The 71,444-nt window shown below is 45.0% G+C and overlaps 3 protein-coding genes and 1 long non-coding RNA gene across 9 annotated transcripts; 3 read left to right on the plus strand and 1 right to left on the minus strand.

Moving 5' to 3' along the window:
• The first annotated feature begins 11,445 nt into the window (after nt 1-11,445).
• Nucleotides 11,446-16,813, plus strand: LOC123181386 (uncharacterized). Of its 5 annotated transcripts, none has more exons than XR_006491714.1 (9): nt 11,446-11,712; nt 12,188-12,235; nt 12,718-12,892; nt 13,109-13,275; nt 13,672-13,987; nt 14,590-14,756; nt 14,992-15,277; nt 15,381-15,527; nt 16,185-16,813. XR_006491714.1 is itself a non-coding variant. In XM_044593644.1 (7 exons), the coding sequence occupies exons 2-7, from the start codon at nt 12,214-12,216 to the stop codon at nt 16,190-16,192; spliced, it is 855 nt and encodes a 284-aa protein (XP_044449579.1). In that variant the 5' UTR covers nt 11,448-11,680; nt 12,188-12,213; the 3' UTR covers nt 16,193-16,808. The 5 variants fall into 5 exon arrangements, 3 of the variants coding, with proteins under 3 accessions (XP_044449579.1, XP_044449578.1, XP_044449580.1); XR_006491713.1 differs by having other exon boundaries at nt 11,447-11,680; XM_044593644.1 differs by lacking the exons at nt 14,992-15,277; nt 15,381-15,527 and having other exon boundaries at nt 11,448-11,680; nt 16,185-16,808.
• A 7,050-nt stretch (nt 16,814-23,863) lies between these two features.
• On the plus strand, nt 23,864-26,140 carry LOC123181387 (protein HOTHEAD). Of its 2 annotated transcripts, XM_044593647.1 has the most exons (4): nt 23,864-24,066; nt 24,183-24,526; nt 24,641-25,797; nt 25,888-26,140. In XM_044593647.1, the coding sequence occupies exons 1-4, from the start codon at nt 23,958-23,960 to the stop codon at nt 25,928-25,930; spliced, it is 1,653 nt and encodes a 550-aa protein (XP_044449582.1). In that variant the 5' UTR covers nt 23,864-23,957; the 3' UTR covers nt 25,931-26,140. The 2 variants fall into 2 exon arrangements, with proteins under 2 accessions (XP_044449582.1, XP_044449581.1); XM_044593646.1 differs by having other exon boundaries at nt 24,183-25,797.
• Nucleotides 26,141-26,295: 155 nt separating this feature from the next.
• Nucleotides 26,296-32,678, minus strand: LOC123181388 (phospholipase D gamma 1). The gene is made up of 11 exons (XM_044593648.1): nt 32,004-32,678; nt 30,734-31,843; nt 30,236-30,352; nt 29,731-29,925; nt 29,215-29,463; nt 29,047-29,115; nt 28,818-28,965; nt 28,461-28,609; nt 28,197-28,358; nt 27,406-27,603; nt 26,296-26,940 (listed from the first exon to the last, which is right to left on the minus strand). Exons 1-11 carry the CDS (start codon nt 32,406-32,408, stop codon nt 26,647-26,649), a joined length of 3,096 nt encoding a protein of 1,031 aa, XP_044449583.1. The 5' UTR covers nt 32,409-32,678; the 3' UTR covers nt 26,296-26,646.
• Nucleotides 32,679-65,416: 32,738 nt separating this feature from the next.
• On the plus strand, nt 65,417-67,264 carry LOC123181389 (uncharacterized). Its single transcript, XR_006491715.1, has 2 exons — nt 65,417-66,523; nt 66,609-67,264. It is a non-coding gene; the product is annotated as an uncharacterized lncRNA (long non-coding RNA).
• The last annotated feature ends 4,180 nt before the right edge of the window (nt 67,265-71,444 follow it).

The raw sequence follows: 71,444 nt of genomic DNA on the forward strand, positions 1-71,444 counted from the left end.
TCTGTTGGTCCTCGAAGAAACAGAACTGCGTATCACTGTCTACTGCTGAAGCTGAGTACATTGTTGCTGGTTCTTGCTATGCTCAATTGCTGTGGATGAAGCAAACTCTCAAGGACTACGGCGTCAACATGAAGAATGTGCCTCTCTACTGTGACAATGAGAGTGCCATCAAGATTGCTCACAACCCAGTTCAGCACTCGAAGACAAAGCACATTTAGATTCGTCATCATTTTCTTCGTGATCATGTGTTGAAGGGCGACATTTCTATTGAGCATGTGAAGACTGAAGAACAGCTAGCCGATATCTTCACAAAGCCCTTGGATGAGAAGAGATTTAGCAAGTTGCGGTGTGAGCTAAATATCTTAGAATCTTCGAATGTTCTTTGAAAAGGACACTCATCCTAACACTTATGCAAAATTGATGACTTAGATGTGCAACACATGAAGAAACGTTTTTCTTCAATCAATGAAGACTAACACTCTAAGTGTGAAGAAATTAACGAAGAATTTGATTCTCAGAGCCCTACGACAATTGTACGCGGTGTCTGAAATCATCATTCTTATACGATGGGTCACGCCACCACCAAAAGTTGAAAATCTTCAATTTGAGTTTTTCCTCGGTGAAATTCCTCAGTTGTTCATTTTCTTCAACTTTGCATTGTCTTCACTGTTTCCGTCGTTTTACTTCATTGGCTATATATATATATATATATATATATATATATATATATATATATATATATATATATATATATATATATATATCTGTGTGTGTGTGTGTATATATATATATATATATATATATATATATATATATATATATATATATGTTTATGTCCTCTACAGCATTCACTTATGGCTAATTCTTCAAGTTGGTTTTTCTGCTAAGTGAATGTGATCGGACCCTTCGCCCTCTATGCTATACTCAACCCAATCTATTCACAAATTCTTCATGTGCGTTCTATTTGAAACTCGTTCAAAATCTTCACTGTGTCCTTGTCAGCTGAAGAATTTGCGAACGGAACTTTTAACTTATCTTATCCAAATTTTCGGCTTTGCCGCTCAAACCGTTCCGCATCCCACGAAATACTTATCTATTCACCCACGATCTAACACGATCTCTACTTCTCAGTACGTGGGTGACACATGTCAAGCGAATGAGAAGGGTCAGGGGCACGTTCGTCCAAAATCTTTGGGCGAACAGTTTTTCACCGTGGCTATAAATACCCCCTCTCCCCTTCCTCACTTCCTTTACTCCGCTCGACCTCTCTCCAGCTCGAGCTTCTCAAACCCTAGCGCCGCCGCTACTTCATCGTCGCCGGTGAGGAAGAGCTTCACTGCCTCGACCTCGTCGCCGCCGTACTCGCGCCGGCCACGGAAATCTTCACTCCGCCGCTGCCGTAGCCATCTTCCTCCGCCGAGTTAGGGCGTGGAAGATCTGCACAGACGAACTTCTCATCTCTACCTCACAGTTCGTCGCGTTCTTCGTCCAGGGTAATTAAAAGTTACTTTTACTGCCCTCTTTGATTCAAATGATTTCTACAAAATCTTCAAAGATGTTTATTCTTCAAATTCTTCACACACTAAACACCTCACATGTCATCTGTTCTTGATTCGTTTCTCTAAGCAATAATTTTTCTTCAAGATTCCTCAATTGTGTGGATCTTCGATCTATACAACTCTGGAACCTAAGACAAAGAACGCTTAGTGAAATTCTTCAAGACTCATCTGGTCAAATTCCTCAAACTTGTTTTTTTTAACCTTCTGAGAACGCATATGACCTCTCCAAATTCCTCGCAACTATACTCTATTCATAGGTACTCATGTCCGCTGCTGAATCTCTAGGTTCTCATCAACTTAACTCATTTGCAGCGTTCCTCGAAGAAAAGTTGCATACTTCTTCAGAGAATTCAATTGTTCAAATTCCTCATCTGAAGAAAATGGCTGATGGAAAGAAGCCACAGAAAGGAGGAAAGAGGCCTGAGGTCAACACTGCATTTGAAATCCCTGAGGACATCTATGCTGGGTACTGCACACCCCCTGAGGAAGATAAAAATCAGCGCAAGGTGCGCATTCAGAAGATAGAGAGGAGATGAGCAAGAGAGTGGACGGAGTACAGGTATGTGACTCCCAAGTACATGAAGAAATTCGCACTCAATCCTCCATGCCCAAGACCTCCGTTGGCACCTGGCCAAGAAGCTGATCCCACCAGCCTCAAGCGTGGTGAGGATTATCCTGATGAATCGGCCAAGCGCCAGGCCAAGCTGACTAGACAAGCCAGAGAAGCAGTGAGGAAATTCAATGAAGACTCTGTTGCTGCTACTGCCGCTGAGGCCTCTGTCAAGCCGAAGAAATCCATGGCAAAGAAGCCTGCGCGTAAGCCAAGTGCTTCACCTTCAATGCCCTCAAGGCCAAGTTCCTCAGTAATGCCCTCACGGCCAGAATCCTCAAAGCCCTCACGGCCAATTCCTCATGCTGCTCCTGCTCCTCCAAAATCCTCAGCTCCTCCGCATAAGTTCTCAGCTGCTCCGACCAAATCCTCAGCACCTGTGCATCTAGCCACGTGCCAAAGGACTACACGCATCTCTATTGCCTCTGGAGCTTCAGCTAGTTCCTCAGCTGCTCCAAATTCTTCAACAGGACCCTCTCTGCTGAAGACAAAGACCACTGCTGGACGAGGTTCTCGCCCAAGTCCTCACAAGAAGCAGGTCGCCTTCCAAGTGCCGTCTGAAGAAGACGAAGCTGATGATGAAGAACTTACTGAAATCATCAAAGATAGGCAAGTCAGGGCCGCTAGAGCCAAGGGCACAAATGTGCCTCTGCTTTTGGTCCAAAGTTGATCCTCGATTACATTGATCTCTGGCACAAGGACCCAAACACTCCTATGCCTGACTTCAAGCTGACTCCTGGCCAAAATCATATGCTGACTGCCTTCATGCAAGAAGAGAAATGGAAATTTGAGAAGGCCAGGCAGATCAAGAAAGCGCAGTACAGGAAGGAGAAATTCCTAAAGAACAATGTTGTCTCTATGACAACTGATGATCTTGTGAAGATCCAGTCTGAAATCAAAGTCCTCGGCGATGATTTCAATGCTTACTATGCTGATTGGCAAGGAGCCAAGGTCAGGTTTGTTAAACTGACCAAGAAGTTCACCTACAATGTTGCAGCCCCATCGCAACAAGAAATTCCTCAGACTGAAGCATCTGCTCAGCCAACTGAAGAACATGCCAGCACCGCTGATGACATTCAGGCTGCTGAAGAAAATGTGAGTTCCAGGGCTGATGACTGCATTCCAGCCGCTGATGAAATTGCCAGGGCATCCACTAGTGGTGCACCTGAAGAAAATGAAGAGGTCAGGGCAACTGCATCAGTTGTGCCTGAAGAAAATCAACCACATTCCTCTGCTCCTCCTGCGCCTACCCCAACTCCAATTCTTCCATCTGCATCAGATGTGAAGAAGACCAGGGCTGCAGAGCATGCAGTAGTGAAGAAAAGGAAAGCATCAGCTTCATCAGATTCTTCAGCTCCGAAGAAGATGAAGAAATTGACTAGCTCAGTTGCAAACCCCATTGATGTTGTTCCGATCTCAACCATGCCATCAAAGGACCTTGTTCCTTTTGATGAAGAATATGTGATCCCTAGCGGATCTGATGAAGAAAATCCTTCTGCTGCTTCGTCAGAGCAGATGGATGAAGAAATTGAAGTGGATGAAATCCCTTCAACTCCAGCTGTTTCCTCGCCTATGCCTCAGTTTACTGCTGAAGAGGCCAGCTTTGAAGAAATAGAAGATGAAGACGTGGACATTGGATGTACCACACCAGTGATGAATGATGACTTTTGGGAAAGTCAGCACCCCAACTCTCCACTCTTCACACCTTTACAGCAAATTCCTCAGTCCCCTGTTGCTACTGAAGTACAAATGGGATCTGAAGAACCTCGTGCAACCCCATCTGTCCATGAAGAAATTCCAGCCACTAGTGCTGAAGAAAATGTACATGAAGAATTGAAGACCCAGGCTGTCACTGGAGTAGAAGCTGAAATTCCTCAGCCTGAAGAACCTGAGATTGCAATTCCTGAGGTGATAATGCAATTGACTGACACTCCTCAGCCCAAGCCAAAGGATCCATTCTCAAAGAAGCAGAAATTCAAGGCTGATGATTTCTTTGGCGAGCACGTGTTCTTCACAGACTACAATCCCTATGATTCTGCTCGTCTTAGAAGGAAGCGCTTCTGGACCGCCAGCCAGGCCAACTTCTATTCTTCACTGCTCTTCAACAAGGACAAAGTCTTCGACCATGAGCATATTCCTCATGTGGACATGGAATCACTGCCATGCTTCACTCCTGTTCTCAGTGTGCTTCATGACACATGCCTCCTCAACTTTTGCACAGACATAGTTGATTGGAATGAAGAACTCATTCTTCAATTCTACGCAACTTTGCACATCACAGGAGATCCTGACAATGTGAACTCCTGGGTTTTGGACTGGATGACTGAAAATACTCACTATAAGGCACCGGCCACTGAATTACTTCACGCCCTGCCCATCAGTTCTCCACCTGAAGGAGCTCGTTGCATGTACCAAGAACCTGAGCTTACTGATCACTATATGCAAGTGCTGATGAAGCCATTGAAACCAGGTCAAGCCTCAAGGACAAAATTCCTCGTGAAGGAATTGCAGTATGTACCAAGGACAGTCTATCGCATTCTGACGAAGACTATGAGTCTAATCAAAGGCCACGACTCATCTGATGAGAAAATTGTTGGCATCATGAAGAATCTGGTTTTCAACATCATTCATGGCATTCCTGTCAATTATCACGATTTCTTCATGAGGACTCTGGCAAATGTTGCACTTTCACCGTTTGAGCTGAAGCCTTATGCACCGTGGATTATGAGATTCATCAGAACAAGGTCTTCACTCAACTACAAAGCTGATTTTCAGAATCACCTCAACTACTTGCCCCCAATTGAAGTCCTCAAGCGGACCTATTCCTCAGCTGACGAAAAGGGCAAGGCACCAGCTGTTATAGATGAAGGCATTCGTCCATTGGATGGTCAATTTCGCAAGGCTGCATCTTATTCCACCAATGATGACTCTTCCACTCATGATTCTGCTGCCCATGCCTCCAAGCCAAATCCTCAAGCTACTGCTCCTCGTGTGATGACTGACCGTGAACTTCTGCTAAGTCTTCACCAGAAGGTGGATCGAAACCATAAATGGGTTAAGCGTCAGTTTGGTTCAATTCTTCACAACATGACTGCTACACATAATGCAATGAAGAAAAACCATTACTACCTCCATGAAGTCTTCGGTCGCACCTGGGCTGTTTTGTCTCACATTTACAGCGAAGAAGATCTGAAGAACATGGGTCTCAAGGAGGACTTTGACTGGTCTGCACCTCCACCAAAGAAATACAAGAAGGTCAAGGTTCCTTCCTTGGTGGCCAGCTCCTATTCTTCATCGCGCGAAACTGATGAGCATGAAGACTTGGACGACACTGCGGCAGGCCCTACATCAACAAACGACCCCAACAACGCTGGCGCTCCTTCATCAACTTGATATTCTTCAGGGGCGTTAGTCCTCATTTTTGAACCTTTTGGTCATTCGATGACAAAGGGGGAGAAATTTGAGTTAGTCTTCAAGCAGGTCTATCTTCTATGGGCGTTTTTTTTCTAAGTTACAACTCTCGTTCTTCTAATGACTTTGTTGGATCGAGTTGTAAACTTAAAACTCTATGGTGGCCTGATACTTTTGCTGTTTCTTCTGCATGCTTATTCCTCGTTAATTTTATTGCACGCATGCTGAATTACATCAGTCACCATATTTCATCATGCATTTCAAATTCTTCATATATTATGTCAAATGCGTGTATGAATTATAAGATATAGGGGGAGATCTCCATGATTCAACTCTTCAAGTGTGCATTGCTTCAAAAGAAAATTCCTCACTATGCACATCTTCAGGGGGAGTTCTTCTATATCTTGCAATCAAATTCCTCAATATCAGTATTTACACTTCATATGTTTATCCCCGTTGAAAACTTAACCTATATTGTCATCAATCACCAAGAAGGGGGAGATTGTAAGTGCATCTAGTACCCCTTAGTGATTTTGGTGTACTGAAGACTTATAGGTTAAGGGACTAATGTGTTTATGAGTGTACACAGGTCTATAAGTCTATGAGGAGTTTGATATTTATAGAGAAAGTCGACCCCTAAAAATGAAGTTCTTCGACTGAAGACTTTGGATTTCTGAAGACTTTGAAAGTGAAGAAATTGGTGTGACCTTGAAGACTTGGCATTCATTTGAGGAACATGAAGCGTGAAGACTTTTGTTTTCGTAGTTTCATTTTCTCTTTCTTGAGTCCTAGGAAACACCGTACTGTTAAAGGGGGTCGAGGAAATACTAAGGAGATATTTCCATGTGATGCTCAACTCAAAAATCCTACACCTACCAATCCCTTCGAGTGAAGCCATTGGAAATCTCATACAGTTTAGTCATATTCTTCAGTGACAGAGACGAAGTTCTTCTGGTCTCTGAGGAATTTGTTCTGACTGAGGAGTTAGGAATTCGCCAGTGCGGATTGCCTACACAGTGAGGAACATGACAGCCCTGAGGAATTTGATACTCAAATTTCCGACCGTTGCTGTGCTATGCGCCAGCTGTCCCAAAATATCTACCCACCTAACGGTCATATCATTGAAGGGCATTTATGTCTTATCATGTCGGGCTGCTCCCTAAGCTATAAATAGCCGCCCCCTACAACCACTAGCTGGTTGGCTGCTCCGAGAGAAACTGACATTTGTCATTTGAGAGCATCCCATCCTCTGAGGACTTTGAGCGAAAATCATCAAGTGAGGAAAACCCAAACCCAAACACCTACAAACCCAAAGTGATTGAGCATCACTGAAGGAGATTGACCCTGCGTGGATCTGACGCTTATTACCTTTGAAGACTGTGCTTCTTCCAGATGGTTAGGCGTCATGGTCTAGAGCATCCAAGAGGAATTGTGGATCGCCGAGCGACCGAGTTTGTGAAGGTTCGGAAGTCACCTGAAGACTTACCACGAGTGATTGGACGAGGTCTGTGTGACCTTAGTTCAAGGAGAATACGGTAAGGATTATGTGTCCGGGACTGTGTGTCCTCAGGTTTAAATACCTAGCCGCTCCAACCAGATGTACAACTGAGACAACAGTTGGATCTGGTCTACCAAATCATTGTCTTCACCAAGCTTACTGGTTCTATTTCCTCAACTCTTTCATTTCCTCATTACTGTGTTGTGTGCTTGTCATATCTGTGTTTGAAGACTTTGACAGAAGACTTTCTCAATTTCCTCAGTTCAATTTCTTCAGTCTGTTTGTCTTCATCCTGTGCTATCCCGTGTTTACGCTTTTTGTACTCTGTGTTTGTCTTCATTTCATCATGATGACCATGCCTATGTTCTGCTATGCTTACTCTTGAGTACTTATTCCGCTGCAAGTAGTTCTTCGCTAAGGAATTTCCTCACCCGCAAATTCCTCAGTGAAGAATTCATAAAAATCGCCTATTTACCCCCCCCCCTCTAGTCGATATAACGCACTTTCACCAATGCCGTGGATGCCTCCCTATGCTCATGTAGATCCATATCCATCATGGGACAGGTATGATACAAGGGCACATTCTCCATCTTATTTTAGACCATCTCATCAATATTATGCAGCTCCGAGAAGATCATCATTTGAACGATCACATGTTAAAGACCGTTTCAATCATAGGAAATCGGTCCAGAGCTCAAGGAAGAAGAAAGAGGTGGTCAAGCCAATTTACCGTGTTAAAAGAGATGGTCGTAAGAGTGCAACTTCAGATTTGATCTCAAATGAAAAAGAACCTGTTAAAGTGTTGACATTGGCTACTAAAGGCAATGAGACGAAGCAACCAATTATTGAGAGTCAAAGTGCCAAATCTGAAGAAAAGAAGTTGAGAGTGCACAAGGTCAAAACAGAATCACAGCCGAGATGCCCACTCAGTTTATCGTATTGGCAAAAGAGGGAATTACAAAATCTTAGTGCACAAGAGCGGAGACAGAAGAACATGGCATGGGTTCCCAAGAGGATCAATCATAACAAAAAGGATGTGCATGCTTCTATTGCAATAAGTACAATAAAAGTGAAGAAAGAGAAGAATGGAAGCAATAAACAATTAAGCCGAAGGTGTGCATCACAACATCAAAATCTTCGGTTAGCACATCATCCATTTTCTTCAACCATGCCGTTGATTCCTTTGCCATGGAATTCATCCGTAGGTATGATCAATTACCCTCCATGGATTTATTTTGATACATGGATGCAACATAATATTCTATATCATGACAGGGTATTACCAAATCACTATACATTTGGTTAGTTACATTTTCGTTGCTAATACAATGGGGCTGAAATATTTTATTGCTATTTCATTTGTTTATTTTGACTATACATACTTTGGTGGGTGAATTCTACATGGACCTCATGGTAATGGCCGATACTTATCTATCGCCCTAAGAATATATCTAAGAATGTCCGGTGTGGTATTCTAACATCGTCCTTAGTTTGAGCAGAGACTGAAATAAGTGCTTGCAAAGGAATTTGTCAAATTGATGCCATTGAAGATATTATGCATAAACCAATTCACCAAAATTGCAAAGTGAACTTACGTTTTGATTGGGTGTGCTTTGGCTTATTAGTTTTCAGAATTTACGTAAGGCCAAATCATGGTTGAGTTTATTATTGAGCATCATATTGACATCATGCATAATATTGATTTTAGCTTGATCTCTCTAGTACCATGGAGATTATATATTGATGGTTAAATTTGTAGCAATGGCCAAGGTGTTGGTGTTGTTTATTTATCTCCATATGGAGCTATTTTGTGAAGCCTCATGCCGCTTAAAATATTTTGCACAATGATCAAAGCCGAATATGCATTGTTATTCGGATTGGAGCTTTGCCTTGCTATAGGTGCTATACATATTGAGGCTTCCGGTGATTCGTTATTAGTAGTGCAACAAATATCCAAGCGTTATCAACGTTTTGACGAATCACTTATAGTTTATCTTTTGGTATGTCTAGATGCAAGATTTACCTTGGGTTGCTTTAAAATTGTTCATATATCTAGACATGACAATTCGAAAGAGTTGGCACAGCAAGCATCCGGCTACTATGTTAACCATGGTGTATTGCATTTCTATCAATAGCCGATGCTAGGTCTTGTCAACATAGGCAAGGCCGAACCAAAGCCCACCGCTTCGGCCACTAATGAAACTTTTATGCAGGCGAAGTAAGGATTGGAGGAAGTTAATTCTTGATTATCTGCAAAATCCTAGCGAAATGGTGAAAAATATGGTTCGGAGGATGGTTTTGATCTATGGAACCTTATCACCGGATCGTTATAGAAGCTGAGAAGTTTTCACCCAAGTTTGCATCAAGAGGTTCAAACAAGCAATGGCCGATATATACTTATCGTCCTAAGAACATGCAAAATAGCCGATGGAGTGTTGACATCGTCCTTAGAACAAGCTATGCAGAAGTTATTTTTCGGCACACGAGCTTTGCCGAAAAACAGGGGGGCATGTGTTGACACCAGATTTTGGCATGGTCGAAAACATAATTAGGAAGGCCTCAAATGGAAAAGTGTGAGAAAGTTCCGGATCGTCAAAAGGAGAAACTTTGATATTTGGGCCATAGCCATCCCGTCTCATCTCTAAGGCCGAAGTTGTGTTCGAAGTAATGAGATTTTGTATCCAGAATACTATTCGACTGATTACTCCCCCAATATGGCCTCATATGAGAAAATTTTCTACACGAATTGTCTTCGTCTCGTCGAAACGGTCGATTTTGATATAAAAAAACGTCTTAATCCGAGGTCGTATGCAAAAGTTACAGTCAGTACAAGACGCTGCTGCACTGGATGGCCGGACACTCCGGGGACAAACCATCCGGTTTTTGATTTTCTGTGTGGATGGCTGGACACTCCGGGTATGTTCGTCCGGGTTTTGAATTTCGCTGCTGCAGACTTCGGAAAACAGCCGAAAACCCTCTCAAGATGGCCTCAGATCAAAAAACGTTTAACATGAAAGTTGTTGGTCTCGTCGAAACGGTCAAGATTGCTTTTGGGCTCGTTTCCATCCGAGGTCGTTTACTCCCCCAAACATGGCTCGCAAGGTGCAGCCAGATTTTACCGAACAGTTTTGGAAAGTTCGGACCAAACAAATCCGAATTGGACTAGGGTTTTGGACGTGAATTGAAGCTTTTTCCTTGCGCGGGAAGTTCAGCCGCCTCTTATATACTTAAGGGGTGACGGCCGATTGAACAACACACAATTGAACAACACATCTACCATTTTTTATCTTTTATCTTTTCTCCTTAACTCTAGTTCTTCTTCTTCCTCGTTTTTCGTTCGTTCTTCTTCATTGCAGGGCGGCGAACCTCGAGGCCCTAGGGGCGGTCAGGCCGACCTAGGGCAGCCCATAGCCGCCGCGCGCCCTGACGGGGTCCCTCCCGGACGTGTGGGGTTTCGGGTCTACAAAAGCGCCCGCCGGATTGTCTTGCGTACCGCGCTTCCGGCAGGTCTCCTTCGACATGAGCTGCGGTGCATCTCCCCCGGCGTCGAGGGTACACGGTGACGTGTTCGTGTGCGAACACCGGCACCGACCCCCGTCAAGACCAAGCGGTACACGCGGGAGGGTCAGCGTGCCACCCGTCTGGTACGGGGCGACACCGGCGCAAGAGCATATCTACCTCGAGCGCTGGCCGCGGCGCTGGCTGGCGGAGGAGCGGCTCGAGCAGTGGGAGCGCGACGAGGAGCGACGCGAGGCGGAGGAAGAGGAGCACCGTGCCCGCGCAGCCCAGCCGGTGGCGATCGCGCCGGCGCCGGAGAACGTCGCCACAGCCTGGCTGACGGCGTTCCCCTAGGCTGGGCTGGCGTCAACGCTCATCGACCTCATCAGCCCCAACGACGACGACGAGGACGCCTAAGATAGCGCGCGTCCTCCTACTTTTTAGTTTTATTAAATATTTTTATTTAATGTAATGTGGACTCGCGGACTCTCGCCGGTCTTTGTGGCCGGTATTTATGTTTAATTAACGTTTTTTAGTTTCAAATATTTGCATTATTTATTTTTTCAGGCGACCTCGAAAATGGTCGGGTCAGCGCAACGCCAAAGCGGACATGGGTGTCCGCTGGGCCGACCCAAACTTGTCTGTTTTGGTCAGCCGGTTGGAGTTGCTCTCAGCATCCCGGTTCTAAGTTGAATGTGAATTTGAGTTCCTATTCACACAATAAGTTTTCCTTTATTTTAAAGAAAAGAGCAGCTACCACTCACCAACAGCTCCTATGCCGAGTGAAGTAAAGCACAGAGCAGAGGAAAAAGGAGAGAAGTAAGAACAGTGAACGCGTCAGTCTGCTTTAGTAAGCCTTGCACGAGAATGGCAAACCTTGCGCCTGAATGGCAAGTCCTTTAACAAGCGAGAAGGGAGCTGGGGAGGAAAACGGAGCGACGGGCGGAGAGAGAGAGGAGAGAAAAGTGAGGGGCAGGTGCTCTTCCTCTTTGTGACTCGTGACTGTGGAGGGTGGAGAGGCGACCATCCCCTTCTCCTTGGATTAAAACCCCACTCCCTCGCACCTCCGGCTCCGGGACCCCGACGAACGCCGAGGAAGCCACTGTGAGCTACTCTCATTCTGCCCCCAAATCCAGGTCTCCCTCTTCCTTGGATTCTTCATGGAAGTCGCAAATCCCGTCTCTTACCGCGGATTATCGCATCCTACTCTTCTTCACTTTTTCTTCTGGACCTGAGGGTTTTTCAGACTTGCAGTTTTTTCTTTTCTTTTCACGAAACATGGATCCATGGTTTTGCGCTGCAAGTTCTTGTCTTTATTTCGTAATCAATCGAGGTCTAAAGCCTAAAGCGCGTAGATTTTTAATCGACCTGCTCGTGTATAGGGATTTCCACTTCTTGTTCTCTCCTTTATTTTTTTCGCCGGCAATAATTTTCACTTGCCGTGGTAGTTATTTTGACCAAGATTGGCTCTACCCTTGAAGAATCTGTATGCTCTTAACCCTGCATTATGGCGTGATAATATTATTTGTCTGCCGTGGTAATTAGTACAGTAGTATTTGCATGATCTGCTACCTTTCTCTGAGATGTGGTATGATTTGATCTTACTTGCAGAGGAGACAAGAGGAAGGGGCAGATCTATGGGCAACTGCAAGAGTTCATGTATGTTTGTCCGGTTAATTGTGATGTTTGGACTGTATGTTTTACAGTATAAACTAAAACTTAGATGCAATTGACAGCATTAATTCCTTGGCAAAAGTCAAGGTAAGAATATGAAATCCTAGCTCTGAATTGAACAAGTACTTGCCATCACCATCATGCTGATAAATTAGCAAGATTGCTAACTAGTTGGTCTTGATGTCTTGTTGATATATCAGAATGATGATATATAAGAAACTACAGGTATCTTCTGCCTTGTTCTACCCTTGCTTGGTTACATGAATAACATATCACAAATAATTGCATCCAAGAGTTTGATTCATATAATCAGAACATAAAGAACTTATATGTTGTTGGCCATTCTTGCGCTGGTCGATATTGTAGCCTGTTTATTGGAACTGCGACATGCACATGAATTTTTCCATTGCATGTTCTCTCTTTCTTTGTTTTGTAATTTTGAGTTATTGCACTTGTGCAAACATCAGCTCGTGCACTCCTAGGAAAGGCCCATGTTGTTCCGGATCCAGAATGGAGGATTCCGGACTTCGGAAAGACCCATGTTCCAGATTTCGAATGGAGGATTGATGACTTCTCATCACTGCTTAAGACTGGAGCTAAGAGAGCAACATCTGGCCCTTTTCACTGCTCTGGTTATAACTGGTATGTATCATAATTGCAAAAGAAACTCTGCAGAGTTTATGTACTAGATGTAAATACCATATGGTTTGTTTCTAATACACGTTATATGTCTCATAAACAAACAGTCAGATGCTAACGCTTGATACGGTGCATGAAGTGAGGAAATTGGACTTCACTCCTACTTCAGTTATGAATTCTAGACTGACTTTGGTTTCTTCCCATGATTTCATTTTCCAGGGACCTGCAAGTGAGTCTAATGCATAAAGAAGCTGGTTCTGTAACTCCATATGCTGCTCTTCGTCTTGTGCCATCCGAACTAAGCTTGGTGCCAGCTCACACAGTGCATGCGGTGTTTGAGTTGTCAATATACAACCATTCAAAAGGAATGTACTATGGATGCAAAGGTAGTCTTATGGATTTATTTTTTCAAGCACATCCATCCTATTACAGCTAGGAGTTCGTAGTCTGTGTGTCATAAGTTTGAGATATAAATACCATGGTTCCATCATTACGATCAAATATTACTTTTGCCATGAAGAAGTCGTTTTGTATTTTTCTTTGCCGTCAAGTTTGTTTGATTCGGACTACATACACATGTTCTCTTTAAATTTGATCAACATTACTTGGATGTACTTCACTATCTTGATATCTTCTCTGGCTTTCTGAACTGGGGTGATGGTTGGTTATATAGATAATATATACCTGTTTTTAGTGGGGGTTGGCTATATATTATTTGGTATATTTGCACCTTACGTACAAGTTATTTGTTCTCTAATCTTCTAACCTTTACCTAAACGCAGCTAGCTACAGCTTTGATTTCAAGAATTTCTACTCGAAGGAGCATTGCTTGATTCCTCTTAAGAAGCTACTGAAATCATCTGCTTTTCTAGTTGATGATAGTTGTGTCTTTGCTGTGGAGATATTAAAAATTGATGCCTGCTCTCCGGAAAAGAAGGCTGTTGTGGTTCAGAAGAAGCCTACCACAGTTCAGAACCTCTTTGTCCAGGAGAAGGGGTTCGTCAAAGGGACATACACTTGGAACATGAACAATTTCCTTGAACTGGACTTGGATCACTCTGTCCGTTCTCCTACATTTGAAGTTGGCGGGCATAAATGGTATGCACCTATTACCAATTAGACAGTTACATCACAAATAATTTATATAAATGGTATGCATGTGTTATCCAACATTTTAGCTTAAACGTATCCTTTAGCTTACCAGTCCTCCAGATATTCCAACTGGATATTTTAGCTTAATCTCTAAGCATGCAATACAGATATTTACAGATATGTGGTAGCGCATTCCAATTTCAATAGCATAGGGGTTTTGTAATCACAGTGTGCCAAAATTCAGGAACAAATTTGAAACAATGTAGTGCTAAAATCTATGTTGGCGTAAAATGTCATGGTCATATGTTATGTTGTTTAGGATATATTTTTCACAGAAATTTCATTCTAACGTATATATTTGGTATGGTCCTAGTATGTGTCACATACCATCAATTATTTTCTCAGATTGTTTCTGCGGAACATTGTATTATCTTGTACCCGTAGTGATGGTTTGCTTAAATTTTTTGAACAAGTGTAATGCCATGAAGTTGTGTCCAAAGTTAATCGCTGGCTACACCCAAGCTCAGCCACAACTTTCTGATTTCAATAACTAACCACATTCTGTAAATAAATTTTTCCCGGGTACCTAATTATATTTTTGTCAACAGGTACATCCGCATGTACCCGCGTGGTGACTTGTACAGCACTGATTGCCTCAGCTTGTACTTATTCCTGGATGCCTCGGATGAGCTCCATCTCGAGTCCAAGAAGGTGGCTGTAATGACTCTGTCCATCCTGAACCAAAAGAATGGGAAACACTTGACTAAAAATTCAGGTTCAACTCTCCTTAGCAAGTATCAGTGCTACTCATGTGTGTGATTCAAGCAGCTAGTTTTTGTAACCTCATGATGATTACAGTGAGTAAATTGCATAAAACCACCACTTTGAGGGCTAGGTTTGCGAAAAACACTAGGATACAGATTCTCTGCAGAAAGCACCACGTCTTGCGTAATTGTTTTGCAAAAACCACTGATCGGCGGATCGGGCTGAGTTAAGTGAGTTTATGACAGGTGGGGCCCTTTTTCGCGTACGTGGCACTCCAGGCCGTCCCGACAGCCGTTAGACGGCGTTAGACGGCGCCGTTCGGTCCTAGCAGTCAAAAGCGCGAACCGTTACTCCTTCTCCACTCTGCTCGCTCGCTCTCTTCTCGCTCTCGCTCTGTTCTTGGTCGCCGCACCCGTCGCCGCCGCGCCGCACCGCCGCCGCAGCGCCATGGTGTCGTGGAGTGATGGGTCGGATAGCAGCGAGCACACCAGGCAGTACATGAGCTCAGATTCCGACGACGGCACCATTAAGGTCAGTTCTCAGAGTTAGGGTTAGGGTTTGATATTTGGGGATTTCTGGAATGAGCTTCTTTTCAAACATTGGACCAAATCTCTGTCATTCCTTCGCACTCCAGGTTCCTGCTAGCACCGAAGACTCGGATTTCGAGGGCCCTGAGACAGATATGTATGTTTTGTGCCATGGACACGGGAAGGCAGCAGAAAGGCGTGTTGCTTTCGAAGGGATTCACACTGGCAGGAGGTTTCTTTGTTGTGCAGAGAAGGTATGGTTCCAACTTAACTAATTGGAAGTTGTTGATTCAAGAAGCAAGTGTAGTTCACCGGTTCCACCGAATGCTCCTATCTCTCGGCAAAGATCGTTTATTTCCATTTCCAGGTAAGATGAGCGGAGACGAGTTTATCAGCACCGATACCCCCACGCATCGTAGAACAGCGAAGGAAAAACGTGACAAGAAAAGTTGTTTTCTCGACTCGAGAACTTAACAGATCTGTCATTTGTTTGCCATGGACATGTAATGTGGCACTCCAGTAGGCATTGTATTATAATGTGAAGTTCAGACAGTGGATTCATTAATTGTTTACTCTGCCAGCATTGTTTAGTCTGGTTCTGGCAACATTGTTTAGTTAGGTCATTTTGTTAACTCTGTCAGGTTAGCATATTTTAAGAGAGAAGATGCATGGGTTGGCAGACCAGCATTGTTTAGTTTGGATCTGGCAATATTGTTTAGTTAGGTCATTTTTTAACTCTGCCATGTTAGCTTATTTTAGGACAGAATATTCATGGGTTAGCACACCAGCATTGTTTACTTAGTAGTTGTTTACTTTAGAGCATGATCTGAATTTTAGTATAAAGTAATCTAGCCTATCATTGTAAGCAAGTCACTGTTATGTAATTCATTTTGTTAATACTCTTTTTTCAGGAAGGTAAAAACTGTGGACTAGTAGAATGGATTGATCCATCTTGGCCCACTACCCTTGAGAATGCACTGTCCAAGTTGTGGTCTATGTATGAACAGAGTAAGATGGACAGGAATGAGGAATGTCTGATGCATTCATTTACTGTTCATGACCTGACACAAGAGAAGAAGAAACTCCAGGCCAGCTATGAGAAGTTGATTGAAGATGTCAATGCACTTATGGATGCCCAGGAGCAGAGGGCAGTGATAGAAAGGAAAGATGCTGAAACAACCAAGTTGCAGGAGCAGTATGACACTTTGAAGAACATAGCAGCTGCTCAAGGTACTGTCATTAGGAACATGAAGTTGAAGCTAGCAAGAGAGAAGAAGAATTTGCAGATCCACATTGATGAGCTCAAGAAGACAGTTGAAGAGAGCAATGTGAAGCTGGAGGGGATCAAGGCCATCATAAATGGATAAGCAGTGCAAGAGAAGAATGGGCAATATCATTTGGCATTTGCTGACCTTTTGCAGGGTGTGGTTTGGCATTTGTTGTAATGATAGTAGTTTAAATTCTATTAACTATAAGTACTCCTGAACTATGGATATGTAATCTTAAGTAAGATGTTTGCATTTGAACTAGTGTTGAATGTGGTGCTATTTGAACTAGTGCTGAATGTCAAACTATGATTATGTATGGAGTTGAACTAGTGTTGAATTTGGTGGTATTTAGAGCTGGTTAATGTTATCTTAAGTAATCTGTTTGCAATTGATGATTTTTGCTTTAGTATGTTCCTGTTCAACTGATGATTCTGAATTAAGTAGGGTCAATTAGGGTTGTTTTTGACTTTTTATCGACGCCGAGGCATCAAGTAGGCCAAGTAAGGGTTTTTGGCTTTTTGTCGACGCCGAGGCATCAAGTAGGCCAAGTTAGGGTTTTTGGCTTTTTATCGACTCCGAGGCATCAAGTAGGCCAAGTTAGGGTTTTTGGCTTTTTATCGACACCGAGGCTTCAAGTAGGGTCAATTAGGGTTGTTTTTGGCTTTTTGTCGATGTTGAGGCATCAAGTAGGCCAAGTTAGGGTTTTTGGCTTTTTGTCGATGCCGAGGCATCAAGTAGGGTCAATTAGGGTTGTTTTTGGCTTTTTGTCGATGTCGAGGCATCAAGTAGGCCAAGTTAGGGTTTTTGGCTTTTTGTCGACGCCGAGGCATCAAGAATATCACAGCATCATGACTATCACAGCATCATGACTATCACAGCATCAAGAGTATCACAGCATCAGCAGTACTACTAGAATGCCATAGTTTGACACAAATTGATCATAACAGTTGATCATCACAGGACTAATAGAATTCCAGAGTAGCATAACTGGAGTAGCATAACTGGAGTAGCAGAACAACACAACATAGTTTCACAACACAACCAAAATGCCATAGTTTGATACAACATCAACACAACCAAATCACCATCATCACCATTTTGCACCAGAGGCAGTCAAGTAATCCTTCATTTTGTTGCTGGGCTTCCTGGCTCTCTGGGAACCATCACTTGGTCTTGGAGGCATGAAAGCTAACCTTGGTCCCTTTGCAGCAGCTGATGAAGATCTGGTTGCTGGTGCCTTACCCTTGGGAGCAACTGGTGCCTTACTCTTGGGAGCAGATGATGAAGATTTACTGGCTGCTGCCTTACCCTTGGGAGCAGCTGGAGCAGCTGGCTGCCTCCTAGCTGGAGCAGCAGCAGATGTTGCCCTCCTTGCTGGAGCTGGACTAGCAGCAGATGTTGTCCTCCTTGCTGGAACTGGACTAGCAGCAGATGTTGCCCTCCTTGATGATCCACCAGCAGTGGCAGCAGCAGAGGCTGCAGTCCTTGCTGGAGCTGGACTAGCAGCAGATGTTGCCCTCCTTGATGATCCACCAGCAGTGGCAACAGCAGAGGCTGCAGTCCTTGCTGGAGCTGGTGTGCTTCTACTATCAGGTGGGTAAGAGCTGGTGCTTGGCTGCAATGAAACAAGTAGTTTAATATTAGTAAGCAACAAAGTAACAACAAATTTAGTCTTTCTCATAGCAGAGTGGTTACCTGATGTTTGTTCTTTCTCATAGCAAGTGCAGGCTTTAGAGCATCATGGCAATTGGTGTACCTATGGCCCACCTTTTTACAGTTGGAGCAGGTAATTGAGGCCATTCTTGAAGTGTCTTTGGGAGCTGGCTTCTCAAATTGGCCCTTTCTCCTCTTAGTCTGTGCTCTGCCCTTGTGTTCTTTGAAAACAGGAGCCTCAATGTCCAAACTATTTGTCCTTGGCCACATGTCAGGGCCAGGTACAGGATATATTATAGGACTGTAAGCTGCCAGGTACATAGGTTTTTTGAAGAAATCATCAACAAAGTCCTCTGGCTGAAGCTTAGCCTTGTGTATAGCAGAAACAGCATGATTGCAAGGAACTGTTGTCATATCCCACTTCTTACAACCACAAGTCCTATGTGCTAGGTTGACAGCATATGTTCTCTCCTCACTAGTAACTTGGTAAAGGTTGGGGCCAGCCATCAATGATTGGCAGTTTCTAGACCACTTCTTTGCTTCCTCCAATTTCTCTGCATATGTTGGACAAATCTCCCATCTGACAGTCTGAGTCTTGGTTCTATTTGCATTAAACTTGACCATTAATTTTGTTCTAATTCCATCAACCATGGTCCTTATTGGCTTAGCCCTGACATCTAGAACCCACTTGTTGAAAACCTCACTTAAGTTGTTAACTACTAAATCTGTTTTGCAATTTGTGTCCATGGCATGTCTGGCCCAAGTGTGCTTTGGGATTTTACTAAGCCAAGCCCATGCTGCCTCACACTCTCTCTTCAACTCATCCATTGCAACATTATAACCATGTTCAATGTATGAGTAACTTGCTTCATCCATGTATTTCTTTAATTCTGTCCCTCTAAACCCAGCATTTTGAAAGTTCTGGTAAATGTGTCTGAGGCAAAACCTTTGTGGACAATTGGGAAAGACTCTGTTTATGGCTTTAAGCAGGCCCTGTGTGAATTTAAGTAAAGCTAACTTAGTGACTACACCTAAATAATTGTGTAACTACTACAAAGAACTAAATGATTGTGTACAGAAAGTAGCTACACCTAAATGCAACTAACTATTAGAAAGAACTAAATGATAGCTAGCACAAGTGGATTTCATTACCTTCTGCCTATCAGAAATTATTGTGTAGTTGCCAAACTTCCCAGATTGGCCACCTAGTGCTACCTTCAGCTGATACAGAAACCAAGTCCAGGAATCTGTGTCCTCCTTATCAACAATTCCAAATGCAATGGGAAATATATTATTGTTCCCATCTCTTCTAGTAGCAGCAAGGATCTGTTGACCGGTAGTGAGCTTTATGAAGCATCCATCCAGACGTATAACAAATTAACACATTAGGCAAACTATTTGAAAACACACATTATTCAAACACACATTAGATACCAAGGAATTACCTATGAATGGTCTGCAGCCACTGAGAAACCCTTCTTTGCATCCATTTAGGCAATAGAATAATGTATGAAACCTAGGGTTTGTGCTTGGATGCTCCCTCAAATGTCTTGTTGTCACTATACACCTTGAACCTGGATTAGTATCTAGCACAGCCTGCAAATAATCCCTAATCCTGGTGTACTGGGCCTTCTGATCTCCTAACACAACATTCTTTGCTGCCTTCTTAGCCCTGTATGCCATGTGGGTTGATATTTCCACTCCATACTTGCTCTTTGCAGTGTTAATTATAGTAGTGATTGTTGTGCATGGGTCATTTCTGATTGCTTCCTCACAAAACTTTGCAACCCACTTAGCAGTAACTTTTGTGTTCTCTGACACAGAAGGACAAGTGTGCACCACATACTGCTTCCTTATGGTAAAAGTCTTCTCATTTGCAATCTGAGAAGCTGCTAAATAAAAAGGGCATGTCTCATCTATGCATTGTGCTATAACCCTGTCACTGCAATTTCTATGGTACTCATAGTTCCTGTTCTGTGCAATGTGCATTGTTTGAAGTGCATTCCTGAACTGGTACACATTAATGAAGCAAAGATGCTTCACAAATTGCTCAGCTGGGTGAGCTCTCTTCTCATCATACCATAACCTTTTCTTCATCTTCTTAGCTCTGCTTTTCTTGCCATTGGGCAAAACATATGCCAATGCCTCTGCACCATCATCATCTTCCACACCCAAGTCCATTGGTTTCTTGTCTTCATCAGAAGATGGTATCCAGTCCTCCTCAAACAACTCCTCTACACTTGCATGTGATCTGCTTGTTGGGCCTTTTCTGTGTTTCTTCTCCTTTTTCTTCTTCTGTCCATCTTGCTCCTGCTCCAGATTACTCTCTTCCTCCAAAGTACTCTCTTCATCCTCTTCCTCCTCTTCTTCACTTTCAGGCTCATATAGTGCATCCTCCTCCTCTGTCTCATACATTTCCTCAACATCTGTGTCCCCTTCAAAATGAAGGAGTGGATCTTCCCTCTGTCTTTTCATCTCCTCAAGCCTAGCAAGGGTATCACCATATTCTTCCAAATCATCATCATCACTGTCCTCCTCATTATCCATCACTGCAGCTTTTCTCTTCACAGAAGTGACCTTCTCTTTATTTTTCTTATTCTTTCTAAACATTTCAATTTCCTTCCTCCTTGTCTCCTCCATAACCTTTTCAATTTCCATTTGCTCCTCTGAATTGTATACATGATTTTCTTCCACTTGTACATAACCTAAAGCAAGTTGCTCCTCCAAATTGGTGCTATGCTGTGTTTGAAACTGTATGGGCATTGGCTCCACTTCTGCTGCTTCTGAACTTGCTGCTGCTACATGCACATCTGGTGCACTGAACAACACTCCTTCTTCATCTATCTGATACAGTTTGGGCTCTCCAATTTCTTCTAGAGGATTTGCTGCTCAATAACATTGGAGCTGGTGTTTATACTTGCAGCATTGGGAGAACTGGCCCTAACAACTATCACATTCAATATCTACTGATTTTGCAATGCTATGTTGTCTAGAATTTCCTCAAGCTTGTCATCATCATCTATTTCTTCCATTCCTTCTATCCCTAGCCCAGGATCCCTGACATAGTACATGTAATCTTTAAATCCATAACCTTCTGTTTCTATCAGTGCTACTAGGTTGTAAAATGTTATGTCTGACACCATCATAGATCTCTCAATGTTGTCTCTGTCATGGAAATGCATCCTCAATTCCCAAACCTCATCATCCAGACTGCAAATAATATAAAGCACTAATGAAACACTAATAAAACTAATAACCAAATGTAAACCCTAGGGCACAGGACAAACAAAGCACAACATCAGAACTAATCTAAAAATGTCAACCCTAGGCACAGGACAAACAAAGCACATAATCTGAACTAATCTAAATAATGTCCTAGGGCACATGACAACAAAATCACAACATTTGACACTTGTACTGCATTTGATAGGATAGAACAATATGAACACTAACCCTAGGGGTACCCTCGCAACACAATTGAATGGAGTACCCTGGCAACGCAATTGAATGGAGAACGGGAAGGGAAGAGCAAAGAAAAGTGGATCTCACTATACGCCGCCGAAGGATGACGCGATGTGCTGGCTTCCCGTCGAATTGGCCTTCACCGCCGCGGCGAATGCTCTGGCCGCCCTGTATTCCATCGAATATTGCGGGTCCTCCTCCTCCTCTTCCTCTGACGGCTTGCTAGGGTTCGAACTCGCGCACAGCTCGCCTAGATCCACTGCGGGTCCTCCTCCACTACGTACGATGCGTGCGGCGCTGCCGGGCGGAGAGCCGCCACCAGCATCTCCACCTTTCGCCGGACTGCGCATCTCTGTGTTTCTATGGAATGGCGACGGCACCAATGGGGGAGGGCGACGGCAGCGGGAGCGAGGAGGAGGGGGAAGAAGAATGGGGGAGGGCGACGGCGGCGGGAGCGAGGAGGGGGAAAAGAGACGGATGCGGGAGTGGATGACTAAAGACGAGCCCTAACGGCGCCGTCTAACGCCGACTGCCGGCTGTCGGGACGGCCTGGAGTGCCATGTAGGCGAAAAACGGGCCCAACCTGTCATAAACTCACTTAACACGGCCCGATCCGCCGATCAGTGGTTTTTGCAAAACAATTACGATAGACGTGGTGCTTTCTGCAACAATTCTGTAACCTAATGTTTTCCGCAAACCTAGCCCTCAAAGTGGTGGTTTTATGCAATTTACTCTGATTACAGTTGATCTTACTTTTGTGGTGATCACAGGTCTCTTCGTATGTGATGGCGGATGGGGTTGGCCTAACTTTCTTGGACTCAAGAAACTCAAGAAAGGCTATGTTGTAGGGTCGAGCTGCATTGTGAAGGCAGATCTCACTATCGTTGGTTTATACAATGATGGCTAGATCTTTACCTCATGCCTATGGAGAGATAAAGCCCTTTCATCCTCCTAGCAAGACTTATATATGAGATGATGTTGTGGTAGCAGCACTAAAAACTTTTTTTTTAGAAAAGGAGCAGCACTAAAAACTTGGGGTGATTAGTAGTAATGAGCTGGATTTGAGAAGTGAGATGACTTCACGCATATATTTCTAGGTATTATATATCAAGCAGAAATATGATATTGGAAGTACTTGTGTTTGCATGGATGATGCAACTATGTCGGTCAGCTTGTCTCGCTACATGGATGTTTGATTCAGCTAAACCATGTTATCTCTCGCTTGGTTTTTGTGCACCATGGATGTTCCAGTTGATGAATGGTTCCATGTAAAGCGCTTTGCTTCTATTTATTTTGGGAAGGAAAACGGCTCTTTCCATTGTCCACCGTCCATTTATTTTGATCCCATGGGCCAGATTTTAGAACTCCCGGTCCCGGAACTAAACTAATATTTATTACTTCTATAAAGAATGTTGGAGTATCAGGTCTTCGGGGAGCCTTTGCGTGTGAAAATGTCCTCCGCGTTGTTCGTTGCATGTTGGCCACCCGCGGTTGGCTCCCTGGGGCGCTCTGGGCCGTCCGATCTAGGCAGGCGCCTCACACCCGGACGACTTGCCTATGGGTCCATGCCGGGGGGGCTGCGGGCACGGTTGGGTCCATCGTGATGTGGTGTTTTCGATCACACCAGTTTGTGCCCTCTTGTTGGTTGCCTTGCGCGTGACGGGCCGACCCTGTTGGTGTAGTTCGCTTGTGCCAGGCAAGCCGCGCACACCCCCGGATCGGGGTGGCGCGTGTTAGGAAACCGGAGAGGGCCATCCGGCCAGCCGTCGCGATGGCGGGCCAGCCGGCCAAGGTTCATTTATTTGAGGCAAATTTCTTTAGTGACATCCGTGCTATGGGGCGTTTGCTGGGGATTGGTTTCTAGCGAACGTTCGCCAGATTATCTTTACCGCTTTCTTTTAGTATCTAGGTTTTTCTTAGTATTTTATTATTTTTCTCATAGTTTGGACCGATCTCCTCACGTCAGAATGTCAAATGTAATCCTTTCGAAAAAAATATAGTGCACGCGCGAAAACCGTCTCAAGATTGGCCAGTAAACCCTCCTGCTTACTGCTCCATCGCATTTGATATACTCCTTCTGTGTAAAAAGAATGTTCATCACTTTTGCATTTCACAACCAATGCATTGCATTTGATATAACCATTCCCTTTCTATAGTAACACAAGTTTATGGGCTCCTCGCAGCTGTTCTTTGCACTGCAACCGCCTCCGCATTATTTAACAGATCTACCCTCGATCTACCCGCGCGCTAACTCGAGGTTTATAAACCAAGCGAACTTTTCGCGTCCCTGAAGCGCAAAGGATGCCGAGCTCGCCGGCGCAAATGGCACTTGGCCGCGCGAGATCGCCGACGCTGGTGCTCGCCGCCGCGGTCCTTGGCGCGCTCTGCGTCGTCGCACTCTCGGAGGACGGTGCGTGTGTTCACCTGCATGGTTTTTCTGGGGGTTTTGCACGTCAGCTACGTGCGTTGTCTCTTTTATCATGATCACTGGACGCTGTGATGACCAATGGTGCCATACGTGTGCAGAGCAACTGGAGAACCTGCGGTTCGTGCAGCACGCGCAGGACGCGCCGCTGGTGTCGCACTACAACTACATCGTGGTCGGCGGCGGCACGTCCGGGTGCCCGCTGGCGGCGACGCTGTCGGAGCACTCGCGGGTGCTGCTGCTGGAGCGCGGGGGCCTCCCCTACCGCAACATGTCCAACCAGGAGCACTTCACGGATGCGCTGGCCGACACGTCGCTGGCGTCCCCGGCCCAGCGGTTCGTCTCCACGGACGGCGTGGTGAACGCGCGGGCGCGGGTGCTGGGCGGCGGGAGCTGCCTCAACGCCGGGTTCTACACGCGGGCCAGCAACGAGTACGTGCGCACGGCCGGGTGGGACGCCGGCCTCGTCAACTCGTCGTACCGGTGGGTGGAGCGCGCGCTGGTGTTCCGCCCCGACGTGCCGCCGTGGCAGGCCGCGCTCCGGGACGCGCTGCTCGAGGCCGGCGTCACCCCCGACAACGGCTTCACCTTCGACCACGTCACGGGGACCAAGATCGGCGGCACCATCTTCGACAACAGCGGGCAGCGCCACACCGCGGCCGACTTCCTCCGGCACGCCCGGCCCCGGGGGCTCACCGTCGTGCTCTACGCCACGGTGTCGCGGATCCTGTTCAGAAGCCAGGAGGGGGTGCCGTACCCGGTGGCGTACGGGGTGGTGTTCGCGGACCCGCTGGGGGTGCAGCACCGGGTGTACCTCCGGGACGGCGGGAAGAACGAGGTGATACTGTCGGCGGGGACGCTGGGGAGCCCGCAGCTGCTGATGCTGAGCGGCGTGGGCCCGCAGGCGCACCTGGAGGCGCACGGCATCCAGGTGCTGGTGGACCAGCCCATGGTCGGGCAGGGCGTGGCCGACAACCCCATGAACTCGGTCTTCATCCCGTCGCCGGTGCCGGTGGGGCTCTCCCTGGTGCAGGTCGTCGGGATCACCAAGTCCGGCAGCTTCATCGAGGGCGTGAGCGGCTCCGAGTTCGGCATCCCGGTCTCCGACGGCGCCCGCCGCCTGGCCAGCTTCGGCCTCTTCTCCCCCCAGACCGGGCAGCTCGGCACGCTGCCGCCGGGGCAGAGGACGCCGGAGGCGCTGCAGCGCGCGGCGGAGGCGATGAGGCGGCTGGACAGGCGGGCGTTCCGGGGCGGCTTCATCCTGGAGAAGATCCTGGGGCCGGTGTCGACGGGGCACATCGAGCTGCGCAGCACCGACCCGCGCGCCAACCCGGCCGTGACCTTCAACTACTTCCAGGAGGCGGAGGACCTGGAGCGGTGCGTCCGGGGGATCCAGACGATCGAGCGGGTGATCCAGTCGCGCGCCTTCTCCAACTTCACCTACGCCAACACCACCGTCGAGTCCATCTTCACCGACTCGGCCAACTTCCCCGTCAACCTGCTGCCGCGGCACGTCAACGACTCCCGCTCGCCGGAGCAGTACTGCAGGGAGACCGTCATGACCATCTGGCACTACCACGGCGGGTGCCACGTCGGCGCCGTCGTCGACGACAACTACCGGGTGTTCGGGGTGAGGGGGCTCAGGGTCATCGACAGCTCCACCTTCAGGTACTCCCCCGGCACCAACCCACAGGCCACCGTCATGATGCTCGGCAGGTAAACGCAAGTCTGAGATGACCCCCGCAATTATACTGATCTGAATGAATGAATCAACTCTACTAACACAACTATGATAACTCTGTACAGGTATATGGGCATAAAGATTCAGGCCGAGAGATGGAGGAAATGATATTTCACGGAGCCAAATTTGCATGTAATTCGTGGCATAATATTGTATTTGGGGGACCTGGTTTAGAACAGATTAATTTGGTTTTTCCACTTATTCTCTAGGCATAGTCTTTTAGTGCCTGTTTGTTGATTACTATGAAACCCAGACATCCCTTTAACATGCATTTCTCTGCATTGCAAAATAAGAAAGAAAACTTATGTTGCAAAGGCATGATGGTGGTTCAAGCAACAATACTTCGGTAAAAAAATGGAAACCGGTTGCAACATCCACCCACCAATTTCCATTGATGACAAGAGTAGCAAACCAAGGCCCAACATTGCTTCAAAAAACTGTGCAGGATGCATTTACAGTTTTGCACTAGAAACTTAGTTTCATCAAATTACATATAACATACTACTATTTCTCTTGGTGGTTGTCACTTGCTACAAACGCCAGGTTCCCTTCAGAGGGATCCAGCATGTAATCATCTTACCTATACAGGGACCGAATACATGTAAAAGGAACATGATTAGTTAAGACGGGAACAACCAAAAGGCAGAAATGACTTGAATTTTTTTTCCTTGTTTCCAACTTGCCCTACTTGCCTGCTACCTACATATTGGCTTGCGAAATTCTCTCCCTACCTATGTTATCAGGAACCAGAAAGTGCTACTTCGGCATCTCTGTTGTCCAGAATACCCAAGAAGCCAACAATTGCATTCTTGCATAAGCAGAATTCATATTGTGAGGTTTTCCTGGATGGCCGTGAAGGAGCCACAAATGTTTCCGCCCATGTCTGGGAATGTCGCACATCCTGGCAAGGGTTTCACCTTGCCTTTACGGTCAACACTTACAGGGTACTTGAGGAGGTGGCCTCTCATCTCAGTCACCTCATTGGCAAAGAACTGATCCCAGTTATGTTGCCCGAGTTGACGAACCCGCCTCATGCACTCTAGGCTCTCTGGATGGTTAAAGTCTTCCTCGATAATTCCAATATGCTCAGCCCAGAGGGACATTCTGTAGCCATAAATCTACATAAAAGATCACCAAACTTGATTTAGAGTATAATCCAGAAATACCAGCTGCGTCATAACTAGATTATTACCCTATAAGAGATGAGATGATATACCCCGACAACCTTTTTCACTTGCTGTTTTAGAATGCACATATTAGTATTTATATTCACATAAGAACTGTACTTGTATAATTGCCACCAACAGTATTTATGTGCCATTACGTGTCTATAGTTTAGTGTATATATAATAAAAAAGGGTAAATGTTAAATAGGTGTAGTTGGAGGCAGTCTCTCTGAAAACGTAAAAAATAAGTTAAAACAATTGTAATGAAGCAGCGGTTCTAAGCAACGCATAACATCAGGAAGACAAGTACAAAATCTGCAGGCACAATCTCAAAATGCAAGCTCATGAGAACACCTGTCTTCTGCAGGTACCAAAAAATGTGATTCAGCAGCTTGAACTTGAAACATGAGGCATTACCTGTCCACGGGGAGCAGAAATTTTATTTGCCCATGTATACTGTGGTTGATATGCTCCCATTGCAATCTCAGTATCTCTGATCCCTTCCATCGACCTCTGGTTGATATTAGCTGATCCAATGATCACATATTCATCATCTACAATCATACCTTTTGAATGTACATAAACCATGAATCTCCTATTTTTCCTAGCTTGATCCTGAATAGCAAGTAAAAATAAGTTTCATGTCACAACAACTAGTACATCAAATAACTAGTGAAAATTCAAATACTGCGAGAAGTTCAAACTATCCCCACAAAAAATGTAAAATTTTGGCAGAGCATCAACATAACTTGCGAAATCACTTCAATTGTTCATCCAAAGGCCTGTCTTAAGCAAAAGTGCTCAAGTAGTCCCTGGCAGAAAAACTCAGTTGTATGCACTGGCCATTTGGTCTACATGTATGACCAAAAGAACAAGACCTTCTATCAAGTTACTTTTAAGAACTAGGGATATGGCCGTTCACAGTAAGATTCATCTGCAAAGAGCCAGTGGCAGAAAGAAACTGACACTTTGATGCTGTGGTGCATCATGCATCATAAAGGCTACCAGAATCATGTCAATATTTTACCAAGAATAACAGAAACTCGGTTCATGCTAAGGTCACATAAGCTCAACGTGTCATGACTACTCTCTTTACTATCATGATTGAAACTAAACCAGTTCAACCTTACTGGAACAAACCAAAACTGCAGGTTAGAGCCAGCATAGCGTGTTGAAACTTGAAAGAAAAACAAGAGAGAAATTCACACCTGAGGATTATTTGCAGTACTTGGAGTACTAGGGCTGTCCCCAATTTCACGATTGCCAAGACAAAAGAAGTTCAAATAATCCTGAGGCTCATATTTATCATCCAGACCTACTTCTTTCAAGGCCCTATATATTGTCTCATACATCATTTGCATTGTTTTGTTCTACAATATAAGAGAAAGACAAAACAAGTGATTACACAATATAAACAGACTGGGTATGCTCCACCACAACAAATTAGGAAGAAACAGGGTGCTTAATCGAACCTGCCAGTAAAGAATTCTTTGTGTAGGAGCACCAGTTGGATTACCCTCGGGCCACATAGGAACTACTATGTATGCAGAAAACCTCTCTTTTGCCTTAATCTTGTTTGCAATTTTGAGAGCAATTTCAATTGGTACCAAATTGTTAGCCCCTGAAAGACAACAATTTTACCATCATGAGTTGGGATCAATCAAAGAATTTGGTATATTCTGCATTTTCATTAGATGGACACAGAATCAAGGAGTTGTATCAGAAATGGATACAACTGGACTGTGCACTAATATTCTTCTAAGGATGGGTGTCTGTTCATTAGTCAGATCATACAAAAGAAGAAACAGAGAACTCTAGAACATGATTACCAATATCTTTGTTTGAATCCCAATTAAATGAAGAACCGATGAAGTATTGGTTCTCAATGTAAATAAAGTGTTGGGCTGCCCTGATGGCATTCACATAAGCTGTATGTATGCTCATATCAATTAGTACATTCTTCCCACAGACAAGATTCTGTTAGCAAAAATAAAAGTGTTAGTCAGCAGCACAAACTGTAGAATATAATGTCATGTTGTGTTTCGGTTTATCAGTTACCTTCATGGTTGCTACTCGTGGGTCCTTTGGAAATCCCTTGGCAGAGTTTGAGTCAATAGAGCGAAACACCTATTTTTTAAAGTAAAAGGAGACTAAGAGAGTTGAACGCCTGAGTCAAAACAAGAAGGAGAACACTTTGAATCTCCCATTACAGAAAACTGTAAATACCTGAACATGCCATGTCTCTGGGTCATTGTCGCTAAAATAAATTGCATCATCAATGTTTACAATATCATGTATTCTTTCAATCTTGAGAAGTGCATCATCGTTTGATTTCCCCAACTTTTTAATCCCATGGCGTTTGGATGCCTTCAACCAACGCTCCTCAAAGTTCTTCAGAACATCATAAGCTGCTGGACCATCGATCCTGGAATGCAAGTCATGCCATGGTTCCCTTGGGCCACGGGCATCAACTGTCTGCAAGCAGATGACAAGGACAAATACTTTCAGAGCAGTGACAAAAATAAACTGAGAATATGGTGACATGCAATTATTATTCCTAGTACAAGATGATCTCCTTCTGATGACTAAGAACCAAACATCACAAAAGGTTCCTACTCTTCTCAAAATTAAGACTATGGTAACTGTTACTCAGTACATGAGAAACTGAACCAACACACAAGTATGTCTTTCTAAACAATCTGCTTCAAGACACAAGTATATGATAAGGAATCAGAAACTTACAGCAAAGTTTGGATTGTAATAATCCTCCTTGTGTGAAGTTTGAAGAGTCTGAAACAGAGGATGCCCAGGTGTATCATAGCGCCCACCGCACAAATCAAGACCTCCGACAAAAGCAATTATTTTTCTCCTATAATTGCCGGCATCAGCATCCACAATAACTGTTTTCTGATGATGAGTAAAAATGGTTCCTGTTTCCTGGTTTTCAAGACCTTCATATGTTAAACAAATGGCACTAATGATTGGTACAATACAATACTTGATATACCATAGAACTGCATTTTGTGATTAGATATATTATATTTATTTTACTGGCCAAACAGTGAACCTACTCGGAAGTATATAACACAACAGCATGATATATCATATAACATCCAAGGATACATAAGTCATGGCTGGTAGATAAATGAAACCATTCACATTCACTACGTGCAGTGAACATATAGTTTCAGTGAAACAAATTATCTATTATAATGGATAAATTGTGGGCCATCACGGCAGGGATAACCTGCTGTTTCACCCAGCTGTGACGCTTCCCAGCAGATCTTGGGCAAAGCAATACTTGAACTGAAGAGTGCTTGAAAAACCGACGTGTTTCCTCATCTCGTGTGCCCATGAAACCATCCTACAAGTACATCAATTCCCAAAATCAGGAATGGGGCCAGACATGGAATATGCATCTAACGAAAATAACATCGAAAATACAGGCAGTAGTTTCAGGAATATCCTCTCGATATTGTTTAATATGACAGCTAGATATTTTAGTAACTCCTTTACTTGATAACATTAGATATGATGGTATGTTTACAGCAACAAACATGTATGGGCTATGCCATCCTTTAATAAGGTGAGCATCTAAACATTTGAAAAGACATAACAATGTTGTTCTATAAATTATCAGTTTGAATGCAAGATATGTTGTTCATGTACTGTCCCTCAAAAAAAAGTTCCTCATGTAGTGTAAAGACCTCGAGACAGCAGTTTGGACTCTATGAATAATTCATACCATCTTAAAGCCGAGAATACTCCTTGATGTTGGATCATCCCATACAAGAAGCAATACCCTAACGCCTTCCTGCGACTTCATCTTCAACAGGTCCCCAAGTGATGGTGCCTTCTCAGCTCCATCCCGTATGAGGTCGATCGTGTGGAACACTGACCAACCCACAATGTAAATCAACCGCCGTGCCTGGCTTATGGCATTGTACATGTCACGCCAGCATTGCCCATGTTGGTAGCGCAATCCATGATCAAGCCAGATATCTGGGAGAGAACCATCGGGCACATGTGCATCCTGATAGAGGGTCACCCTCATGCCACGGCGTAGCGGGAAGTAAGTATTGGGCACTCCAAGGCAGTCCGGACCAGCAATGACACCATGGTGGTACATTGTAAGGCGAGCCACTGGGATGTACTGAATAGAGAGCTGTAATACAGCACCAGGAGCGCACGGCTTGCCATTGGGCTCTAGCACAGGGTAGATGCCCTCAATCCTGTCCCCAGAAAGGAGATTCTCGGCAGGGATGGCCACAGTTCCCATGAGCTGAGCTCCGAAGACATCGCTGTCCTTGACGACGAACTCAACCTCAGCAGCCTCATGGCCAACAGGCACATGGAAGTTCTGCGCCCAAACAGGGTTCTCGCTATTGGAAACGACGTAGGTGCGAGCGACGGTGGCATAGGAGACCTGGATGGTGACGTAGGGGTCGCTTGTCATTTTAGAGTTGGACTTGCCGCCTACGGAGAGGAGCTCGCTGACCCTCTTGGAGAACATGTCCTTGTTGGGGAGGTTCTTGGCCTCGTGCACCCAAATGTCGAGGCTGCCATGGAGCAGCACCACTTTCAGCGACGCCCTCATGCTGCCATGCTGTGACCCTCCGGCCACGGTACCGTACGGCACCATCTGCATCCCTCCACCGTTTGAGAAGGAGGCAGAATGCGGTAGTACGGAGGGCGACGACATGGGCGCCGGCGTGTAGTCATGGCGGCCGGAGAGGTGCATGTTGGCGAACCCATCGACGATGGGATAGTGCAGTGCGGAGGCCGCGGGTGATTCGGGGGCCGAGGGATGGGGCTGATGGTGGAAGCTGGAGCTAGGGGAGATCGCCGGACTCGGGTAGTAGGCCGCGGGGGATTCAGGGGCCGAGGGATGGGGCTGGTATGGGGCTGGTGGTGGAAGCTGGAGCTATGAGAGATCGCCGGACTCGGGTAGGAGGCCGCGGTGGGGTCGGGGCCGAGGGATGGGGCTGGTGGTGGAAGCTGGAGCTATGGGAGATCTCTGGACTCGGGTAGGAGGGGTGCGCCGGGCTCGGGTAGGAGGGGTACGCCGGGTAGGGGTCGTAACCGTACGGCGAGGGAGACGGCGGTGGGTACCCGTGCTGCTGCGAGTGCGGCGGGTACGCATGCTGCGGATGCGGAGGGTACGCCTGCTGCTGGTGCGGCGCCGGCGGCGGGTAGGGCTGGAGAGGGCCGGAGTGGTGCGCGAACTGCTGCTGCGGCGCGGGGGAGTAGGCCGGGAAGGAGGTCGAGGGAGCGAGGTAGGGGGACGCCGGCGCGGCGGACAGCGGCGGGTACTGCTGGTGCTGGTAGGGGTACGGGTAGGGCTCCGGCTGCGGATGCGGCGGGTACTGGTGGTACTGGTGCGGCGGCTGCCCCTGCCCCCCGTGGTTGCTTCCCTCCATTGCCGATCTCGCTGCGGGTGTGTATCCCTAGATTGTTTTCCCCCGAATTGTTCGATCCGGCCCTCGCCGCCGCTCAGTCGTCGGTTTGACGAAGATGAGTGGGCGCGGCGAGGGGCGGCGGCCGCGGGGTGGCGTGCGTGAAAATGGTGGAGTCCGGGCCGGGCGACCACGGGGAAATGAGATCGAAATCGGGGACGGTCGTTGGGGTTGGCCGGGCCCGGGACGGCGGCCAAGGCCAACTGGGTTCCCCACGCCCGGCCGGATGTGGACGCTGACCAGTTCCCTCGCTCGATTCTGAACCGGCCCTCGGTTCCAACGTTCGGGTTCTGTCCGTGCGGTGCGATGCTGCGTACACGGACGGCCCACATGTCATCCTCCGCTGGACGCAACTCCGGAAGATAACGTGACGGGATGCGATTACGCCTTGTTTTGACTTCGATTTGATTAGTTTTGGCTTTCTGACAAATTTTATTAAATTAGTTAGTGCTGATGAACTCTTCTTCTAGCCGAAGTGCTCGTTCCCCTGAACCTGGCACGAATCTGTAGCTTTGGAATGGGAATTAAGCGTTGTTTAGTGGATCCGTGGAGGCGGATCAGAATCAATTTCTTCTGTACTGACTACTGCATCCGCATCCCAAAAGCTCATGGATTGGACGTCAAAAGTGTGCTATATTTCAGTTCATTTATTTTCTCTTAATTCACCTCCTTAGCATTCTTTTAAGAAATTGCTTTTAGCATTCCTAGCCACATCCATAGTCGCCACAGGGTGTGCGATGACAACTCTAAATAGAGGAGTATTTTGTTTAGCTTAGCACTCCTCAATAATTGCAGCGGTGGTGCTATTTCCTTTCTATCTTCAACACCTATTATCACATCCCTTGGCTATGATCTCACCGAGATGACAATTCAGGCAACCAGTACACTAGAGGTAACTTTCATACATCGCGTGGTCTTGCATCCTTCGGCGACATTCAATGGATGCCAGTTATGGGCAACAACAATTTCTTTGCATGTGCCATAAAATTTCTCCTCCTCGTGTCTTACTGGCTAAGAAATTGCCTTACTTGCTAAGAAATGCCTGCGCACAATCGTGTATGCAGCGGGTAGACGAGACGATGGAACAGTCTTCTTAGACATGGGTTTTTTCTCTATCTTGCTTCATGGTGTTCAAGCAGTGCGTCTAAAAAGCTGTGATTCATGGGAGGGAGCAGTTTCTATTGCTTTGGTTGTGAAAACTCTTGGTCTGAGTATATGTGCTTGTACACGATACGCACAGGGCGTCATAGAGCGTCACTAATATATGGCAACGTGGCAATTTTCCTGTCATTTTTTTACCACTTGGCAACTTTTGCTTTAGAGCCTAACAAATCCCTTACAAACAGTATGGCAGATTTATCTGTTTTCGCATGTTAATTCTGGTCAAATTTGGCGTTTGTTTTTTAACAATTTTCATTTTAAATTGGTCCTATGGTGGGTCTCAATAGTTATGTTATAGCGTACTAAAAAACCTTCACTGTATAAGCCCCTGGTTGGCTCTTAAGAGCGGTCTTACATATCAGAAATTATTTTCCACGTGTTAGAAGCTAGGCAACACCAGTGCCAAAAGCATGACCAGTTGACAAATGCTACTACTATTTTTCTTTATGGAAGTAAATTATACTATTACTAGCTAACTACATGTGCAATGTAACAAGGACAACTTTATTCTAGTGGTTGAACATAAGAAATTTTTGATTAGGTTCAGATTGAGATATGTTATGGAGGGGGGGGTCCATAAGCAAATGTAAGGAAGATACGATACAATTCAGATTGCGTACGTACAACTATGTAAGTTGATTTTATTTTATTTTTTTCTTGCAAAGAATTTCTTGTTATTGCCATTTTTTATTTCTGTTGATTGATTTGCTAGGGATTTATTTCCCCATAAACGAGGAGGTGGGGATCGGTTTGGAGAAACTGGGGTTATCGCGTGGTTTCGAGAAAAAAAACGGTGTGAGGGGTGAAAGCGATGGAAGCGAAACCAACAAACTCCCCTTTAATAGTAGAGATTGTATCCAATGTTACACTATACCCGGTTCAGTCGAGTCATACTGGATGAAATTCCAAGGTTCCTCTAAAGTCGTCGCAACCGCATGGATGACCCCCTGGCAGGCTAGGCCCTCTCCGGCGACTCCAACTCCTCTTCGCCAAACCTACTCCCTTCATACTTGGAGCAACCGCCATATTGAAAGCGTGAAGCTCCGATTCCTTTTCGCAAAAGAGATTATTCGATGCTTCGACATTGCACATGAGCAGTGTACCCTTTCTGTTGGGGAACGTAGTAATTCAAAAAAAATCCTACGATCACGCAAGATCTATCTAGGATAAGCGTAGCAACGAGCGGGGAGAGTGTGTCCACGTACCCTCGTAGACCGAAAGCGGAAGCGTTTAGTAACGCGGTTGATGTAGTCGAACGTCTTCACGATCCAACTGATCCAAGTACCGAACGTACGGCACCTCCGTGTTCAGCACACGTTCAGCACAATGACGTCCCTCGAGCTCTTGATCTAGTAGAGGGTCGAGGGAGAGTTCCGTCAGCACGACGGCGTGGCGACGGTGTTGGTGATGTGATCCGCGCAGGGCTTCGCCTAAGCACTACGACAATATGACCGAGGTGGTAAACTATGGAGGGGGGCACCGCACATGGCTAAGAAACAACTGTTGTGCTTTGGGGTGCCCCCTGGCCACGTATATAAAGGAGGGGGAGGAGGAGGCCGACGGCCAAGGAGGGCGTGCCAAGGGGGGAGTCCTACTAGGACTCCGTTCCTAGTAGGATTCGGCTGAAAGGAAATATGCCCTAGAGGCAATAATAAAGTTGTTATTTATATTTCCTTATATCATGATAAATGTTTATTATTCATGCTAGAATTGTATTAAATGGAAACTTAGTACATGTGTGAATACATAGACAAACAGAGTATCACTAGTATGCCTCTACTTGACTAGCTCGTTGAATCAAAGATGGTTAAGTTTCCTAGCCATAGACATGAGTTGTCATTTGATTAACGGGATCACATCATTAGAGAATGATGTGATTGACTTGACCCATTCCGTTAGCCTAGCACTTGATCGTTTAGTTTATTTGTTATTGCTTTCTTCATGACTTATACATGTTCCTATGACTATGAGATTATGCAACTCCCGAATACCGGAGGAACACTTAGTGTGCTACCAAACGTCACAACGTAACTGGGTGATTATAAAGGTGCTCTACAGGTGTCTCCGATGGTGTTTGTTGAGTTGGCATAGATCGAGATTAGGATTTGTCACTCCGATTGTCGGAGAGGTATCTCTGAGCCCTCTCGGTAATGCACATCACTATAAGCCTTGCAAGCAATGTGACTAATGAGTTAGTTGCGGGATGATGCATTACGGAACGAGTAAAGAGACTTGCCGGTAACGAGATTGAACTAGGTATTGAGATACCGACGATCGAATCTCGGGCAAGTAACATACCGATGACAAAGGAAACAACGTATGTTGTTATGTGGTTTGACCGATAAAGATCTTCGCAGATTATGTGGGATCCAATATGAACATCCAGGTTCCGCTATTGGTTATTGACCGGAGACGTGTCTCGGTCATGTCTACATATTTCTCGAACCCGTAGGGTCCGCACGCTTACGTTCGGTGACGATCAGTATTACGAGTTTATGTGTTTTGATGTACCGAAGGTAGTTCGGAGTCCCGGATATGATCACGGACATGACGAGGAGTCTCGAAATGGTCGAGACATAAAGATCGATATATTGGATGACTATGTTTGGACATCGGAATGGTTCCGAGTGAGTTCGGGCATTACCGGAGTACCGGAAGGTTACCGGAACCCCCCGGGAAGTATATGGGCCTTATTGGGCCATAGTGGGAGAGAAGAGAAGGGAGCCTAGGAGGGCCCCCCCAAGCCCAATCCGAATTGGGTGGGGGGCCGCCCCCCCTTCCTTCCTCCTTCCTCCCCCTTCCTTCCTCTCCTAGTCCAACTAGGGAAGGGGGGAATCCTACTCCCGGTGGGAGTAGGACTGCTCCAAGGCGCGCCATAGAGGGCCGGCCCTCCCCCCTCCTCCACTCCTTTATATACGGGGGAAGGGGGCACCCCATAGACACACAAGTTGACATTGTCTTAGCCGTGTGCGGTGCCCCCCTCCACCATAATCCACCTCGGTCATACCGTTGTAGTGCTTAGCGAAGCCCTGCATTGGTAACTTCATCATCACTGTCATCACGCCGTCGTTCTGACGAAGCTCTCCCTCGACACTCAGCTGGATCGAGAGTTCGTGGGACGTCACCGAGCTGAACGTGTGCAGATCGCGGAGGTGCCGTACTTTTGGTACTAGGATCGGTCGAATCGTGAAGACGTATGACTACATCAACTGCGTTGTCATAACGCTTTCGCTTTCAGTCTACGAGGGTACGTAGACATCACTCTCCCCTCTCGTTGCTATGAATCACCTAGATGGATCTTGCGTGTGCGTAGGAATTTTTTTGAAATTACTGCGTTCCCCAACAGTGGCATCCGAGCCAGGTCTATGCGTAGATGTTATATGCATGAGTAGAACACAAAGAGTTGTGGGCGATAATAGTCATACTACTTACCAGCATGCCATACTTTGATTCGGCGGTATTGTTGGATGAAGCGGACCGGACCGACATTACGCGTACGCTTACGCGAGACTGGTTCTACCGATGTGCTTCACACACAGGTGGCTGGCGGGTGTCAGTTTCTCCAACTTTAGTTGAATCGAGTGTGGCTATGCCCGGTCCTTGTTGAAGGTTAAAACAGCACACTTGACGAAAAACCGTTGTGGTTTTGATGCGTAGGTAAGAACGGTTCTTGCTCAGCCCGTAGCAGCCACGTAAAAACTTGCAACAACAAAGTAGAGGACGTCTAACTTGTTTTTGCAGGGCATGTTGTGATGTGATATGGTCAAGACGTGATTATATAAATTGTTGTATGAAATGATCATGTTTTGTAACACACTTATCGGCAACTGGCAGGAGCCATATGGTTGTCGCTTTATTGTATGAAATGCAATCGCCATGTAATTGCTTTACTTTATCACTAAGCGGTAGCGATAGTCGTAGAAGCAATAGTTGGCGAGACGACAACGATGCTTCGATGGAGATCAAGGTGTCAAGCCGATGACGATGGTGATCATGACGGTGCTTTGGAGATGGAGATCAAAGGCACAAGATGATGATGGCCATATCATATCACTTATATTGATTGCATGTGATGTTTATCATTTATGCATCTTATTTTGCTTAGTTCGGCGGTAGCATTATAAGATGATCTCTCACTAAATTTCAAGGTACAAGTGTTCTCCCTGAGTATGCACCATTGCGGAAGTTCGTCGTGCCGAGACACCACGTGATGATCGAGTGTGATAAGCTCTACGTTCACATACAACGGGTGCAAGCCAGTTTTGCACACGTAGAATACTCGTGTTAAACTTGACGAGCCTACCATATGCAGATATGGCCTCGGAACACTGAGACCGAAAGGTCGAGCGTGAATCATATAGTGGATATGATCAACATAGTGATGTTCACCATTAAAAACTACTCCATCTCACGTGATGATCGGACATGGTTTAGTTGATTTGGATCACGTGATCACTTAGATGATTAGAGGGATGTCTATCTAAGTGGGAGTTCTTAAGTAATATGATTAATTGAGCTTTAATTTATCATGAACTTGGTACCTGATAGTATTTTGCATGTCTATGTTGTTGTAGATAGATGGCCCGTGCTGTTGTTCCGTTGAATTTTAATGCGTTCCTAAAGAAAGCTAAGTTGAAAGATGATGGTAGCAACGGTCTAGCTCCGTAACTTGAGGATTATCCTCATTGCTGCACAGAAGAATTACATCCTGGAAGCACCGCTGGGTGCCAAACCCGCTGCAGGAGCAACGCCAGATGTTATGAACGTCTGGCAGAGCAAAGCTGATGACTACTCGATAGTTCAGTGTGCCATGCTTTACGACTTAGAACCGGGACTTCAACGATGTTTTGAACATCATGGAGCATATGAGATGTTCCAGGAATTGAAGTTAATATTTCAAGCAAATGCCCGGATTCAGAGATATGAAGTCTCCAATAAGTTCTACAACTGCAAAATGGAGGAGAATAGTTCTATCAGTGAGCATATACTCAAAATGTCTGGGTATAACAATCACTTAATTCAACTGGGAGTTAATCTTCTAGATGATAGTGTCATTGATAGAATTTTTCAATCACTGCCACCAAGCTACAAGAGCTTCGTGATGAACTATAATATGCAAGGGATGGATAAGACAATTCCCGAGCTCTTCGCAATGCTAAAGGCTGCGGAGGTAGAAATCAAGAAAGAGCATCAAGTGTTGATGGTCAACAAGACCACCAATTTCAAGAAAAAGGGTAAAGGGAAGAAGGGGAACTTCAAGAAGAACGACAAGCAAGTTGCTGCTCAAGTGAAGAAGCCCAAGTCTGGACCTAAGCCTGAGACTGAGTGCTTCTACTGCAAAGGGACTGGTAACTTGAAGCGGAACTGCCCCAAGTATTTGGCGGATAAGAAGGATGGCAAGGTGAACAAAGGTATATGTGATATACATGTTATTGATGTGTACCTTACTAATGCTCGCAGTAGTGCCTGGGTATTTGATATTGGTTCTGTTGCTAATATTTGCAACTCAAAACAGGGACTACGGATTAAGCGAAGATTGGCTAAGGACGAGGTGACGATGCGTGTGGGAAATGGTTCCAAAGTCGATGTGATCGCCGTCGGCATGCTACCTCTACATCTACCTTCGGGATTAGTTTTAGACCTGAATAATTGTTATTTGGTGCCAGCGTTAAGCATGAACATTATATCTGGATCCTGTTTGATGCGAGACGTTATTCATTTAAATTAGAGAATAATGGTTGTTCTATTTATGGTCATGCACCTTTGAAGAGTGGTCTATTTTTGTTGAATCTCGATAGTAGTGAAACACATATTCATAATATTGAAGCCAAAATATGCAGAGTTGATAATGATAGTGCAACTTATTTGTGGCACTGCCGTTTAGGTCATATTGGTGTAAAGCGCATGAAGAAACTCCATTCTGATGGACTTTTGGAATCACTTGGTACTTGCGAACCATGCCTCATGGGCAAGATGACTAAAACTCCGTTCTCCGGAACAATAGAGCGAGCAACAGATTTGTCGGAAATCATACATACTGATGTATGTAGTCCGATGAATATTGAGGCTCGCGGCGGGTATCGTTATTTTCTCACCTTCATAGATGATTTGAGCAGATATGGGTATATCTACTTAATAAAACATAAGTCTGAAACATTTGAAAAGTTCAAAGAATTTCAGAGTGAAGTGGAAAATCATCGTAACAAGAAAATAAAGTTTCTACGATCTGATCGCGGAGGAGAATATTTGAGTTACGAGTTTGGTCTTCATTTGAAACAATACGGAATAGTTTCAGAACTCACGCCACCCGGAACACCACAGCGTAATGGTGTGTCCGAACGTCGTAATCGTACTTTACTAGATATGGTGCGATCTATGATGTCTCTTACTGATTTACCGCTATCGTTTTGGGGTTATGCTTTAGAGACGGCTGCATTCACGTTAAATAGGGCACCATCTAAATCTGTTGAGACGACACCTTATGAACTGTGGTTTGGCAAGAAACCCAAGTTGTCGTTTCTTAAAGTTTGGGGCTGCGATGCTTATGTGAAAAAGCTTCAACCTGATAAGCTTGAACCCAAATCGGAGAAATGTGTCTTCATAGGATACCCAAAGGAGATTGCTGGGTACACCTTCTATCATAGATTCGAAGGCAAGACATTCGTTGCTAAGAATGGATCCTTTCTAGAGAAGGAGTTTCTCTCGAAAGAAGTGAGTGGGAGGAAAGTAGAACTTGATGAGGTAACTGTACCTGCTCCCTTATTGGAAAGTAGTTCATCACAGAAATCAGTTCATGTGACTCATACACTAATTAGTGAGGAAGCTAATGACGGTGATCATATAACTTCAGATCAAGTTACTACTGAACCTCGTAGGTCAACCAGAGTAAGATCTGCACCAGAGTGGTACAGTAATCCTATTCTGGAGGTCATGTTACTTGACCATGACGAACCTACGAACTATGAGGAAGCGACGATGAGCCCAGATTCCGCAAAATGGCTTGAGGCCATGAAATCTGAGATGGGATCCATGTATGAGAACAAAGTGTGGACTTTGGTTGACTTGCCCGTTGATCGGCAAGCCATCGAGAATAAATGGATCTTCAAGAAGAAGACTGACGCTGACGGTCATGTTACTGTCTACAAAGCTTGACTTGTTGTGAAAGGTTTTTGACAAATTCAAGGAGTTGACTACGATGAGACTTTCTCACCCGTAGCGATGCTTAAGTCCGTTCGAATCATGTTAGCAATTGCTGCATTTTATGATTATGAAATTTGGCAAATGGATGTAAAGACTGCATTCCTGAATAAGAGTTGTATATGATGCAACCTGGAGGTTTTATCAATCCAAAGGATGCTAACAAAGTGTGCAAGCTCCAGCGATCCATTTATGGACTGGTGCAAGCATCTCGGAGTTGGAATAAACGTTTTGATAGAGTGATCAAAGCATATGGTTTTATACAGACTTTCAGAGAAGCCTGTATTTACAAGAAAGTGAGTGGGAGCTCTGTAGCATCTCTAATATTATATGTGGATGACATATTGTTGATTGGAAATGATATAGAATTTCTGGATAGCATAAAAGGATACTTGAATAAGAGTTTTTCAATGAAAGACCTCTGTGAAGCTGCTTATATATTGGGCATCAAGATCTATAGAGATAGATCGAGACGCTTAATTGGACTTTCACAATGCACATACCTTGATAAAGTTTTGAAGAAGTTCAAAATGGATCAAGCAAAGAAAGGGTTCTTACCTGTGTTACAAGGTGTGAAGTTGAGTCAGACTCAATGCCCGACCACTACAGAAGATAGAGAGAAAATGAAAGCCACTCCCTATGCTTCAGCCATAGGTTCTATCATGTATGCAATGCTGTGTACCAGACCTGATGTGTGCCTTGCTATTAGTTTAGCAGGGAGGTACCAAAGTAATCCAGGAGTGGATCACTGGATAGCGGTCAAGAACATCCTGAAATACCTGAAAAGGACTAAGGATATGTTTCTCGTTTATGGAGGTGACAAAGAGCTCGTCGTAAATGGTTACGTCGATGCAAGCTTTGACACTAATCCGGATGACTCTAAGTCACAAACCGGATACGTGTTTATATTGAACGGTGGAGCTGTCAGTTGGTGCAGTTCTAAGCAAAGCATCGTGGCGGGATCTACGTGTGAAGCGGAGTACATAGCTGCTTTGGAAGCAGCAAATGAAGGAGTATGGATGAAAGAGTTCATATCCGATCTAGGTGTCATACCTAGTGCATCGGGTCCAATGAAATTCTTTTGTGACAATACTGGTGCAATTGCCTTGGCAAAGGAATCCAGATTTCACAAGAGAACCAAGCACATCAAGAGACGCTTCAATTCCATCCGCGATCAAGTCAAGGAGGGAGACATAGAGATTTGCAAGATACATACGGATCTGAATGTTGCAGACCCGTTGACTAAGCCTCTCTCACGAGCAAAACATGATCAGCACCAAGACTCCATGGGTGTTAGAATCATTACTGTGTAATCTAGATTATTGACTCTAGTGCAAGTGGGAGACTGAAGGAAATATGCCCTAGAGGAAATAATAAAGTTGTTATTTAAATTTCCTTATATCATGATAAATGTTTATTATTCATGCTAGAATTGTATTAACCGGAAACATAGTACATGTGTGAATACATAGACAAACAGAGTGTCACTAGTATACCTCTACTTCACTAGCTCGTTGATTCAACGATGGTTAAGTTTCCTACCCATAGACATGAGTTGTCATTTGATTAACGGTATCACATCATTAGAGAATGATGTGATTGACTTGACCCATTCCGTTAGCCTACCACTTGATCGTTTAGTTTATTTGCTATTGCTTTCTTCATGACTTATACATGTTCCTATGACTATGAGATTATGCAACTCCCGAATACCGGAGGAACACTTAGTGTGCTACCAAACGTCACAACGTAACTGGGTGATTATAAAGGTGCTCTACAGGTGTCTCCGATGGTGTTTGTTGAGTTGGCATAGATCGAGATTAGGATTTGTCACTCCGATTGTCGGAGAGGTATCTCTGAGCCCTCTCGGTAATGCACATCACTATAAGCCTTGCAAGCAATGTGACTAATGAGTTAGTTGCGGGATGGTGCATTACGGAACGAGTAAAGAGACTTGCCGGTAACGAGATTGAACTAGGTATTGAGATACCGACGATCGAATCTCGGGCAAGTAACATACCGATGACAAAAGGAACAACGTATGTTGTTATGCGGTTTGACCGATAAAGATCTTCGTAGAATATGTGGTAGCCAATATGAACATCCAGGTTCCGCTATTGGTTATTGACCAGAGACGTGTCTCGGTCATGTCTACATAGTTCTCGAACCCGTAGGGTCCGCACGCTTAACGTTCGGTGACGATCGGCATTATGAGTTTATGTGTTTTGATGTACCGAAGGTAGTTTGGAGTCCCGGATATGATCATGGACATGACGAGGAGTCTCGAAATGGTCGAGACATAAAGATCGATATATTGTATGACTATGTTTGGACATCGAATGGTTCCGAGTGAGTTCGGGCATTTACCGGAGTACCGGGAGGTTACCGGAACCCCCCGGGAAGTATATGGGCCTTATTGGGCCATAGTGGTAGAGAGGAGAAGGGAGACTAGGAGGGCCCCCCCCCAGCCCAATCCGAATTGGGTGCCCCCCCCTTTCCTTCCTCCTTCCTCCCCCTTCCTTCCTCTCCTAGTCCAACTAGGGAAGGGGGGAATCCTACTCCCGGTGGGAGTAGGACTCCTCCAGGGCGCGCCATAGAGGGCCGACCCTCCCCCCTCCTCCACTCCTTTATATACGGGGGAAGGGGGCATCCCATAGACACACAAGTTGACATTGTCTTAGCCGTGTGCGGTGCCCCCTCCACCATAATCCACCTCGGTCATATACCGTTGTAGTGCTTAGGCGAAGCCCTGCGCCGGTAACTTCATCATCACCGTCATCACGCCGTCGTGCTGATGAAGCTCTCCCTCGACACTCAGCTGGATCGAGAGTTCTTCGAACATCACCCAGCTGAACGTGTGCAGATCGCGGAGGTGCCGTACTTTCGGTACTAGGATCGGTCGGATCGTGAAGACGTACGACTACATCAACCGTGTTGTCATAACACTTCCGCTTTCGGTCTACGAGGGTACGTAGACATCACTATCCCCTCTCATTGCTATGCATCACCTAGATGGATCTTGCGTGTGCGTAGGAAATTTTTTGAAATTACTACGTTCCCCAACATCCGCCCCCACTCCTTCCATCTAACGGAGAGGGGACAGGGGAAAGGAGGGAGAGAGAGAAGGATTGGGCTTGGGGGGGCGCCACCTCCTGTGGCAGCTTTGCTCTCTCCACTATGGCCCAATAGGCCCATTAACTTTCCCGGGGGGTTCTGGTAACCTCCCGGTACTCCGAAAAATCACCGATCTTCTTCGAAACCATTCCGGTGTCCGTATATAACCTTCCAATATATCAATCTTTACCTCTCGACCATTTCGAGACTCCTCGTCATGTCCGTGATCTAATCCGGGACTCCGAACAAACTTCGGTCACCAAAACACATAACTCATAATACAAATCATCATCGAACGTTAAGTGTGCGGACCCTACGGGTTCAAGAACTATGTAGACATGACCGAGACACATCTCCGGTCAATAACCAATAGCGGAACCTGGATGCTCATATTGGCTCCTACATATTCTACGAAGATCTTTATCGGTCAAACCGCATAACAATATACGTTATTCCCTTTGTCATCGGTATGTTACTTGCCCAAGATTCGATCGTCGGTATCATCATACCTAGTTCAATCTCGTTACCGGCAAGTCTCTTTACTCGTTCTGTAATGCATCATCCTGTAACTAACTCATTAATCACATTGCTTGCAAGGCTTATAGTGATGTGCATTACCGAGAGGGCCCAGAGATACCTCTCCGATACACGAAGTGACAAATCCTAATCTCAATCTATGCCAACTCAACAAACACCTTCGGAGACACATGTAAAGCATCTTTATAATCACCCAGTTATGTTGTGACATTTGATAGCACACAAGGAGTTCCTCCGGAATTCGGGAGTTGCATAATCTCATAGTCAGAGGAATATGTATAAGTCATGAAGAAAGCAATAGCAATAAAACTAAACGATCATAATGCTAAGCTAACGGATGGGTCTTGTCCATCACATCATTCTCTAATGATGTGATCCCGTTCATCAAATGACAACACATGTTTATGGTCAGGAAACTTAACCATCTTTGATTAGCGAGCTAGTCAAGTAGAGGCATACTAGGGACACTGTGTTTGTCTATGTATTCACTCATGTACTGTTGGGGAACATAGCAATAATTCAAAATTTTCCTACGTGTCACCAAGATCAATCTAGGAGATGCTAGCAACGAGAGAGAGGGAGTGCATCTTCATACCCTTGAAGATCGCTAAGCGGAAGCATTACAAGAACGCGGTTGATGGAGTCGTACTCGCGGCGATTCAAATCGCGGAAGATCCGAAATAGCGCCGAACGGACGGCGCCTCCGCGTTCAACACACGTACAGCCCGGGGACGTCTCCTCCTTCTTGATCCAGCAAGGGGAGAGGAGAAGTTGAGGGAGAACTCCAGCAGCACGACGGCGTGGTGGCGATGGAGCTCTTGGTTCTCCGGCAGAGCTTCGCTAAGCACTACGGAGGAGGAGGAGGAGGAGTTGGAGGAGGAGAGGGCTGCGCCAGGCCAGGGGTGCGGCTGCCCTCCCACCCCTCCACTATATATAGGGGCAAGGGAGAGGGGGGTCGGCCCCTTTAGATCCCATCTGGTGGGAGGGGCGGCGACCAGGGAGGGTGGCTTGCCCCCCAAGTCAAGGGGGGCGCCCCCTCCAGGGTTTCCCCCAACCCTAGGCGCATGGGCCCTAGGGGGAGGTTGGTGCCCAGCCCACTTAGGGGCTGGTTCCCTTCCACATACAGCCCATAAGGCCCTCCGGGGCAGGTGGACCCTCCCGGTGGACCCCCGGAACCCCTTCGGTGGCCCCGGTACAATACCGGCATACCCCTGAACACTTTCGGTGACCGTATGATGACTTCCCATATATAAATCTTTACCTCCGGACCATTCCGGAACTCCTTGTGACGTCCGGGATCCTATCCGGGACTCCGAACAACCTTCAGTAACCACATACTATTTCCCATAACAACTCTAGCGTCACCGAACCTTAAGTGTGTAGACCCTACGGGTTCGGGAACCATGCAGACATGACCGAGACACCTCTCCGGCCAATAACCAATAGCGGGATCTGGATACCCATATTGGCTCCCACATGTTCCACGATGATCTCATCGGATGAACCACGATGTCGGGGATTCAATCAATCCCATATACAATTCCCTTTGTCTATCGGTATGTTACTTGCCCGAGATTCGATCGTCGGTATCCCAATACCTCGTTCAATCTCGTTACCGGCAAGTCTCTTTACTCGTTCCATAACGCATGATCCCGTGGCTAACTCCTTAGTCACATTGAGCTCATTACGATGATGCATTACCGAGTGGGCCCAGAGATACCTCTCCGTCATACGGAGTGACAAATCCCAGTCTCGATTCGTGCCAACCCAACGGACACTTTCGGAGATACCTGTAGTGCACCTTTATAGCCACCCAGTTACGTTGTGACGTTTGGTACACCCAAAGCATTCCTATGGTATCCGGGAGTTGCACAATCTCATGGTCTAAGGAAACGATACTTTACATTAGAAAAGCTCTTAGCAAACGAACTACACGATCTTGTGCTATGCTTAGGATTGGGTCTTGTCCATCACATCATTCTCCTAATGATGTGATCCCGTTATCAATGACATCCAATGTCCATGGTCAGGAAACCATAACCATCTATTGATCAACGAGCTAGTCAACTAGAGGCTTACTAGGGACATGTTGTGGTCTATGTATTCACACATGTATTACGGTTTCCAGTTAATACAATTATAGCATGAACAATAGACAATTATCATGAACAAGGAAATACAATAATAACCATTTTATTATTGCCTCTAGGGCATATTTCCAATAGTCTCCCACTTGCACTAGAGTCAATAATCTAGTTCACATCACTATGTGATTGTAATGAATCCAACACCCATGGGGTTTGTTCATATCTCGCTTGTGAGAGAGGTTATTAGTCAACGGGTCTGAACCTTTCAGATCCGTGTGTGCTTTACAAATCTCTATGTCATCTTGTAGATGTACCTACCACGCGCTACTTGGAGCTATTCCAAATAACTGCTCTACTATACGAATCCGGTTTACTACTCAGAGTCATCCGGATTAGTGTCAAAGTTTGCATCGACGTAACCCTTTACGACGAACTCTTTTACCACCTCCATAATCGAGAAAATTCCTTAGTCCACTAGTTACTAAGGATAAGTTCGACCGCTGTCATGTTATCCATTCCTGGATCACTCTTGTACCCCTTGACTAGTTCATGGCAAGGCACACTTCAGGTGCGGTACACAGCATAGCATACTGTAGAGCCTACGTCTTAAGCATAGGGGACGACCTTCGTCCTTTCTCTCTCTTCTGCCGTGGTCAGGTCTTGAGTCTTACTCAATACTCACACCTTGTAACACAACCAAGAACTCCTTCTTTGCTGATCTATTTTGAACTCCTTCAAAATCTTGTCACGGTATGTATCCATTTGAAAGTATTATTAAGCGTTTTTGATCTATCCTTATAGATCTTGATGCTCAATGTTCAAGTAGCTTAATCTAGGTTTTCCATTGAAACACACTTTTCAAATAACCCTGTATGCTTTCCAGAAATTCTACATCATTTCTGATCAACAATATGTTAACAACATATACTCATCAAAAATTCTATAGTGCTCCCACTCACTTCTTTGGAAATACAAGTTTCTCATAAACTTTGTAAAAAACCCAAAATCTTTGATCATCTCATCAAAGCGTACATTCCAACTCCGAGATGCTTACTCCAGTCCTTAGAAGGATTGCTGGAGCTTTGCATACTTGTTAGCATCTTTCAGGATTGACAAAACCATCTGGTTGTATCACATACAACCTTTCCTCAAGAAAATCGTCGAGGAAACAATGTTTTGACATCCTATCTGCAAGATTTCATAAATAATGCAGTAACTGCTAATATAGTTCCAACAGACTCTTAGCATCGCTACGAGTGAGAAAATCTCATCGTAGTCAACTCCTTGAACTTGTCGGAAAACATCTTAACGACAAGTCGAGCTTTCTTAATGGTGACACTTACCATCATTGTCCGTCTTCCTTTTAAAATCCATCTGTACCCAACAGCCTTACGACTATCAAGTATTTCTTTCAAAGTCTACACTTTGTTTTTATACATGGATCCTCTCTCGGATTTTATGGCCTCGAGCCATTCGTCGGAATCCGGGCCCATCATCGCTTCTCCATAGCTCGTAGGTTCACTGTTGTCTAGCAACATGACTTCCAAGACAGGATTACGTACCACTCTGAAGTAGCATGCATCCTTGTCATCCTACGAGGTTTGGTAGTGACTTGATCCGAAGTTTCATGATCACTATCATAAGCTTCCACTTCAATTGGTGTAGGTGCCACAGGAACAACTTCCTGTGCCCTGCTACACACTAGTTGAAGTCATGGTTCAATAACCTCATCAAGTCTCCACCATCCTCCCACTCAATTCTTTCGAGAGAAACTTTTCCTCGAGAAAGGACCTGTTTCTAGAAACAATCACTTTGCTTCCGGATCTGAAATAGGAGGTATACCCAACTGTTTTGGGTATTCTATGAAGATGCATTTATCCGCTTTGGGTTCGAGCTTATCAGCCTGAAACTTTTCCACATAAGCGTCGCAGCCCCAAACTTTTAAGAAACGATAGCTTAGGTTTCTCTAAACCATAGTTCATACGGTGTCGTCTCAACGGAATTGCGTGGTGCCCTATTTAAAGTGAATGCGGTTGTCTCTAATGCCTAACCCATAAACGATAGTGTAATTCGATAAGAGACATCATGGTATGCACCATATCCAATAGGGTGCAGTTATGATGTTCGGACACACCATCACACTATGGTGTTCCAGGCGGTATTAGTCGTGAAACAATTTCCACAATTTCTTAATTGTGTGCCAAACTCGTAACTCAGATATTCATCTCTATGATCATATCACAGACATTTTATCCTCTTGTCACGACGATCTTCAACTTCACTCTGAAATTACTTGAACCTTTCAATAATTCAGACTTGTGTTTTATCAAGTAAATATACTGAGCATCTACTCATATCATCTGTGAAGCAAGAACATAACGATATCCACTGCATGCCTCAGCACTCATTGGACTGCACACATCAAAATGTATTACTTCCAACAAGTTGCTTTCTTGTTCCATCTTACTAAAAACGAGGCCTTTCAGTCATCTTGCCCATGTGGTATGATTTGCATGTCTCAAGTGATTCAAAATCAAGTGAGTCCAAACGATCCATCTGTATGGACTTTCTTCATGCATATATACTAATAGACATGGTTCGCATGTCTCAATCTTTTCAAAAACGAGTGAGTCCAAAGATCCATCAACATGGAGCTTCTTCATGCGTTTTATACCAATATGACTCAAGTGGCAGTGCCACAAGTATGTGGTACTATCATTACTATCTTATATCTTTTGGCATGAACATGTGTATCACTACGATCGAGATTCAATAAACCATTCATTTTAGGTGCAAGACCATTGAAGGTATTATTCAAATGGACAGAGTAACCATTATTCTCCTTAAATGAATAACCGTATTGCGATAAACATAATCCAATCATGTCTATGCTCAACGCAAACACCAAATAACAATTATTTAGATTTAACACCAATCTTGATGGTAGAGGGAGCATGCGATGCTTGATCACATCAACCTTGGAAACACTTCCAACACATATCGTCATCTCACTTTTAGCTAGTCTCCGTTTATTCCGCAGCTTTTATTTCGAGTTACTAACACTTAGCAACACGTATGTATTATTTCCAACAAGTCAGTTGCTCGCTCCATTGTTCCGGAGAACGGAGTCTTAGTCATCTTGCCCATGAGGCATGGTTCGCAAGCATCAAGTGATTCATAATCAAGTGATTCCCAAAGCCCATCAGCATGGAGTTTCTTCATGCGCTTTACACCAATATGACCTAAACGGCAGTGCCACAAATAAGTTGCACTATCATTATTAACTTTGCATCTTTTGGCTTCAATATTATGAATATGTGTATCACTACAATCGAGATTCGATAAAAATAGACCACCCATCAAGGGTGCATGACCATAAAAGATATTACTCATATAAATAGAACAACCATTATTCTCTGGTTTAAATGAATAACTAATCCCGAAGGTAGATGTAGAGGTAGCATGCCGACGACGATCACATCGACTTTGGAACCATTTCCCACGCGCATCATCACCTTGTCCTTAGCCAATCTTCGTTTAATCCGTAGCCCCTGTTTCGAGTTGCAAATATGAGCAACAAAACCAGTATCAAATACCCAGGCGCTGCTACGAGCATTAGTAGGGTACACATCAATAACGTGTATATCAAATATACCTTTCACTTTGCCATCCTTCTTATCCGCCAAATACTTGGGGCAGTTCCACTTCCAGTAACCAGTCCCTTTGTAGTAGAAGCACTCAGTCTCAAGCTTAGGTCCAGACTTGGGCTTCTTCACTTGAGCAGCAACTTGCTTGCCGTTCTTCTTGAAGTTCCCCTTCTTCCCTTTGCCCTTTTTCTTGAAACTAGTGGTCTTGTTAACCACCAACACTTGATGCTCCTTCTTGATTTCTACCTCCGCAGCCTTTAGCATTGCGAAGAGCTCGGGAATTGTCTTATCCATCCCTTGCATATTATAGTTCATCACGAAGCTTTTATAGCTTGGTGGCAGTGATTGAAGAACTCTGTTAATGACACTATCATTAGGAAGATTAACTCCCAGCTGAGTCAAGTGGTTATGGTACCCAGACATTCTGAGTATGTGTTCACTGACAGAACTATTCTCCTCCATTTTGCAGCTATAGAACTTGTTGGAGACTTCATATCTCTCAACTCGGGCATTTACTTGAAATATTAACTTCAACTCCTGCAACATCTCATATGCTCCATGACGTTCAAAACGTCTTTGAAGTCCCGATTCTAAGCCGCAAAGCATGGCATACTAAACTATCGAGTAGTCATCAACACGCGACTGCCAGACGTGCATAACGTCCAGAGTTGCTCTTGCAATGAGTCTTGCACCTAGCGGTGCTTCTAGGACGTAATTCTTCTGTGCAGCAATGAGGATAATCCTCAAGTTACGGATCCAGTCCGTGTAGTTTCTACCATTATCTTTCAAGTTAGCTTTCTCTAGGAACGCATTAAAATTCAAGGGAACGGTAGCACGAGCCATTGATCTACAACAACATAGATATGCAAAAACTATCAGGTACTAAGTTCATGATAAATTAAAGTTCAATTAATCATATTACTTAAGAACTCCCACTTAGATAGACATCCCTCTAGTCATCTAAATGATCACGTGATCCATATCAACTAAACCATGTCCGATCATCACGTGAGATGGAGTAGTTTTCAATGGTGAACATCTCTATGTTGATCATATCTACTATATGAGTCATGTTCGACCTTTCTGTCTCAGTGTTCCGAGGCCATATCTGCATATGTTAGGCTCGTCAAGTTTAACCCGAGTATTTTGCATGTGCAAAACTGGCTTGCACCCGTTGTATGTGAACATAGAGCTTATCACACCCGATCATCACGTGGTGTCTCGGCACAACGAACTGTAGCAATGGTGCATACTCAGGGAGAACATTTATACCTTGAAATTTAGTAAGGGGCCATCTTATAATGCTACCGCCGTACTAAGCAAAATAAGATGCACACTAGTACAGCGAGCTCCTAAACAAACAGTTTTTAACCCCTTTCCGTGATGGCATTTGGAACCGTCGCCAAGTGAGTGTGGGCGATAGGGGGGTCCTTCCCACACTACCTAGAAACCGTCAGGGATATGCCCTCCTTGCACACACGTTCGGCAAAATGAGGTCGTGTGCGACCGGCGAGCGCTCAAATACGGAAATACGTACAGTGGAGCTAAAAAAAATACAATTATACGACGAAATTGTTTCCGGTCGCAAGTACATCCCACACAGTCAGTCCCCGCTAAACGTTTCCATTCGTATGTACATCCCACACAGTCGCTCCAAGGAAAACGTTTCCGTTTACTGGTACATCACACACAATTTTCCTGTTAAATCGCTTGCATTATTGAATATATCACACACGGTCCGTGGAAGAAACTGTGTGGCAAAGGCTGTCCATCACACACAATTTTCATGTGGTAAACGTTTCCGCAAGGTGGCCTAACATAAACAGTTTTCAAGAGAAAGTCGTGTGTGATTGTTCATTGATCCAACACGGTTTATTCCTAGAAACTGTGTGCGTTGCCTGAGGTCATCGCCCACGGTATTTTTTCAATAACCGTTTGCAATAGCAAAACCCAATTAGCAGGCTAATTATCCGATTATTCATAATCCATTTATTAATCTAATTGACAGTTCATATTAAACACAATATATTTCATTTTCATAATTGAAATACATCAGAGTACAACATCATATAGCTTCAGCACTCAGCTACCCCATTACACAACTACACCAGGACCAAGTTTCACATGCAACATCTATAAACTTTCGAAATTAGCATCATAGACGGCATAGACAGATGTATCTCATCTGGAAAACTGCTGAAGCAGAAGGCGAATATTGAGCCTTCATTGATGTTGAAGGTCTTTGTAACTTTAGGCCAGTGCCTGTGGATGATTGACCGTCCATCCTTCGTCCTCTTCAGGAACAGTTCAATATTGAACCATGGGTGTTGTATGAATACCTTCCTTGCCTCCTGACCATACATGTGGTTTGAGAGGTAATCATCAGTGAACTACTTTAGAAAGGCATGGAAACAAGGATGTGCATAAATTTCTTCTCTATATTGGAAATGGGGCAAAGGAATAAAAAAGGCAAGGTATAATAGTTAGTACCATCCTGTAGTAAACTAATGTCTTCTTCATTGTGCAGACAAAGATCTTGTTGTTTTTTGTTGCTAATTTCTTTATCCTAATAATCTTTCTGAGTTTCTTGACTTGACTGATATTCATGGACAACTCATTTCCCCATTTGCAAAAAGGGTCGAACAGTGGGTCAAAACCTCTGACAGCAGGACCTACATGTGCAAGACCAAATTGTTAAAAACCTAAATATTAGAATGGTTCCTGCAATTGCACAATAATGTGCTATTAGACAACGGACCATGCACGTGCTAACCTCGATTGTAAACCTCAGTGCTTCCCATTGTTTCCCTGCAACACATATAAGGTAGTTAGTCATCAGGTTAAGTAAGGGTTCGCATGCTATCAGTAAAATATGTTGATGAAAAATAATCACACTGCAGATTCATCAGATTAATTGAAGCCACACGGAAAAGCCATTTATCCAAACCAAGCATGATTAAGAACTAGGAAATATAGCACTTGTATATGTTTCTCATGTATTAAGTGCAGCCAAATTCGATTTATTCCTCACATGCACAACAATACAAAATTCTACCCACGACAATTGGACATCGTATTGCAGAATTGAACCAAGCAGTTAACTAAACACCACGACAAATGAACCAAACATTAACTGAGCACCACATTCACAATATAACATACTCCTAATAGAAGATCAGACAGTTAACCAAACAGTTAACTACAGCCAATTGTAGCAATTGTATTTGTTTCTCATGTATTTACTACAGCCAAATTCAATTTATTCCTCACATGGTATACAATAACAGAATGCACCCACAATTTTGTAAAGATAAATTCGATTTATTTCTCACATGGAAGACAATACAAAATTGCAGCCTGAAGAATTGAACATCACATTTGCAGAATTGAACCAAACAGTTAACTGAAGATGACAACTACTTAACAAAACAGTTAATAAGTGAGCACCACAATGCACGACATATAGAACATATACACTAGAGCAACAGATTGCATGGTAAAATTAGATAGCACAATTCACTAGAATTTGTGAAGGAAAGGCAGGAGCAGCACACGCAACGGGTAAACCGAGCATGCTTAACCGGCGTAGCTAGCAAATGGCAAGGTGCTCCTTGAAGATCTGGGGGTCGGCACGAATGGCAGCCATTGCGACCTCATCCGCGCGTGCGGCTGCGATTTGCTTCTCCGCTGCCAAATGCTCCTTGAGGTCCTGACTATACTGCGTGCACCATGACTTAGGCCGCCGCTTATTTGGTGGAGGGGTCGGTGATTTGGGTGGAAGGTGTCGCGCTCGCGCCGGTGGTAGGGACATGTGGGATGTGGAAGGAGGAGGAGGATGGGGGTCGGGTGTGGATTACCTGCCTGGATAGGCGAGGCCGAGGAGCATGAAGGAGGGTCGCCGGCGAGGAGGCAGCGGCGCTGCAAGCAAGGAGTGAAGGTTTCAACTTGGAAAGAAAGGCGGAAAAAGGGGAATGTGGCTTTTGGTAAGGGGGAGGGGGCGGGGAAGTAGATATTTCCGTGGAAGCCGAAAATTTGGAATCACTTTAGCCAAAAAACTGGCGCGCAAAGTGTCATCAGACACGGTCCCTTATTCAGACACGGTCCGAAGATATTTTGTGCTGCATCTCACACGGTTGGTTATAATAAACTGTGTGGGATCTACTTGATTTTTGGTCTTGATTTGAATTACATAATGGGGTCACAGCGGCCATGGACGGTGTTTGAATTGCTAGACCTTTCATCTGCAGTGACCATAAAAGAATTGGAATTATTCAGGGTTCGTTTGGACATTTTTATGCATTAAGTGAGTTTTCAATGCATTTATGTGCATAATTCAAATTTGAACTACATGCACATGCTCCAGTGCATATAAATTCATTGAAAAATCAAATCTTTGTCCTTGGGTGCATGCTTAGGTCCCATGCAAGAAATGGGAATGAATTTCAAACACCAGGGCACCGTTGATTGCTGGCAAAACATTGAGATGCTTGGTTTTTAAATTCTAGTAAATCCAAAACTCGTCTGAAATTCATGAAACTTGGCATGCTATCATGGAACGGAATCAACATGCCGTGGTACAAAATTTGTCCCATTTGGGGCAGGTTTGGGTATATGCTTCTCACAAACCGGAGCTTCTCACAACAAGCATGATGGTTTTCGGTAGGGAACGTCCCACCTTTGGGGACGAAACGATATCCATTGCCTCTTATTGCTTTCAATTTTTTCTCGTGTCAACATATAACAACAAGAGTGTTGTGTGAATTTTTGTGATTTTTCGGGGTTCGTTTGGACATTTTTATGCATTAACTGAGTTCTCAATGCATTTATGTGCGTAATTCAAATTTGAACTACATGTGCATGCTCCAGTGCATATAAATTGGTTGAAAAATCAAATCTGTGTCCTTGGGTGCATGCTTAGGTCCCATGCAAGAAATGGGAATGAATTTCAAACACCAGGGCACCGTTGATTGCCGGCAAAACATTGAGATGCCTGGTTTTTAAATTCTAGTAAATCCAAAACTCGTCTGAAATTCATGAAACTTGGCATGCTATCATGTAGCGGCATCAACATGTCGTGGTACAAATTTTGTCCCATTTGGGGCAGGTTTGGGTATATGGTTCTCACAAACCGGAGCTTCTCACAACAAGCATGATGGTTTTCGGTAGGGAACGTCCCACCTTTGGGGACGAAACGATATCCATTGTCTCTAATTGCTTTCATGTTTTTTTCTCATGTCAACATAGAACAACAAGAGTGTTGTGTGAATTTTTGTGATTTTTCGGGGTTCGTTTGGACATGTTTATGAATTAACTGAGTTTTCAATGCATTTATGTGCATAATTCAAATTTGAACTACATGCGCATGCTCGAGTGCATATAAATTGGTTGAAAAATCAAATCTGTGTCCTTGGGTGCATGCTTAGGTCCCATGCAAGAAATGGGAATGAACTTCAAACACCAGGGCACCGTTGATTGCCGGCAAAACATTGAGATGACTGGTTTTTAAATTCTAGTAAATCCAAAACTCGTCTGAAATTCATGAAACTTGGCATGCTATCATGGAGCGGCATCAACATGTCGTGGTACAAATTTTGTCCCATTTGGGGCAGGTTTGGGTATATTATTCTCACAAACCGGAGCTTCTCACAACAAGCATGATGGTTTTTGGTAGGGAATGTCCCACCTTTGGGGACGAAACGATATCCATTGCCTCTTATTGCTTTCATTTTTTTCTCGTGTCAACATAGAACAACAGGAGTGTTGTGTGAATTTTTATGATTTTTCGGGGTTCGTTTGGACATTTTTATGCATTAACTGAGTTTTCAATGCATTTATGTGCATAATTCAAATTTGAACTACATGTGCATGCTCCAGTGAATATAAATTCGTTGAAAAATCAAATCTGTGTCCTTGGGTGCATGCTTAGGTCCCATGCAAGAAATGAGAATGAATTTCAAACACCAGGGCACCGTTGATTGCCGGCAAAACATTGAGATGCCTGGTTTTTAAATTCTAGTAAATCCAAAACTCGTCTGAAATTCATGAAACTTGGCATGCTATCATGGAGCGGCATCAACATGCCGTGGTACAAATTTTGTCCCATTTGGGGCAGGTTTGGATATATGCATCTCACAAACCGGAGCTTCTCACAACAAGCATGATGGTTTTCGGTAGGGAACGTCCCACCTTTGGGGACGAAATGATATCCATTGCCTCTAATTGCTTTCAAGTTTTTTTCTCGTGTCAACATAGAACAACAGGAGTGTTGTGTGAATTTTTGTGATTTTTCGGGGTTCGTTTGGACATTTTTATGCATTAACTGAGTTTTCAATGCATTTATGTGCATAATTCAAATTTGAACTACATGTGCATGCTCCAGTGCATATAAATTGTGATAATTATGAAAGTGGATTTGGAGAGGTCATGACTTTATTTAGTGATGAATCCACTATTTCGGAAGAGGTTCCAATTGATTATGAGAACAAAGTTGCTATCTATGATGATTATTGTGATGACATGTATGCTATAAAGAATAATGATAACCATGAAACGTGTCATCATGATTTTAATTTTCAATTGGATTATGCCTCACATGATAGTTATTTTGTTGAGTTTGCTCCCATTACTATTCATGAGAAGAAGTTTGCTTATGTGGAGAGTAATAAAAATTCTATGCTTGTGCATCATAAAAATAATGCTTTATGTGATGGTTATATGGTTGAATTCATTCATGATGCTACTGAAAATTATTATGAGGGAGGAATATATGCTTGTAGGAATTGCAATAATATCAAGTTTCCTCTCTATGTGCTTAAAGTTTTGAAGTTATGCTTGTTTTGCCTTCCTATGCTAGTTGATTATTGTTCCCATAAGTTTGCTCACAAAATCCCTATGCATAGGAAGTGGGTTAGACTTAAATGTGCTAGACATATTCTTCATGATGCTCTCTTTATGTTTCAATTCCTATCTTTTATGTGAGCATCATTGAAATCATCATGCCTAGCTAGGGGCGTTAAACGATAGCGCTTGTTGGGAGGCAACCCAATTTTATTTTAGTTTCTTGCTTTTTGGTTCTGTTTAGTAATAAATAATCCTTCTAGCTTCTGTTTAGATGTGGTTTTATGTTTTAATTAGTGTTTGTGCCAAGTAGAACCTTTGGGAAGACTTGGGTGAAGTCTTTATGATCATGCTGTAAAAAACAGAAACTTTAGCGCTCACGAGATTTGCTTCAACTTTTTACTGGAGAGTGATATTTAGTTGATTAGTTTTGAAGATGATTACTAGACAAATTCCTCAGGTCCACCAATTTATTTTAGAATTTTTGGAGTTCCAGAAGTATACGTTTGATACAGATTACTACAGACTGTTCTGTTTTTGACAGATTCTGTTTTCATTGTGTTGCTTGCTTATTTTGATGAATCTATGGCTAGTAAAATAGTTTATAAACCATAGAGAAGTTGGAATACAGTAGGTTTAACACCAATACAAATAAAGAATGAGTTCATTACAGTACCTAAGTGGTGATTTATTTTCTTATACTAACGGAGCTTACGAGTTTTCTGTTAAGTTTTGTGTTGTGAAGTTTTCAAGTTTCGGGTAAAGATTCGATGGACTATGGAATATGGAGTGGCAAGAGCCTAAGCTTGGGGATGCCCAAGGCACCCCAAGGTAATATTCAAGGATAACCAAGCGTCTAAGCTTGGGGATGCCCCAGATGGCATCCCCTCTTTCGTCTTCGTTCATCGGTAACTTTACTTGGAGCTATATTTTTATTCACCACATGATATGTGTTTTGCTTGGAGCGTCATTTTATTTTCTTTAGCTTTGCTTGATGCTTGAATAAAATACCAAGATCTGAAATTCTTAAATGAGAGAGAGTCTTCAGATAGCTACATAATTATTTAACTACTCATTGATCTTCACTTATATCTTTTTGGAGTAGTTTGTCATTTACTCGTGTGCTTCACTTATATCCTATGAGTAAATGGTTGAATGATTTGAATATCATAAATCTGAAATTATATATGTTTCATATGCCTTTCCCATGGGGAGTAATGCCTTCACATATAAGAAGTAGAGGTGGTAAATTTATTGAAGGTTAGCAAACATTGTACTGGTCACTTGAACAATTCATGAAAGAATATTGAAGGAAGAGAGATTTCACATATAATACTATCTTGGACATCTTCTATGATTGTGAGCCCCATTAATTATTTTCAAACCTGAGCAAATTAGTTGAAGTTGGACAAGGAAGACAACATAGTGAGTTGTGCTTGGGTATATTTGTATAGAAGTTATATTGTTATGGATCCTCTAACATGTGGTGCTTGCTATTTAGAATCTTTTGCTAGCCTAAATTTCTGTACTAAGCGGGAATACTGCTTGTGCATCCAAAATCCTTGAGCCAAGTTTCTTCCATGAGTGTCTACCATATCTACCTATATGCGGTATTTACCTGCCGTTCCAAGTAAATTTGCATGTGCCAAACTCTAAACCTTCAAATAATAATCTGTTTTGTATGCCCGGATCGCTCATGTAGATACTAGGGGTTGTCAGTATCTTCCATGCTAGGTGGGTTATTCTCACGATGAGTGGACTCTGCTCATCATTCACGAGAAAATGGCTGGTAACTGGGATGCCCAGTCCCATGATCAAAAGATCGAAATCAAATCAAATATAATTGCAAACAAAACTCCCCCAGGATTGATGTTAGTTGGAGGCACCCGTTGTTTCGGGCAAGCCATGGATTGATGATTGTTGGTGGAGGGGGAGTAAAAATCTTTACCTTTCTGTTTGGGAACCGCCTATAATGTATGTAGTATGGAAGATATTGGGAAATCTTGGTCGTTATGTTGACAATGAAAGCATACCTCTCAAAATTATTTTCATCTCTGTTTTTCCTTTGAGCTCTGGCACCTCTGCAAATCCCTGCTTCCCTCTGCGAAGGGCCTATCTTTTACTTTTATGCAAGAGTCAGTAGTATTCCTTCTCATTCCAGCCTACTCTTTAGTTGGCAAGCATCATGTGATGGAAAGATCTAGGCATATATGGCCATTCAAATATATTTGAGCATGAATTATTACTGTTGACATTACCCTTGAGGTAAAAGGTTGGGAGGCGAAACATTAAGCCCCTATCTTTCTCTGTGTTCGATGAATACTATTTGTTCTAAAAATATGCTTTGAGTGGTAGCAATCATGGAAGACTATATGATAGTTGAGTATGTGAAGTTTGCTGAATCAAAGCTCTGACATAGACTCTTCCTGAAAATAAGATGAATTGTAACTGTTTGATGACTAATAACACGGTTTGTTAGTTTTCAAGAAAGTTTATGATCTATACTTTAACATGTGAATAGTTTTGTTACTTGATCATGCAAAGTTTTATGATATGAGCTACTGTTATGACATATAATGATGCTAGAAAAGGTGATTGAAATTATCATTGATCAAACTTATGGACCTGCTAGCATTCATACTTCATAAATTATTTCTTTTATCATTTACCTACTCGAGGACGAGCAGGAATTAAGCTTGGGGATGCTGATACGTCTCCAACGTATCTATAATTTATGAAGTATTCATGCTATTATATTATCCATCTTGGATGTTTAATGGGCTTTACTATGCACTTTTATATTATTTTTGGGACTAACTTATTAACCCAGAGCCCAGTGCCAGTTTCTGTTTTTTCCCTTGTTTCAGTGTTTCGCAGAAAAGGAATATCAAACGGAGTCCAAATGGAATGAAACCTTCGGGAAAGTTATTTTTGGAACGGAAGAAATCCAGGGGACTTGGAGTGCACGTTAGGGAATCAACGAGGAAGGCACGAGGCAGGGGGGCGCGCCCACCCCCCTGGGCGCGCCCTCCACCCTCGTGGGCCCCTCGTGGCTCCCCTGACATATTTCTTCCTTCTATATATACCAATATACCCAAAAACCTTCGGGGAACAGAATAGATCGGGAGTTCCGCCGCCGCAAGCCTCTGTAGCCACCAAAAACCAATCGGGACCCTGTTCCGGCACCCTGCCGGAGGGGGGAACCCTCACCGGTGGCCATCTTCATCATCCCAACGCTCTCCATGACGAGGAGGGAGTAGTTCACCCTCGGGGCTGAGGGTATGTACCAGTAGCTATGTGTTTGATCCCTCTCTCTCGTGTTCTTGAGGTGGTACGATCTTGATGTATCGCGAGCTTTGCTATTATAGTTGGATCTTATGATGTTTCTCCCCCTCTACTCTCTTGTAATGGATTGAGTTTCCCCTTTGAAGTTATCTTATCGGATTGAGTCTTTTAATGATTTGGGAACTCTTGATGTATGTCTTGCGTGGGATACCCGTGGTGACAATGGGGTATTCTATTGATCCACTTGATGTATGTTTTGGTGATCAACTTGCGGGTTCCGCCCATGAACCTATGCATAAGGGTTGGCACACGTTTTCGTCTTGATTCTCCGGTAGAAACTTTGGGGCACTCTTTGAGGTTCTATGTGTTGGTTGAATAGATGAATCTGAGATTGTGTGATGCATATCGTATAATCATACCCACGGATACTTGAGGTGACATTGGAGTATCTAGGTGACATTAGGGTTTTGGTTGATGTGTGTCTTAAGGTGTTATTTTACTACGAACTCTAGGGCTGTTTGTGACACTTATAGGAATAGCCCAATGGATTGATCGGAAAGAATAACTTTGAGGTGGTTTCGTACCCTACCATAATCTCTTCATTTGTTCTCCGCTATTAGTGACTTTGGAGTGACTCTTTGTTGCATGTCGAGGGATAGTTATATGATCCAACTATGTTATTATTGTTGAGAGAACTTGCACTAGTGAAAGTATGAACCCTAGGCCTTGTTTCCTAGCATTGCAATACCGTTTACGCTCACTTTTGTCATTAGTTACCTTGCTGTTTTTATATTTTCAGATTACAAAAACCTATATCTACCATCCATATTGCACTTGTATCACCATCTCTTCGCCGAACTAGTGCACCTATACAAATTACCATTGTATTGGGTGTGTTGGGAACACAAGAGACTCTTTGTTATTTGGTTGCAGGGTTGTTTGAGAGAGACCATCTTCATCCTACTCCTCCCACGTATTGATAAACCTTAGGTCATCCACTTGAGGGAAATTTGCTACTGTCCTACAAACCTCTGCACTTGGAGGCCCAACAACGTCTACAAGAAGAAGGTTGTGTAGTAGACATCAAGCTCTTTTCTGGCGCCGTTGCCGGGGAGGCTAGGTAAGAGGCACTCACATCCCGTCAACTGAGCTCTTTTCTGGCGCCGTTGCCGGGGAGGTGAGTGCTTGAAGGTATATCTTTAGATCTTGCAATCGAATTTTTTAGTTTCTTGTTTTATCACTAGTTTAGTCTATAAAAGAAAACTACAAAGAAATAGAATTGAGGATGCCTCATATGCTTCATCTTTTTAATGTCTTTAGTGAAAATAAGGATTCCGATAATTGTGCTCAAGTGCTAGAAGAAGAATGCATTAGAATGTTTGGCACTAAATATTTGAATGATGAGCATGATTGCAATGTTGTTAGTATGAATTCTTTGAATACCCATGATGCTAATGATATGCAAAGCCACAAGCTTGGGGATGCTATGTTTTATGAAGATGATATTTTTAGTCCCCCAAGTTTTGATGAGAAAATATATTATGATGATAGCATGCCTCCTATATATGATGATTATATTGATGAAAGTGGATTTGGAGAGGTCATGACTTTATTTAGTGATGATCCCGGGCAGGATTTCTGTAGCTCTTGATCGCAAACGATTTAGATAGAACACCCGTATGCAAAGTGAGAGCAGCGCAGGATTTGTGCATCCCTTCAATGCAAACGGTTGTTCTGGATGACCCGTGTGCAACCACGTACAAACAATTTGGTAAGCTTTGCATCTGTTATATTTGGTATGTTGCCATTTGTCAAACTGGAAAGATTTACATTTGTTGATCTAGTAACGTTGTCATTTGTCAATCCTTGTAACACTGCGATTTGTCAAATATGCAGCTAGAAATCATTAGCACTATGTAATTTTTGCAACTAAAATTCAGTAATTAAGCATAGATTTCATTCATATTAAGCAGTCGTTCTTAATTTATACAAACAGTTCAACTCGACAGCTGAACCGACCAAACCTCTCCCCAATTGTTGCCAACCACGTACTGAAATAGCTAGTTCAACTATATATACTAGCTAATTTTAAGTATGTTGTACAGTTCGACCACACATCTATAGTTAGATGAACTGAACAAAATAGCCCCTAAATACTACTCCACGGAGGGGCTTTGTGCTACTTCCGGTAGCCTCTCCTCTGCCGAGCGTGCTCAGTGAGAGGCAGAGGAGGAGGAGGAGCCTACCGACGAGCCGGAGAAATGCAATACGATGCCTTCCGCTTTTGCACGTTCAGCGAAGGTCTCCAGCTCGAACGCCCACTGCCGCTCCAGACGATCCCTCTCGAAGCGGCCGGACTGCTCGTAGATCTCCTGATTCCTCGCCTCTGCGTCGGCGTGTGCTGCGGCCATGGCTGCGGTAAGGCTCTTTGCGTGCTCGACGAGGCACTCCTCCTCCTCCCGCAGGAACTCGATGTAGCGTGCAAGGTCGCTGACGCACATGCAGTCCTCCACCTCCGCCTCCCTCCTTCGGGCGGCAGTGGCGGAGCGGGTGATGATCCCGGCGGTCGACGGTGGGCTGGCGGCCACGGTGGCCGACGATGGGGTGGCGGCCACGACCACCACCTCCCGCCTTCGGGCCGCGGTGGCGGAGCGGGTGATGGCCACAGTGGCCGGCAGTGGGGTGGCGACCACGATGGCCACCTCCCGCCTTCGGGTCGCGGCGACAGAGCGGGAGATGGCCCTGGCTTTCGATGGTGGTGTGGCGGCAACGGCGGCCGGCAACAGCTGTCGACGGGCAGCGGCGGCGGAGCGTGTGGTGGGTGTTCCACGCACACCCAACAGGGATGCCACGCGCACTACACTACGCTGGGGACTGCGCCGCCGCCGCGGTGTAGGCTCCCAGCTGGAGCTGTCCTCTGATGACGGCAGAGTGGCTTAGCGACGACGACGGACCGGTGCCATTGGCGATTGTGGGAGAAGTAGACGAGATAAGCTACAGGGAGGGAGGGGAAAATGCGACGCAGGACTCGCCAGCCGTGAGGGTTTTTATAGCAGGCCGGTAAGCATTGGGATTTTGGGGGATTTCACCGAGTCCGGCGGGAAGCTTGCGTGGGAATGGGCTCACCGACGATTCATTGGCGCCACCGTTTGGCCGAAAGAACGCCCCCGCGCGCTGCGCAAGCTTGCGCTGTAAGCCGTCTGCGGCAGCGGGGTGACAAGACGTGCGAGAGGAGGACGAGAGGACATGTACACATACAGTTAATAAAAAAATGTTTACGATTTAATTACCTACTATACCCCGTCCTGGTTTATAAGTAGGATTTAACTAATAAAATACGAATGCATGTCGCCATAGATTATATCGTTGGAGTCGTATTTGAACATAGTTTCCAGCTATACATTTTTGTAACATGCATTAACACTTTTTTGGTTAAATTTAAGGTTATACACCAGCAGGCGTTTGCCCGCAACACACACAGCTTAATCCATCACAAACAGCTCTGATGGATCAACTGTCTGCCACGTGTCGCACACGCAACTCTAATATGATTCGTGCTTGATGTCTCCGATATAGCTCGTACAGTTCGTCTTATTTGCCACGTATCACCGTGCCGTACTCTGCTCGCGTCCCTCGGCAAGCTCTGCTCACCGTTAGGCGCCGCAGCGCGCTGTGCTCACCGTTAGGCGCCGCGACGCGCTCTGTCGTGTCCGTTGGCGCGCTCTGCTCACGTCCGTCGGCGCACTCGGCTTGTGGACAGCTTTTCCTTGAGGCGACCGCGCAGCGCTCTGCTCACGTCCCTTCGCGCGCGCTCTGCCAGCGGTTGGGCGTGCGCACGATCACGTCGGGGGCCCATATGCATGCGGTTGTGCCGCGCGCGTTGCCACGCGATGCAGTTACGTGCGGCACGAGGGAGTTACGCGCTGAAAATTAGAACTGCCATCAGGGCCTGCCGATATTCCTGGCCGTCCGGCTTCCCCTTTAATTCCCGCGGCCATTATAACCTTAGTCTCTTCAACCTTTCGATCGCGCCCCACAACACAACAAGCACACCCACGACGACACATAGAGAGGGGATGTTCGGCGGCGCTCCAATGGAGTTCGGCGAGCATAGAGTGGAGACCCACGCGAGGGAGACGGATCTCTCGGTGGTGTACACCATCGACCCGGCCGTGGTGGACGACTACATCAACAGCGTTGAGCAGTTGCTTGCTGGAGACAAGTACAAGGTGGTCGACATCGACCTCCAGTACACCGCTGGTCGTCCCGGCATAGATCAAAAGGTTGCCGTCGCCCAGTTGTGTGTGCGCCATCATGTCCTCATCTACCACTACTGCATGGCCACAGAGCCTTGCGACTGTTTCAAGACGTTTGTCAACAGCACCGACTACAAGTTCGCCACGGTGGATACCGAAGACGATGTAAAAGCGCTCAGTGTTACGGGCTTGGCCTGCAAGAACCTTGTCGAAATCCGTGACCACTACAGGGTCCGGGGCAGCACGAAGCAGGACTCCCTGGTCGAACTCACCTCGGCCATCATCGACCCCTACTACGAAAAGATGAAGCAGGATGCCCAGAGAACAAGTCCCGTATCCTAGCACAAGGCCTGGATGCGGCAACTGGATGAACCTCACCTCAGGTTCGCGGCCAAGAGCGTGTACACATGCTACGAGATGCGCAGGCGGATCGTTGACATGAGGAAGTGCCTCGTTACCCAAATCGACGAGCCCGGATCGAGCCACAAGAAGAGCAAACGTCACAAGAAGTAGATGATGATCAGATGATCGTTTATGCTAGTTAATCATGCATGTAATATATAATTTACTTTATTGATGTGTGTGGAAATGTCATGTGTATAGTAGCCACCTATGTAATTATGCATGTAATAGTTTACTTTGATGTGTGCAAATGCCATGATTGTAGTAGCCACCTATGTTAGTGGATGTTTAATTTGGTTATGCAACCATGTCCTTTTATGATAACACCCTCGAGTCTTATTCTGCTAACAGTAGGATTATTCTGATAACACCAAACGAACCGCGCCGCCCACCCGACAGAAAAAACAAAAACACAAACCCCACCCCACCTCCCGTAATCCCCACACAACCCCCCCACCCACCATCCTCCCATCCCAGCCTCAATTTCTCTTCTTCCTCCCCTCGACGCCTCCACCAACCACCCACCTAGATCCGCCATGCCTCCTCTCCCTCCCTGCAGCGCCCCCACCTGGCCACCTCTCCCACTCCCGCCGCTGGCCCCGTCGTGCGCCACCCTGCCTCCCGCCGCCGGCGCTCCTCTTTCCTTCTTCGGCGCCGCTGGCCGGCGCAACCACTGGATCCCCAAGACCCCAACATCCACCTACCTATCTCCCTCCTTGCCCGACCCACCCCACCCCACCGAATGCCTCCTCTTCCTCCCGCTGGCCAGCGCACCCGAGGCCCTCCCCTAGCCCTCATGCCTTCTTCTCTCCCTCTGCCCATCAAGCGCCAAACGCGGCGACCTCCCCAACTCGTGCATGCGTCGCACTGCTCCCCACCCCGCGGCGGCCCGGCTACCTACAACCGCCGCCGCCCTGTCAGATCCGGCGAGATCCGGCGCATCCCACCTCCATTGCCCCGTGTAGGGACTTCGGGTGCCTGGATCTGGCGCCTCTGCCCCCGAGAGCAGCCATGGCGCCCCTGCCCCCTACTTCTCGCCGGCACCTCCAGTGGTCGTGGCCGCCGGCGACTGTCGGATCCGGCCTCCACCGCGCCTGTAGCCACTGGATCCGTGGATCCCCCAGGCGGGTGTGCCCCTGTTAGCCCCACATCGCCGACCACGTGTCCGGTGGCTCACAGTAGCGGCGCGGCTCGGTAGGCTCCGTGGCTGACTCTGCCTACGAGCGTGCAGTTCTGCCCACACGGGCGTGCAGCTCGACCAACGGAGCATTGCAGTTCGGCTGACGGCACCGATGGCTTCCGGTGAATTCTCGCTTGGACGGCGGTGCGACGTTCAGTTCAATCACTTGGGCGAGCGGTTCGGCGGCCGTATGGTTGCGGTGTAGTGCGCCATCATGCGCAGTTCTGTAGGCGTGTACTCCGGCCTCCCCGTAGCCGCTGTGCGCAACTGCTCATCTTCGCGGGCCCGGGCGCGCCGCCGCTCCCCTTTATCTTCTGTGTGCCTTCCTCCACAACACACAGCGCGGATCCAAAAAGATCTCGGCCACCGGCGAGCGGTCACGCCAAGCTTCTCGGTCGCGTTTTCTCCCTGATTGTACTTCATTTCAATCCTTTTGAAGCTCGCTAAATTATGTTTTGCAGTTCACCGTGAGATCCATGGCGCTGGCCACGCCGCGCCTTCTCCTGCTGCTCCATCTAAGGCGAGGACGGGCTCTGCCGCGCCAGGAAACAGGGTGTGGCCTGGCACCGGCGATTACAGCGTGGTGGTTCTCTAATTCCCCAACAACAAAAGCTGCAGTGAGGCTACCGCACGGTTGAAGTTCAGCAGTAATTTTGCTGCTTTTTCATATTTTGCTTGGGCGCAATACTACACTTCTCCTGGGTCTGCAGTCCACCGACGAGACAGCTCGTGGTTGGATGTGATCGCTTTGCTATTCGCTTCTGGGAGTGCGGGAGTGCTCTTGTACCACTGATAGTTGGATTGCTTTTTTGTTTGTAAAGAAGGTTAAGTGCAATGCGGTTCAGTTAAGTCATTTTTGCAGGAGAAGACGAAGATAAAGTGCACTGCACATATTTGTTGAGCCTAATAAAAAGTTAAATTGCACGTCTAGGTTCTAGAGGAAAAGGTGCAGTGCACTTGTCTCAAACGATAGTCCATTTTTTTCACTTTCAAGGTTCACTGCTCATGTTTGGGGCAGCTTGCTATATTTTTGTTTCGTTTTGGGGGTGTTCATACAAAAAGGCAAGATTTAGTTTGTAATTATTTGAAGAAATCTCATGTAGTTCATTTGTATGAAGACTTGTGGTTTGCTGTGTAAAAAGAAGATGAAAACAAACAATGCAGTACACTAGCCTCGAGGGTGGACATGAAGTGCACTCCACCTCGTTTGGAAAAATTTACGTCCCACAAAACATAAATCATGCAGTTAGTCTAAAGAAGTGCATTAGTCTAAAGAAGTGCACTCCATCTCGTTTGGTAAAATTTACGTCCCATAAAAAAAAATCATGTAGTCATGTAGTGCACTTGCCCGTCTGATGAAGTGTGGGTTTTAGTCTAAAGAAGTGCACTCCACCTCGTTTGGTTAATTACCACAAAAAAAAAATCATGCAGTGCACTTGTATGTCCAATGAAGTGCGGTTTTTAGTGTAAATAAGTGCGGTTTTCTGTCTGATGCAGTACGGCCCGTTTACGGTAGTCTCGAGGTTCACTTTTTCATAGTCTTGCGGTTCACCAACACTCGACATGAAGTGCACTCCACCTCATTTAGGAAAATTTACGTCTCACAAAAAAAATCATGCAGTGCACTTGTTTGTCCGATGAAGTGCAGTTTATAATCTAAAGAAGTCCGTTTTTTCTATTTGATGCAATACATACGACGATTTTGGTGTCGCAAAAAACAGAGTGTTCGCATTTCGTTAAAATCAAAATTGCTCCCAAACCGTAAGGAACTGGAGAGAGTGTTCTATATGAAAAAGTTGCGCCTCATCGATATCTTTCCAACGGCGTATAATTTGAATCATTTCGACCCGCAGTTTGTAAAAATTTCGCGAAAAACGGCCGCCGCCTCTCGTAGTCAGCGCACGATTTTTAAAATTAAGTAATAACCGTAATGAATCTCAAAAACATTTTAACATATGAAAGTTGCGTATCGTCCGTAGATTTCCAACGGCATATCATATGCCTCATTTCGACAAACGGTTAAAAGACTGGAGCGAAAACAGTACCGAAAATTTGAAATTTTTTGAAAAACAAAATTCCGTGATTTAGTAAATTTGAAACTGCTCTTCAACCGTAACGAATTAGAGAAAATAATAGATATGAAAAATATGCGCCCCGACGATATATTTTCAACGGTGTATCATTTGCTTCATTCCAACGAGCGGTTTAGAAGAAATCGCGAAAAAACGCTCGCTGCCACTCGTCGTGGGCCGCACCATTTTCAAAACTGCTCTTAAACCATGAGGAATCTCGAAAAGTGTTCAACATGGCAAAGTAGCGCCTAGTCCATAGCTTTTCAACGGCATATTACACGCCTCGTTCCGACAAACGGTTAAAAAACTAGAGCAAAAAAGGTACCAAAAAACACAGAGTGCGGTTTTTTTGTGACGGGAAGTTCACTCGCCTGAGTACTGCAGCACACTTGGTTGAAATAATGATGTGCACTTGCTTTGAGCATGCAGTGCGGAAGTGTTATCAGAATGGTTATTCTGCTAATATTAGCAGAATAGACCGGCTATATATATATATATGTATATTGTTATTCTGTATGCAATCCCATCGCACAACACACATGTCTTATTAGCAGCAACCGTCTGTGTTCTTATCGGTCTTCAGACACATTTCTGATTACAGACCTGTTTGCCGCGTATCACACACATCTTGTTAAGTTGAACCGTTTCTGTTCTCATGCCTCAACGCAAACAATACATCCGAGTGAACCGCATGCCGTATATCGCACACACCTTTGATCCGGCTGACCGTTTCTTTTGTGTTGCCTAATCACAAACAGTTCATCCGAGTGAACCGTATGCTGTGTATCACACACGCCTCCATCTAGCTGCCCGTTTCTTTTGTTCCTCCTCATCGCAAAAAGTTCATTGAACTGAACCGTATGCCCTTCATCGCACACACAACTAAAACCTGAACCGTGTTTGATGCATCCGCCATCGCAAACGTTTTACACATTTCTGACGGTTAATATGGCTTAATCTTTTTTGCGGGTAAATGAGAGAGCTTTATTCATATATAAGCATTCTTAGGATGATCAGCCAAGACACTGGTCACTAGAAAGCGAGGTACCCCGCAAAAAAAGAAGTAGGAAGCGAGGTGTTTCATCAAGCCAGCTCTCGGCCACATTCAAAGTGCAGCAAGCACGGTCCGCACGAAGATGCGCCGCAAGGTTTGCCGACCTGTTTACATGCTGAATAACAAAAAAAGAGGAAATATTACCGAGCGCTACTATTTGTAACAGGATATGAGCCAGAATTAAGCGAGAATTGTGGCGAGTGTTCCATGCAATCAACTTCCATTATCACATGCGAGAACCCTCGAAGAGAACCAAATGTGTTGAAGATTGCTTTATCACATTTTAAAATTATAATAAGAGTGCAGACGCTCCTCCATCCGGTTCCTAGTACTAGTATAGTACGTACCTTTATAGACTATAGTAGTAGTACTAGTGAACTTTGCGCTTGGCTGTTCGCCTATTCGGGAAGTCGAACAATAATAGCACTAGTAGTATAGTGTATGCTTCTGGCAATCTGACACCGAATTAACTGTTGCACGTCCACCGCCTAAGCGAGGGAGAGCTTGCGTTAGTCAAAAGTTTCTCCTTGTCCTACGAGCCACCGCGCGCAAGCTTCTCCCGTCCTGCAACCTTCTCCTCGTTCGGCAAGTTGACGGGACACAGCAAAGTAATGCTAGTCCATACCGCCTCCTCTTCGGTTAATATGGCTTAATTTTGAACAAGATAAATACACTGTCTGTCACTGTATATTTGTAAAAGTACGGTCAGTGGACTTCATAATACACTCATTGCGCTCAATATATATAATTTCCGGTGTTTATACGGTCACTAGCTCACCCTGATTGAGTATGTGTGTGCATGCACGTGTAGGTTGAGCACTTGAGCGTGACCGTGTGTGTTCTGTCGTGTGCTCGGACATGCATGCATTAGGGTGTCGCGCGCGTTTTTGTGTCCATGTGTACGTGTGACTGTTGCATACACGTAGGGGAGTACGTGTAGGGGCCACTAAGGAGCAGTCAAATCACACAGTAAGTTAGTCGGAAGAAGCAACCATCATTTCACTCTTGAATGACACGTATGCAATATAAAATGGTTGATATGGGGAGAAAAAGAAAACCACTATATATACACTAGCAGGAGCCTAAGCTACAAGCCTGCTTGCTTAGGTTGCTCTCTTCACAAGCATAGAACCACGGGCCTAATCCCACAGCTGGGGGAAGGGAACAATGTTCTGCGTAGACGCGGTCGACATCGGCGAGGGAGAAAGGCCACAGTCAGTGCGTCCCAATCGGGGGTCACCGCGGTATGGGCCGATGCCGCGTCCCAACCGCCCTTCTAGCTACAGCCCGACGTCCCAGGTAGTCCATCTTCCTTTTGGAGCCGGTTTGCTCCACTGCCGTAGCTCCATCTCCATGTCAATCTTTCTCTACTTCTACCGGCTTCTACTTGTGATGAGTTTATGTCTCATGAACTAGTGCCAGTACTATTATTAATCACACTTCTTCAATATCTTTGCCATCAAGGATGCTCAGGTCGATTTTAGTGGAACTGCACAAAAGCATCGTATGATCCGAGGGTGCCAGCCGTCTTTCCTTCGACAGGTTCTACCTGTCCAGGAAATTAAATCATGTTTAGGGTTTAGGGTTTAAGTCGTAGTGACCCCATCAGTAGTTTTTCTTTCGTACACGCTCTCACAACTTTTTTCTTTAGTTGTGAAGTAAATATTGGCTATGATCTGTGAATCATTGAGATGCATCAGCATGCGTGTTAGTTTTCCTTTGTATTTGATGGAATATTGTAACGGGGCAACCTTGGAATAGGAATGAAAATGGAGTGGAAAGTTTCTGTTTTTCCAGAGAAAAAATGGAAACGGAGAGAAACCAACGTTTCGTTTCGTTGGATCGCGCCATCGAGCAAAACCAACGTTTAAATCACGTCTGTCGTGTTCGTGTCTCACCCTCCTCCACGGCTCGACCCCACACGGTCGCTCGGCAAGCCACTCACTGCAAACCGAGTATACGATAACTTTCCCGCCTACTTGTCGATGGATCACGCCATGGAGTGCTAGCACTACTGGAAGAGATTGACGAGTTGGGGGAGGACAGCTAGCTGTAGCACGGACTCCCAAGAACTTTTTAAATGCATGTTGTAGCCGGCTATTGCGACCTTTGAACGCGGAGCAGCCGCGTGCACCCGGAAGCGGCGCGGGCGACGCTCTCTCGGCCGGCGC

This window comes from Triticum aestivum, chromosome 1D (genome assembly GCF_018294505.1).
Source record: "Triticum aestivum cultivar Chinese Spring chromosome 1D, IWGSC CS RefSeq v2.1, whole genome shotgun sequence".
NCBI lineage: Eukaryota > Viridiplantae > Streptophyta > Magnoliopsida > Poales > Poaceae > Triticum > Triticum aestivum.

Excerpts from the sequence above, each read along its gene's own strand:
- LOC123181386 (XM_044593643.1), top strand. The coding sequence starts at position 12,214 with ATGGGCAACTGCAAGAGTTCAT. Across the intron at positions 13,276-13,671 it reads AATGTACTATGGATGCAAAG|CTAGCTACAGCTTTGATTTC; the intron begins GTAGTCTTATGG and ends ACCTAAACGCAG. Across the intron at positions 13,988-14,589 it reads GAAGTTGGCGGGCATAAATG|GTACATCCGCATGTACCCGC; the intron begins GTATGCACCTAT and ends TTTTGTCAACAG.
- LOC123181387 (XM_044593646.1), top strand. The coding sequence starts at position 23,958 with ATGCCGAGCTCGCCGGCGCAAATGGCACTTGGCCGCGCGAGATCGCCG. Across the intron at positions 24,067-24,182 it reads CGTCGCACTCTCGGAGGACG|AGCAACTGGAGAACCTGCGG; the intron begins GTGCGTGTGTTC and ends ATACGTGTGCAG. Across the intron at positions 25,798-25,887 it reads ACCGTCATGATGCTCGGCAG|GTATATGGGCATAAAGATTC; the intron begins GTAAACGCAAGT and ends AACTCTGTACAG.
- LOC123181388 (XM_044593648.1), bottom strand. The coding sequence starts at position 32,408 with ATGGAGGGAAGCAACCACGGGGGGCAGGGGCAGCCGCCGCACCAGTAC. Across the intron at positions 28,359-28,460 it reads AAAGAATTCTTTACTGGCAG|AACAAAACAATGCAAATGAT; the intron begins GTTCGATTAAGC and ends CTTATATTGTAG. Across the intron at positions 26,941-27,405 it reads TTTCTGCTCCCCGTGGACAG|ATTTATGGCTACAGAATGTC; the intron begins GTAATGCCTCAT and ends TCTTTTATGTAG.